Source organism: Somniosus microcephalus, chromosome 2, assembly GCF_052327205.1.
Source record: "Somniosus microcephalus isolate GS21.2 chromosome 2, FLI_Smic_1.0, whole genome shotgun sequence".
NCBI lineage: Eukaryota > Metazoa > Chordata > Chondrichthyes > Squaliformes > Somniosidae > Somniosus > Somniosus microcephalus.
Genome location: NC_140988.1, coordinates 141,451,295 through 141,512,242, shown reverse-complemented (window position 1 = coordinate 141,512,242; position 60,948 = coordinate 141,451,295). Strand labels below are relative to the sequence as shown.

Genomic DNA, 60,948 nt, shown 5'->3' with positions numbered 1-60,948 from the left:
GCTTCTGAGAAGGGAAACTCCCTTGTTTGATTGACAGGTCTGACTGCCACTGCTTGATCCTCCCACTTACACAGACATCCACGAGCTGCGAGCTGCTTTTGTCTTTTGGCCATGCTTTCTGATGGCCATTTTTAAAACCCCTTTACAATTACCAAACTCCAGGGAACAATTTTATTAATAAAGTGTACTGTCTTAAAGTGTGCGAATTTTTCCACGAAGTTCCTCGATTCTGGTGTTGTCCACGTGCTGTCCATCTCAATGCAGCCTTTTGCAGTTCTGGGCACATTTTAAAACCTTGTCCAACCCAGAGACAATTCAAATCACACAATTCTTCGTCCACGATGTGGACCAATATTTTCCGATCTTCAGGGATTTAGGGGATTTTTGTGAACCCCTACATTTAACTGTGTCATATTGTGTCGATGCAAATGACCCTTGCGTAAGGGTTTGTATTTTGGGGTTGTTAGCCTAATGTAAATCGTAGGGATTTATACTGGGAAGGTAATTGTGTGTATGTGTTCAATAAACGAACGAATCAAAGGTTGAGGCAAAACCCTGTGCCGTGTGTATTTTGTTCTTATAAATCCTGATGTCCAACAATTGTGTGTAATGGGGAACCAGTATCGGAGAAAACCCCTTACACCATGGCACTCAATTTCTTTGGCAGCGGATCCTTCCAATCTGCAGCAGGAGACACAGCTAACATCTCACAGTTCACCATTCATTGCTGCATTCGGGAGGTCACTGAGTCTCTCTACAAAAGCAGAAGGGACTATGTTTTCTTCTCTCTGAGCAGGAGGATTGCGCATGTGGCGTTGCCAGGATAGCGGGCTTCCCCATGGTGAAGGGCGCCATCGACTCCACCCATGTGGCTCTGCAGGTGCCGCATATCAATCCTGAGATCTTCTGTAACTGCAAAGGCTACCACTCACTTAATGTGCAGCTGGTGCGACCATGCCCAGCGCATCCTGATTATCAATGCCTGCTATCCTGGCAATGTCACGATGCCTTCATCCTGCGCCAGTCCGGTGTGCCAGCTATCTTTCAGCCACCATGATAAAACCGAGATTGGCTGCTCGGAGACAAGGGCTATTTGCTCTGCACTTGCTTCACAACTTGGCCACCATGAGGACGCAGCCCTTGCCAGCAGAGATTGAGGGACCACCCCAGGAAGAGCATGAGGGAGAGAAGGAGGAGGAAGGGAAGGAAGACGAGGAGGAAGGGTGGAGGCGGGCAGCAAATCCCCCTTCGGCACGGGCTGTCCGTGAACGCCTCATCAGATTCGGATTCCAGTGAATGAAACCCCAGATCCCCATCGCTCACCACATCCTCATCAACCACATCCCCATCATACCATCCCTCTGTCATGGAACATCACACGGTCCTCCTGGGCACAAATTTGAAATGAGAGCCACCAGAAAACAAAGATTCCAAACAAAATAAATACATTTATCAATAATCAATTCACAAATACTATATCAACTAATCACCCTTGTGTAATCCCTTAGTGCCTGTCATTCGGGTGCCCTTGCCTGACCTAGTGATCCTACAAAGTGCTCCCCCAGTGGCTGCAGCATGGTTAGTGGAAGGCTGCTGAGTTTCCGTGGGGGAGACTTCAGATGGCCTGGCAGGATGACCTCGAGCAGCTCTGGCCCTAGAAGGCCCGGCTGTAGACTGCACCACCTCAGCATAGGCGGCAGCAGTCTGGGCTGGCTGGCTGACAGGCAATGGTAAAGGCAATGGCAGAGTGGCAGTGGTGGGAACATCCTGAGAGAGGACAGCAGGGTCCTGCTCCACAGACCCACTGCCATTCCCCGGGGCAGCACCTCAGCATTCCTAGCAATCTGTTGGAGGACAGGTTGCTGTCCTACTGTGACACCCTACAAACCCCATTCGACAGTGGTAAACCCAGCCACGATGGCAGCAGTCTGATCTTGCGTGGCAACAAGCTGAGACTGCAGGATCGTGGTCTGTACTTCCATTGCAGCACTAAGACATTGGGTTGCTTCAGCCTGTGCAAGGTGTGAGATGCAGGTGTGAGTATTGCAGCAGTGGTAAGGTTGTGAGGGTGAAGTGAAGCTATGATTGTGAGGTTTGAGTGGTGATTGGCAGAGATTGTTGGTAGGTGAGTGCTGGGGGTGTGGTGCATTGAGCATTGTGTGAGGCTTGTGGTGCAGATGGTGGGATATGGCATTTGCTGAAGCCTTCACTCACCTTGACCTGCAGCGTGAGGTCATTAAACTACTTGCGGCATTGGATGGAGGATTTGGGGACCACGCAGTTGGCCATCACATAATCAGATATCTCCTGTCACAGCCTTCTGCATGTGGTGTATGTAACCTGTTCCACCTTAAGAGAACTACCTTAAGAGATGTACTACTTTCTCTTGGCTGCTGTATACTGTAATACCGGTGGTGACCACTCCGGTATATAAACGTTGTGTAGGGATTTGCTGGGCAGTTCAGCCCTGACCTCCGAATAGTAAAGACCTGTTAAAAGTTATTCTTGTGGTCTGTGTCCAGTGATTTATAATAAGCATAACTGGGACACACAGACTTAACACTGCATGTATGGGCCGATGGCTTTCTGCTGGCTTGCGGGAAGAGGACAGCCCGCCTCCTCTCCATGGCCACCACCAGTGACTCCAGAGCCGCATCTGAGAAGCATGTTGCTCTCTCCCTGTGCTGAGGCTCAGTTATCTCTTCCTAGTCAGTTGTGCTTCCAAATGGCGCTCCAGATGGAATGACAATGAGGTGCTGTTGCATCAAAGCACATCCCCTTTAAGTAGTGGATAAAGCCTAGGTGAAACATGACTGGGAATTAGACTGCACCCGATATTGGCCCACCTGTTGAGCGGTAAGCCAATGAGCAGCGATTTTAGTACTGAGAGCAGCACTATATAATCATATAAATGAGCACTGAACATAAATTTTTTGCATGCTACCTAGACCACTTTGACCTGGTGCAGCTAAATAGTGCTGGGCCATGACACTGCCCGTTTTCAGGCCATATCCAATTTCTAGGCCATGGTTCCCATCAGAACAGGGCTTCAGAATCTCTTGTCCTGTTACTGTTCCTTTACTCCTTTGATGTCTTTGTGCAGGTGAATGTATAGCACGCTTTGTGAGGTGAGCTACTGTGTCCTGCAGTTAATAGTTGTGCAGCAAGGCATCCAGCAAAGACTGATTGTGTTATTTTCATGTATGTGTGTGGTTCTGTTTTTATTTGCAACTTTGTAAAAGTTTTAATCTTGGGGACACTTAAAAGAACCTTCAACGATGCATAAAAGAGTGGATGAAAGATTAACAGAACAAGCAATTACTGGAGTCATTTATTAACAAATAGCATCAAATATAAAATTCACTGAATACACCATTTATCAACTGCTTGACAGCAAAAATATAAAACCAGAATTAAAAAGTAGATTGTCATATTGCCATATGCCAGCAGTCTAACAATTGAGCTGGGCTAAGTTACATTTGTGGCACTCTATTTAACAAACAATGGCTAATCTCATGACATAACATATCATTCTACCTTCACAGTACCATTACATATGATTACATTACAAATCTAGAATCCCCACAGCCAAACACTCAGCCAGTTTTAGAAAACCAATATAAAACATGTAAAGTTTCGAGCAATTTACTCATGTAACTGTAATGAGAGAATAATTATTTCTCTGGATGTACATGGACAATAGAAAAATCAAATTAAAATCCCTTTATAATTGCACTTTATTAATATATTTCAATTTACTGGCTCAAAAATATTTTGACACATGAAAGCTTATGCCCCAGAAACTAGATGAAAGTAGCGTAAAAGACTATTGGCACGTTAAAAGGGGTTATATGGATCTCTGAATGCTATGATATTGACTAAAGTGTAAGCGAGTGAAATAGAAAACAATTCAGTTATGGGTAAGATTGCTATAGCACAGCTTAAACAGCAAAAACTTGGCTCAGTGAGCAGTAGAACTTTCTCTTTTGTCGGAACAATTCATATTCATTCAGTCGATGAATCCACTGTATTTTCTGGCGTGGTGACTTCACCATCTCCTTCTGCTCTAGGAAATACAAAAACAAAGCTGGAGTGTATTTGGTGCAGTAGATAGGAAAGTTGGTTGTAATTTAAACCAATCACATTTGTTGAAGTTTGCTGGATAACATAAAGTATTCTGCTGGGAGGTTAGTGGTTGAACAAGTACTAAATTAATAGAGAAACGAGCTCCACGAGCCTCACATCCGCCTTTTTGATGAGACATTGAGCCGTCTGCTCTCTCAGGGAGACGTGAAAGATCCCACGACACTATTTCAAAGAAGAGCAGGGGTGTTACCCCAGTGTAACAACAGAAAATGCTGGAAAAACTCAGCAGGCCAGGCAACATCCGTGGAGAGAAAATAGAGTCAACGTTTCGGGTGAAACCCCTTTGTCAAGACTAAAGAAGCACAGGAAATGAAATAGATTAAGAGGCCAGGCTGGGAGAGAACAAAAAAGAAGAAACATTAAGAGGTATTCAAAACGAGATGAGATGGTGATAGGACTAGTGGAGACAAAAGACGGCTCTAGATAAGGGTTTTCACCCGAAACGTTGACTCTATTTTCTCTCCATGGATGTTGCCTGGCCTGCTGAGTTTTTCCAGCATTTTCTGTTGTTATTTCGGATTTCCAGCATCTGCAGTATTTTGCTATCGTGTTACCCCAGTGTCCTGGCCAATATTTATCCCTCAATCAACATCACTAAAAACAGATTATCTGGTCATTATCACGTTGCTATTTGAGGGAGCTTGCTGTGCGCAAATTGGATGCCACGTTTCCTACATTACAACAGTGACTACACTTTAAAAGTACTTTATTGGCTGTAAAATGCTTTGGGATATACTGAGGTCATGAAAGGCACTATATAAATGCAAGTCTTTCTTTCACATCACTGCGAGGCCTGTGTGAAGCTGCTGGTGACTCATACTGAATATAGAGTTGAAGCTTGAGGACTGCTTAGGGTGGGTGTGTGTAAGTAACTGATGCTGTTATTGCAGACCAATAATATCTAATGATACAAAAAGGAAATAATTTTGCCAAAATGAACATTATTTACCTGTCAGTCAGGAGTGTAACAACTCTTTTGACCCATTGAGTTTGGGGATCCACACAAATTATAGTCCCAGACTTCAGGGTAATTCTGTAACACATAAACAGAAAATCTTTTGGTTAAAATGTTAACGATAAAATGTAAAAGGTGAACTCACTATCACAAGGTAAATGAGCAGTGATACTGCAGATAAACCAGAGTCAGCCAGAAGGGGATGATTGAATTCAGAAACTCAAATGTTTATTTTAATAATCAAACGCAAGGCCATTCTGTACACTTTTGTAAAGTAAAATTCTGATAAATTACAGAAAAAGCCTTTGTGACACCTATAAGCTTTGTTGTCCTAAAGGTGATTAATAAAGATAGATTATGCTGTATTTTACATAACAGAAAACACTTTTAAGTGTGTTTATAAACAATTTGTCCACAGTGACTGCCTTAGGAGACAACAATAAATGCGTCATTCAGATTCGACCAGTACGGGAAGATCAGCTGTCTATTCAAAACTATATAAGATTTGCCCTCAAAGGTAGTCAATTTATCCTGTTGGTACTGTAAAAATGAACCAAATAATAATTTTTCCAGACTTGCGAAATTTGAATTGCCAACTTAAGTTTGCTTTGTTGTTGTAGTTCAGGAGATTGAATTTATTTCAATATACTTACACAATCTCTACTTTTCTGCAGTAGGAGCCCCGAGGAAAGATGTCGACATGTTGATATTTTCTTGGATGAATGAAACGAGACATGACGTTCACGCATTTGCATCTTGAGTTTGTTATGTTTATTACACACAGACCTATTGTGAAAGAGAAAAGACAAGACAGGTTCACACTGGCATCAAGAAACTTGAAAATATATGAGTTGCATCAACAAAATTGCTACCTAGGTGTAGGCTTCTCCCTTGAATGGAATAAGCATTTATTTTTAGAAGATTATATCTAACGTGCAGTTTTCCAAATTCTTGCTCCTGTTGTGAAGTTTTGCCTGTTGGAATGCAAAACAGGACTTTGGGTTCATGTCCCCTAGATTTACTCTGCATTAGAATGAAGGGAAAATTCCTAAACTACCCTGCATTTTACAGAATGTAATGTTTGTGGTATGGCGAGTCCCCTCGCTACTGCAACAGATTTCATCCTCTTGCTGTCTTTTATTATTTAACCTGTCACTAGGCAGGTATGTGTCTGTGTTTCTGATACTTGACTTACTTTGTATTAGTGCCATACATCCAAGGAAAACAGTATTTTACTGAAAGGTAATACAATCCCATTAGAATATACCGTAACCTGCTCAGAGCCCTGTCAATTGTTTCCCAACCAATACAGTTTAAAACAGCAATGAATGGCATTTGAAAGTCGGGGAAATTTCTGGCATGGCCATGTCTGGGTGGAAAAGGCTTTTCTGTGAACCCAGTAAATGGGATTATTTTTTGTTCTTGAGTTTTTGTTCTCATCAAGGTGAATGGAGTTAGTACTGAGAAATGGAACACTTTCTCATTTCAGGCATACCTTGCCAGTATCGTGTACTCTCAGGTTAGATATAGCACAACCAGCTGCAGTTAACTCTGTTTCTCTCTCACGGACGTTGCCTGGCCTGCTGAGTTTTTCCAGCATTTTCTGTTGTTATATGCAGAATAAGACTCCCTTTTCAATGCCTCAACATTGTGCCTTCACCCTAATTTCAGAACAGCACTCCCTACTGCACCAATGTGTCATTTCCATTTCCCACAGAAGACATCCAAGTGGCCTTTCAAAGTGAGATTGTTAATATAATGCCAAATTAAGGGAAGTTTTGTGCTGTGGCTTCATGCTTACCAGGAAGTGGTTTGAGACTGACAAAGCTAAATTGATATGGGTTGAAAGGAACCTCACCAGCACGAGAGAAGGGTAACTTTTATGCCATTGATTAGGTTCAATTTCAATTTAGTTACCATCGTGAAATAACATTGATCTTACTCACTGCATCACCCAGGCCCCCAACATTTTTAAAGAGAACTTTTACCCGATACACAGATTCCTTGGAAACAGATTCTACAGAGTTTGCTCAACAATGTTGTGTGGAGACTATTCTGTCATGGTCTTGATCGTAGCTCGCCTTTTAAATAAATGCAGTTTCTGAACTATGTTCAATACAATCTGAGATTGAATTCTACAGTTCAGGCAGACCACACTATCCAGCGTCGGGAATTATGTGTTAATGTTGTGTTCAGTGTAACCTGCAATATACAGCATTAACTTATTTGGTCAGTCTTTTAACAGTGGCTGTAGAACAGCTTGTGTAACCATATGAAAAGTTCTTTATTTCTCAAAGGGTTAAAAATTGTTCATAGCCAATCTGTGACCATTTTGAATTAACACTGCTGAAAAAATTAATGTGAGATTCCTTTAAAATCTGTTTGAGATGTTGGGACTATTTCCATTGGAGCAGAGAAGATTGCAAGGAGGTTTACTGCGGGTTTTTTAAGATTATGAAGGATTTTGTTAAGGTAAACAGGGAAAGACTATTTCCTCTGTTTGGCAAATCAGAGAATTTGAGCCATCAATTTAAAATTGTCACTGAGAGTGAGGAGAGAAGTTAGAAGATTTTTTTAATGGGGGGAGTGGAGCATAAAATGCATTTCCACACAGAATAATTGAGGCAGAGACCGCTGCATATTTTAAGGAAAATTGGATAAATATTTGAAATAGAGGAAGATACAGGTCTATGGGGTAAGAGTGGGATTAGTTTTGGATTGCTCTACCAAAGAACTGGCACACTTACCTGGTACCCTTCTTGGAGATGCCCATCCTATGACCTGGCTGAGAACCTAGAACCTCACCACAAAGCAGCATGCAAGAGCAAGATTTTGTTTAATTTGGAACGTGCACCTTTTGCAAATAAGAGCACTGCTAAACTATTATTGTACTGGAACAACATGCCTATACACTAGTGATGAATGTAACTGGTTTCAGGTTAGATTATCAGATTGATTTGACCTAGACTAATCCTCATTGATCCAACACAAAGCCAGATCCCAACCACGGAAAATCCTGTAAAAGAATTGCAATTATTTTTTCCCCTAGATCAGAGAGGAAACCCAATGCAAACCAACCTTATTAACCTGGTTTAATTAGGTTGGATTTGATTTCAAATGTGAGACAGCATTCATCTCCACCATTGAATGCTCTTCTCTTTTTCTTTTAAGTCAGAAGACAGTGCAAAGATTTGCTGTGAAAATGCTCTGACTGTAAAACAACATGAGATATATACAACAGCATCAAATACTTTCACATCTTTTGAATTTGTCATCTCCACTACCTTTATAGTAAAATGTACGAATCTAATTTACTCCAGATTCAATTAAACTTATATATATATATATTTATATATTCATTTAAAACTGTGCCCATCATCCTGCTTTAAATACTAGAACACAGTTGCTTAGAAAGGCCACCTCACTAACCTCAAACTAGGTGACAAGTACTTACCATGAGCAGCTAGGCAGATGACAATTGTTGCCAACAGCAAAGACATAGTTTGGGTCTTCATTGTTGAGTGAGTCTGGATCTCTTCTAGCCTTCAGTCAGATCAGCTGGCAGCCTTCAGAGTGTGTTGGTTTGACATATCAGGTCTTGTATTTATCAGCAAGATTTGGGGAACTTAGGTCATCAGAATCTAAATTAGGAAATCTGTCATCAGTACATTTGAATAATTACCTTAATGGTATTTTTGCCTTTGAAGCAGTTTTTCAAAAAAACCTTTGATGTAAGGATGAATTTTCTCCATTTATTTGTACTTCATTTTAGCTACAGTGCGCCCCAATGATTTAAACTGATTGTGAACCCTTTTTGACCATATTCCTACAGACAGGATTTGGAAAAAGAGTTACTTATAATGCTGTAAGATATGGCCTAGAACGTCTATTCATGCTTATTTAGATATTTTACGTATTGGAAAGGCTAGCATGCTTTTTCAACAGGCCAAGAAGCCCTTGCAGAGATGTTAGCAGCTATCAATCTCCCACAATAGACAGACAAACAGGCTGCGAATAACAAGATGAGGGGAAAATCCTTGATTAGATCTAGCAAGCTAGCAATCTCTCACAATAGCTAGACTAAAAAGAATATGAACAAGATAAGGCAAGATATAAAACAGTAAAATAAATTCCACATGTTAAGGCTGGAAAGGCAGTCAACGCTCCTCCTCAGAACCGGGTAATATCGTGCCTGTTGTATTAATCGCTTTAACTTGTTGAGGTACTAGGCTGCTCTCGAGCATAAGGATTGTGCTTTGCTAGTTAGTCAGATTGTTAATTCTGTGACTGCTGTGTGTTGTTTTTAAATCTATTAATAAAATATACTCGCTAAACACCATATTGGTTTGGTCTCCTTCAGAATCTCTACAATGCTGAATTGTCAAAAGCAATTTGTTTTCTCACAAGTTGAAATAAAAAGAGGTTCGCAGCCAAGGCTGGTTAATATGCTAAACAGAAGTTGTTTTCCAGAGACTAAACAATAAAGGATTTGTTCTGATGAAGGGTCATCGACCTGAAATGTTAGTACGATAGCAAAATACTGCAGATGCTGGAAATCCAAAATAACAACCGAAAATGCTGGAAAAACTCAGCAGGCCAGGCAACATCCGTGGAGAGAAAATAGAGTCAACGTTTCGGGTGAAAACCCTTTGTCAAGACTGTCTTGACAAAGGGTTTTCACCCGAAACGTTGACTCTATTTTCTCTCCACGGATGTTGCCTGGCCTGCTGAGTTTTTCCAGCATTTTCTGTTGACCTGAAATGTTAACTCTGTTTCTCTCTCCACAGATGCTGCCTGACCTGCTGAGTATTTCCAGCATTTTCTGTTTTTATTAAAGGATTTGTTAGCTTGTTTGGGAAATTGGAAAAAACACTTCTCACCCTTTGAGCTCTATCTGTCTGTGAAGTGAGGGATAAGAGACAAAACAGCAGTCGTTCAGTGAAATACGGAAAGAAGGTTGAACAGACAGGAGACTAGGGAGAGAAGGTTGTTCCCTGGGGTGCAGGAAAGAATTCAGAGGTGCTATTCAGTTAAATTATGTAAGATGACCCACTGATGTGGGGTGGCTTGGCAAGTTCATTATTTTTATATCATGATATGAAGATAAGTTTTACTGATTGAACTAAGTCTTGGTCAAATTGGTCTTTGAAGTCAAATATTGGACAGGATGTAAAGTGGGTTGCGATTCGCTATCACACGTTTTGCACTATTGCCAAAGACCAATTTCACTCTCAGTAAATCCGGTCATATGGACATTCACCTTACTATGGGATAAAGCAACTTAACAATTCAAATCAAGCCATGCCTTATTAGTGTTTACTTAGTCTGCCTTTAGAGGTGTTGAAGGAATACAGTGTGAAAGGCATGGGTATCTGGTTCAAGTCACAATGGGGTATGATTGTTACACCCCTAGGCCCCACTATTGTACAAATAGATATAGAGCAAAGTGAGTCAATTCCCATAAAACAAGATGTTCAAATAGTCACAAGAGTGACTGATGTCATTGAACCCGAGAAGGTATCTATGAGAGACCTGAATATTTTACACCTGCCCTTAAATTTTCTCAATGGAGAAACCTGTCCTGAATTTTTTGACTTCCTCTAAAGCACATCTGAGATGGGGAACTCAGCCAAAGGTGGGAGTATGGATTGTGCACTCCTGTACTCAATGGTATTGCGGCTGATACTCTGATGCTCAGTGATAATTGCCCTGTCCACTTTTTCAGTGATGTGAACACACAGTTTGGAGCAATGTAACTGCAGTTCCCACTTCACATCACTACTTAAATGGCAGTGGTACTGCCCTTAAAGTGCTCTGTAAAAGCAGCATAAGACTTCAGTTTCCGTGCTCCAGCACAGTTGGATACAGTGTCTTCTCTTTTTTGCAAGTCTCTGCTGTATTCTACAGAGAGAAGATTGGAGTCACTAGAATTCTGTACAAGCTACTGTAGAGTCTTATTACCGAAGACATTTGTTTTATCTTAACTTTTAAAAGTGACTAACATGTTCTGTTGTTCCATTTTTACTTACCCAAGATTTCTGAGAATTGCAAGTAAGGCATTCCAGATCAGAGGTCAAGAATTAAAATTACTTAATGGTGGGTGACTCCAAACTTTTCTTAGTAATAGTTTAATTACTGTATAGATGACAGATTTTTTTATTATTCCACTGCTATAAAATAAACTTAAAATATTATGTGATACCAATATATTTATATTAAAATGTGGTAAATTTATTTATGCACACAAAGTTTGAAATTTCTTGTAGTTTCTGCTTTTCTTGGATTAACCAGTTTTATAAATAGCCAGACGGTATATCATATGACGCTAACTGCATTCTGCATAATCATAGTCATTAATAGGAAAATACATCACTGCCAGTCTGTGACTTAACAGCAGGAAAGTGTAGATCACAGACTTAGGTCTGAAGACTGGGGTTTGTCCATCACCTGCTGATATGGAAAATAAATATGGCCTTTGGTAAGCAATGTAGGAATGTAAAACATAATCTGCCATAGGATGTGAACACAGTGAAGTTCTGCAGATTAGATTTGCGATTCACAAATTCTTCCATGTTAAACTATCAAGAAAACATTTTTTAAATTAATTTGTATTTTACAGAGATGAAAGCCAACAATTTGAAAGAGGTATGTGATTTTTATTTTTTTGTTTCAAAAACCCACCTCTTTGACTAAGCTTTTGAACACTCTTCCTAATATCTCCTTCATTGGCTTGGTGTCCATCTTTGTCTGATTACTCCACTATGAAGCACCTTGGGACACTTTGCTACATTAACGGCACTCTATAAATGCAAGTTGTTGTTGTTCTCAGGATATGGTGATGCTGACCAGGCCACATTTATTGTTCATCCTTAGTTGCCCTGAGGTGGTGGTGATGGTGGTACTACTGAGTAGCTTACTACACCACTTCAAAGAGCATTAATAATCAACCACAGCGTGTACAATTGGAGTCATGTGTAGACTATTCTTAACAACAATCCAGCAACTTTCATGGTCATTTTTTCTGGTGCTTTTCTACAAATGGCCAGATATATTAAATTCAGTTTCACAACATGCATTGCTGGGCCTATAGTTCAGTATCATAACCAGTACACTACCATACTCATGGTAAGAACGTGTAGGATTGTATTTGTAATAGTTCATGCTTAATAGAAAAGAAGGATAACTAAAATTAATTTACAAAAATAATAATAACCACAAGTTGTATAAACAGGCCAGGGGTCTTGGTGAAATATTTCAAGGCGACTGTGCCACAAGCAGCCCGAGTGTGCAAGTAGTGCAGAGTCCCATATAACTTCAGCATGATCAGGATTTTCTGCTGGAGTTATGTCACTGAGGCAACTCCATACAGCTGTTGATGTGAAACTGCTCTGCTGGCTGTCTGCTTTGTCCCACCACTTTTGGGAAATGATGGAGGATGTAGAATTGGTGTGCCCAAACTGGGGTGGGCATACTCAAAGGGCTTGCAAAAGACAGGAATTTGTCACCCAATGTATTTCCCATCATTTAAGGCCTAGCAATGCTGGGCACTAGGAATACTTGTGAGTGACTAGTGTCCAGGGTTGCTGTGGCAGTAGAGTGATTGATTGTTTTGACTAAAACAGGATTGGGTCAAAAATTTGATCCCCCCCAGCAGCCCTGGCGGCTCTAGACATGCTATGTTGCAGCAATCACCAGAAGCCTGCTGTAGCCATTTTCTGCAGCTCTGCAGGTGAGCTCCTTGACAGAGGTGCATATCCTGCCAGGAGCCTACACAAAATAGAATGGTTACTTGACACTGGAAAATCCATCCGGGTCCAGGATGGGCCATTGGGGTGGATGGAATTCCACAGGTGCACCATTGTCAGCCAAAGTGGAAAATCCCATCCTAGGGCAGCGATTTCGCCAGCCGTGGCGAGTCCGGTGCGGCCGGAACAGACAGTGGCCTCAAACTCTGCACTCGTCTTCATCCCACCTCCTCCAAGTGATTTTTCATTGATTGGGCTTGTTAAGCCTGCCCTGCGAGGTTCCCGGCCAATGAAAAGGAAGCTGGTCTGATGACATCATCTGATAATGCGTCATCAGCCAGTTTCCTTAAAGGGGCCATGTCCACATTCATTTTGACAGTTGTGATGTCAGTGTTCTGCAGCATTGAGGTGCTGCAAACACTGACAAGCACTGCACAGAGGTGCACGGCTGCACCCAGGCTCTGCCATGATTCCCTCCATATGCTTATGGAGGGAGTCACAGCACGCAGAGAGGTTCTCTTTGATGTGCCTCAATAATTCCGAGACTCGATGTTAGCGAAACAAAACAAGGCTTTTATTAACTTAGAAAGTAACACGTAAGAGAGAGAGGTATCTTCCTTCTGGAGACTGAGGCCAGACTGAGCTAGCTTACAAAAGGGGCCAGGTATGGGTGGAGCCCTACACACAGCACATTCCAGCACATTCCAATAAACAATACAATGAGGACTGGGGGAAGGGAAATGACACTGAAACCGACCACAGTTACAGGCAGTGATGAATGGAATATTTCATCACACTCTTCTCTTCCAATGGGTGGAAGAAACCTCCCCAAGACACCATCGCAGCCTGGTTGCACATTGCACAGGAGGGCACAAGAAGGGATGTCATCAGGAGGACCAGACTGCAGTGGCACAAACCTTTCAATGATCACAGTAGATCACGATACGTTACTGCAAAGCTACATTCAACCTCATCCTGCTGTGCCACTCATCACATCCCCATCACTCTGCCTTCCCTACCTTACTCCTGCAAATCCTTACTCACACCAACTTACCTTGCGCCTCCACCCATCCCTCTCTATCTACATTATCACTTCCCCACCTCACTAGCCACCCCTCACACTCACCCTCATCCTAGTCCAATCATACCAACTAACAACACACAAGGGTAGGCACGTGGATGTTTTTGCCAATGTTCGTGTAAACTTTCTGTTAATGTGTTGTCAAGCATTGAAATCCTTATTGTCACCACTTTGCCTTCTTGGACAGATTTGCGCTCACCTTTGAAAGTGTCTTAGTGAGTTCCAGTGAATGGTGAGACATAACGTCCCCTCCACCGCCACCCCCCCCCCCACCCAATGGTGATGAGTGTGAAAGGAATGGCTTGGACATTGTAGGGATGTTTTATGGTGCTGTTGTGGGGTGGTGCCAACCTGGTGCATCATGTAGCAGCCAAAGTGTACATTGTTAAGTGAAGCTAATCTGAACATGGTGAGGCCATTGCTGGCGTCCCGGGCAGCAATGTGCACAGGTAATGGTGTCCTGTGTCCTGTGCAGCGTCAGTTGATTGCGGAGGAGGCTGGTGTGGATGTTGATGCCCAGTGATGCTGGTGTTGGGGCTGATTGTGTTGGGATTCTGAGGACCAAGGTGAGATTTTTTTAAGGGCACCGATGCTGATGGAATAGATGGCAGGTGAAGTTGAGATGACAGAAGTAATCTGTCAGTGTTGAGATAGGTTGTTCCAAGGAGGTGACAATGGGTAGAGAGATTACTCCAAACACTTCAAAAGTGCATAAAGCTCAATAGTGGGTTCCAAATCATTAATGCTCCAGCTTCTAAGATTGGGACGTGACCAGCTGTGAAATGGTAGGTTTTAGACCACTTTTGCAGCTTTCACCTATTCACAGCAATCCACAGTCATTGAGAACCCGACACACTTACCTGACGTGATAGCCGCTCTCCGGGAGCCTCGTTGAAATCCTGGTAAAATGGTAAGTACATGGGAAAAAGGTTCTTAACTACCTTTTAATAAGCTTTTAACTATCTAAATCGACTGACCCGCTGCTTGGTGTCGGGTCTGTTCAAGGATGACAGATCTGACACTTGGGAAACTGACAAGGAGGCGGGATACCGATCCGCTGTCAATCTTTGTGATTTTGATAGCGGACCCGCCTCCAAACCCGCATGCTGAGCGCCGGTAAAATTCAGCCCTAGATATCCCAGGAGGACCTGCCAAACACAAATATTCATCCTTCTCGAGTTATTATGAGATCCTAGGTCAGAAACTCTGCACTATTTCATATCACTGATCATCCTGTACCTTCTCTTTAACATAGATCCTCATTAACACAATCACTATGATCAGCTGGCCTGTTCTTCATTCACAAGAAATTGCTTGCACTTGTGGCGTTGCAGTAACATAAAATAGAAACCTCGGAGATCTTAAATGATCTCCAAATCTCATCTAACATTCTTGGTAGATGATTGCATGGCTTCAAACTCTGTTAGCAGCTCTTTAAAGTTATTCTGTTTTGCTCTAAATTGACTTTAATCTCTAGTACGATAGCAAAATACTGCAGATGCTGGAAATCCGAAATAACAACAGAAAATGCTGGAAAAACTCAGCAGGCCAGGCAACATCCGTGGAGAGAAATTAGAGTCGACGTTTCGGGTCTAACCCTTTTTCAATCTCTGCCTAGTTACTGTATTTTTAAATGTACCTAATTTAAATCAGTGGTGGGATTTTCAGTGGTGAAGGTTTATCTACTTACTGCCAGAAGTCTGACCTCACTGATGCTGGTAAGTAGCTATGAAGCTGTGGATGCTATTTAAAGCAGAATAAGCACAGTGACTGCTTCAATTTCCTGTGAGGTTCAGAGTGCCATTGTGCATGTGCGGGCACAGTTGCATGACAGCAACATTGGGCCGGATTTTCCAACCCCCACGGGTGCGTACGAGGTGTGTACGCACCCGTAGGGGCCTCGCAAGTGCCGGTTTCAGGCATGAGAAGCACATGTGCTGAAAACCGGCACTTGTGATCTGTCAAGAATTCTTTGATTGGTTTGCCTGGCCCATGTGATCCCAGGGGCGCTTGCGAACCGCTTGCGTCCTTGGGATACTTGGGCCTCTGCCCGCGTGGACACGGAGAGGTCCACCGTCACAAGCCTCGGGATCTACGGAACCAGCAGGTAGGTTCGTAGATTTCTTTCCGATCGGAGGCACCCGCCCATAGGAAGCCTCCGATCGGAAATTCAGGGCCCTTGTATATTTCAGGAGGGTTAAAATTTGACTTTCCACTATGAATCCGGCTGAGTCTAATGATACTTGGTATTGTGTTTCTGCATTCGTTACCTTTCCTTCTAAGTAAAAGGTGCTATATAAATTCAAGTTGTTGTTGTATAACCTCTCTCTAACTCATTTAGGCACTGCAATCAATAGACAGTTAAAAATAACTTTCATTTACCACTGAAGTAATTGAACTCAGCCAGCCACACCAAAACCATCAAAAAAGCAGACGGTCAGAAAATAGATACTGATCTGCAATTCAAAATTCACAGATATTACATAATCTGTTTTACAATTCCTTCCACACTTCCTGGATGTTCAGAGGTGCAAAATACAATGTTCTGAACAAAATTAATATGAATTATAAATCACCTTTCGGAGATAGACTCAGTAAAGTAGGTCTCATCTATAATTACCAAATAAAAAGGCTGTTCCACTGGGCTAGAGGGTGGTTTTTATAGTGAGAACCAAAACTTAAGAAAATATTACACTAAGTTGCATTTTTCCTTTTTTACCAAACATCTCTGTAAAAACACTGTAATAAGGGTGGGTACCGTTATGTAACAATCACATTACCACCTTGGTTTGTATACAACGGTGATGCCGGTGAGTAACTATTTCAAGAAATTGCAACAAATACATCCATACTATAATGATAAATAGAAGAGTAAGATACTGTATTATTCACTGGATGCGCACCTATGATGCACAATTAGCTGAAGAGATCAGCTTGTGCATCACAAGTTCCATTACCCTGGTGAATCTGTCTGTTCTGTTCCAGTTGAATAGGTTGCCAGCAGTGCAGAAGCAAATGGACACTGCAGCTGTGAACCATTTATATTATCATCAAGCATGGCAATGAAAAATAGTCCAAGTAAGCTTAGACAAGTATATACTTTTACTTCATGTTGTTTGAAATCCCTGCTATAGACTAGTAGAGATAGCTAACAGTATTTATTCAGCTACGTACTGCATATGGTGGCATATCTGGGACAAGAACACTTTCTAATTATAAATTGATAAAATTCTTAAATGTTGAAAGTGAAGAGATATGTAAATTCTGCTTCCTTCCTGATTCTCGGATTGTCCTTTGGGGCTACCCCACTCATTTTTAATTTCAAATATTTCAAACAATCTGTTCCTATTATCTTATGTCAGTTTTCCAGGCTGAAAAAATACATGGGAGTGAATTTCCTCGTCGCTTCCAGCCCTTTCGTGACACTGAAACAGTCTTGGCAATTCCTCCGGTGAGGCAACGTGTAGGGAAGTTGGTTCCAGTGCTTGTTTGTCTTTAAAAGGCTTCCCTCGAGTTTTCTCACGATCCTGGAGGTGTTCCATGATCCGCTCGTTAGTCGGCACTGGCCACATTTACATTCGGTTACCTGAGAGCCCGTGGATGGGAGTTTCCTGGCTTTACCCCACTAGTGCACTTGGGGTAAGCTACACCTATTTGCATGAGATGCAATAGCTGTCCGGATCAGCTGTTAAAGGGAGAAGCAGAAAGGCACAAGTTGTAAAGGCAATGAATTTCTATAATAAAAACAGAAAATACTGGAATAATTTCTAAATTGTATTTGGGACAGTTTTCTAGAGCAATACGTTACGAGGTCCTTCTGATTATCTACTTGCTGTCTAGGTTTAAAATCGATAATGCAGATTTTACTCCCTCCCTGTTCCATGGGTGCTGAGGCCAATTGTAGCACCCCAACTGTTGTCCCGATTGAGATCAACGCAGACTGGGGATCAAACCTGCAATCGTCTGGGCTCAGTGAAAGTTACTTTACAGTGTGCAACTGGAGGATGAGTCAACCTGGGCCACACTGGCAATCTTTCTGATAGCTAGTTACATAACTTAGGTAGCAGTGGGAGCAGTATACTTGGCTGGGGAAGACCAAAGAGAGCAAGGAAAAAATCTTACAAATTCAACAACGAAAGAGCTGAGTTTAGTCATTAGTTTGGCATTCACTTTCAAAGTAATAGCAAGTTTCAGTTCTTTTATTTGTGTACTTAAGATTTGAAACTAAAACTCGAAACTAATCTGCACAACCTGATTAGTTGCATTTCATATCAAAATGAAACAAAAGCCTAACCTATGACAAATACTTTGATTTTGTACCCTAATTAATTCAGACTGTTCACTAAGATAGTATGGAAAATTATTTTGTTTGAATGATATACTACCTGCTAGGTCATCCATGACAAGTGATTCAAATGCTGGGCATTACTTCGGCCCACAAATGGAATAGCATAAAGATGCCTAGTATGAATAAAGGCATGGTTAAAAGTTACCTAAAATTAGTTCTCAGACAATATTTCACATGCTATCTTACACCTGGTGGAGGAAGGAAGGAAAATATATTGTGCCCTGCAAATAAACATTCTGAATGTTTTCATGCAAGCTGTTTATTTTGTATAATATGAAAAATAATTTTATTTCGCATTTTCAATTCTGCAATAAGGTAAGAGGATACTAAAACCAGTCATCTGTAGGGTATGCCTAAAACTGTAAGGTTGAAATTGCGTTGTATATTAATAATAAATAGATTAATGGCTTTAAGATAATGGGGAGAGGAATTTCATGAGTATACATTTGTTACTATATTTCACAGTGATTTTGAACTATATGTGTCTAGGTTAGATAAATGTTATACCTGTGACTCTATTTTGCAAGAGGCTGGTTAGATAAATGTTTCACTATGATAACTAGATATTGCAAATCCTTATGCGACTGTACATTAATGTGAATTACTTTTAAGTATTATGGAGTGTGAACAAATTGTAAGTAATATAGATATTGAATACAGTGAAGGCACTGATCTATGGGATATAGCCAAATGTGTGGCATTCTCTGGATTTTTGAAGCAAATGAATACAAATAGAGGCAAGAATTAAGCCCCAATTTTAACTCTGAGCAGGAATGGGGGTGCGGTGACCAAAGCGGTCGCCGAACCTTCTTGCCCCTCGGAGCATGAGGCTGGGATGATTTTAACTCCCAGGCCTCATTAACATTTCCCGACACTGACTCCCACCCGAAGCCAATGGACGTGATGTCACCTCGGGCAGGCAGAAGTCAAAATTCGTGAGGGTTCAGGATGCCATCGGGGACCCATGAAAACGGTTTCCGCAAAGCGAAGCAAGGAATGGGGTGGATTGAGATGGGGCGGGGGTGGTTGGTAAGGAAAAAGCTCGGGGCAGGGGCGGTATCCTGACCTGCACGGAACTTAAAAAAGTTAAAAATAGTGAAACTTACCTGAGCCCTCTGTGGCCAGGATCATGGCTGCTGGCATCTTTCACTGGCCTGTTTGTGACCATGCAGCCCCAAGTTAGGCCCATGGTTAAAATAGCGGGCGTGTCCCGACGACATAATCAAGATGCAACTTTGCTATTTATTATTGGCTTCTGTTCCTTTGGGATAGGCGGCCTTCCCGTGCCTGATTTCAGCCTAGTTAAGATAGTGGTGGGCAGGAAAACAGTGTGAACCCCTCCAGCATCTTAACACCCTGACCCGCACTATTCCTGATGTACAGGGGTTGGGGTTAGGGGCTAAAGTGCTCCCTTTAGTGTTAGGGTTATATTTGTGAAATATCAATGGAAGGATCCAAGGTCACTTTTTATTTCACAGTATCCTTTGACAAAACAAAAAAATTGTAAGTGTAATCTTTAATATTTTTGAGAACTATTAGACCCCTCAATGGATCGAATGGGGGCATAACTAAGAGTCTAATCTTAAGGGAGCAGAAGGCAATTTCTTCCTTCTGTATAGGTGCCATGCTGTGGTGCAAAAAGTTTCATTCTGACCACTTGTCTATTTTAAGACTGCATAGTCTTATTGGCAATTTCTTGAGTTGCAGCAATTTAATTGTAGATAGGACTTACCATCTGCATATGAAATCGGGGTCTCTTTTAAACTTTTTACTGGAAACTGTTCAATGCCTGTTGACTGTATTTACCACAATCAAGCCACATACTACAAACCTTAAAATATGAAAGTGACTGTTTAAAAATAAGCCATGCACATCCACAGACCGGGGTGTAATTGGGGGTTATCAAATTATCAAAATCAGATTGCAGCTTCTGCGTGGGAGAATGATTCCGCTCACTAGCAGGAGTCACGTTCCAGTGAGCGAGCTTTGTAAGGGTATAAAATCTCTAGAGCTTCCTCCAAGAATGTTGGTGTCCTGCTCCGATGCATCTGCCAATGTCTCTCTGAGTCTGGGATGCAAGTGACCAGGAAACAGCTCTCTCCCAGGCTTTACTTACCCATATAGAGAGGCATCTGACAATTCCTCATGACCACATTCCTGGAATCAGAAATTAGGTGGAATAGTGGGAACCAAACTTGCATTATAGCATATTATGCCAATAAAAGCAGAAAATGCAAGTCAGACAGCAAGTCAGTCTACATCTGTATAAAGATGTTTTGAGTGTGTAACCCTTCATTACTGTAGCAATGTGTGTTGGTGCTGCACTACTGCACTGCTTAATGAGAAGGGACCACCATCCCAATAGTTTAGTTCAATTTGAACTGAGCGATAAAACACCAGTGGGTTAACCCACTGTAATACTCGGTCCCCATAAGGGTCCAAGCGACATTATAAGCAATAAGATTGCAGCTCAAGCTACTTGTGGGTGCCATCTGGAGCCTTACAGTAAATTACAGCCTTGCACTCAATCAATTTCATATTTCAATTTTAAAAAATAAGTGCCGATTCCACAATCGGGCACTCCCAGTGATGTAAGAATTTCTCCTTAAAGACCCTCAGTGGATATGGCCTCCTGCTGAGAGCCCTTCTCCCCCTCCTCCTCCTCCCTCTTCTAGCAGCTTGTTCTGCTCTACGTGGCCTCTCTTCATACTCCTAGTCATGCTCAATTTCCAGAGGAAGCCCTACCAGGCCACCCATGTCTGGAAGCAACATGTTTCAGCACAAGCTTTTAAATGACCATAAAAGTACTTTGGCATCAGCCAGACCACTCCCTGTACACTATTGAAACTTTATACAAGTAGAGGAAAGCTCCAAAAATGTGTACAATTGCACCAGCAACCAGAAGAAAAAATGCAGCAACTAACCTATAAGTAGTTCATGATCCCTTTAAAAAGTACTGGTGGGGATCCTTCATGCGGCTTAACGTCGTGTTCAGCTGTGCAAGGTTAAGACAGGGCGTAGGCTGGAGCGTGGAGTTCGAAAATGGCAGTGCTGGTGTCAAATCAGCATTACACACTAATTGACATCATGATCTATCTGCTTTGCATGCTGCTGGTGGTTGTTAGGTGCACACATTTAAACCCCTTTACCAAGATGGCATCTGGCGCACCTCCCGTCGGAAGTATGTGCTCGCATCTCGGATGCCATTTTTGAGTGTTAGGAGGCCTTGTAGTGCTTGGACCTGGGAGAGAGCAGCAGCGCGACCGGCGGCAGCGAACGAGGCCCGACCAGAGAGCTTGGACCTGGGAGAGAGCAGCAGCGTGACCGGCGGCAGTTAAAAGCGACGGCAGCGAACGAGGCCTGACCAGAGAGCTTGGACCTGGGAGAGAGCAGCAGCGCGACTGGCGGCAGTTAAAAGCGGCGGCAGCGAACGAGGCCCGACCAGAGAGCTTGGACCTGGGAGAGAGCAGCAGCGCGACCGGCGGCAGTTAAAAGCAGCGGCAGCGAACGAGGCCCGACCAGGGAGCTTGGACCTGGGAGAGAGCAGCAGCGCGACCGGCGGCAGTTAAAAGCGGTGGCAGCGAACGAGGCCCGACCAGAGAGCTTGGACCTGGGAGAGAGCAGCAGCGCGACCGGTGGCAGTTAAAAGCGACGGCAGCGAACGAGGCCCGACCAGAGAGCTTGGACCTGGGAGAGAGCAGCAGCGCGACTGGCGGCAGTTAAAAGCGGCGGCAGCGAACGAGGCCCGACCAGAGAGCTTGGACCTGGGAGAGAGCAGCAGCGCGACCGGCGGCAGTTAAAAGCGGCAGCAGCGAACGAGGCCCGACCAGAGAGCTTGGACCTGGGAGAGAGCAGCAGCGTGACCGGTGGCAGTTAAAAGCGGTGGCAGCGAACGAGGCCCGACCAGAGAGCTTGGACCTGGGCGAGAGCAGCAGCGTGACCGGTGGCAGTTAAAAGCGGCGGCAGCGAACGAGGCCCGACCAGAGAGCTTGGACCTGGGAGAGAGGAGCAGCGTGACTGGCGGCAGTTAAAAGCGGCGGCAGCGAGGCGAGGCCTGACCAGAGAGCTTGGACCTGGGAGAGAGCAGCAGCGCGACCGGCGGCAGTTAAAAGCGGCGGCAGCGAGGCGAGGCCCAACCAGAGAGCTTGGACCTGGGAGAGAGCAGCAGCGCGACCGGCGGCAGTTAAAAGCGGCGGCAGCGAACGAGGCCCGACCAGAGAGCTTGGACCTGGGAGAGAGCAGCAGCGCGACCGGCGGCAGTTAAAAGCGGCGGCAGCGAACGAGGCCCGACCAGAGAGCTTGGACCTGGGAGAGAGCAGCAGCGCGACCGGCGACAGTTAAAAGCGGCGGCAGCGAGGCGAGGCCCAACCAGAGAGCTTGGACCTGGGAGAGAGCAGCAGCGCGACCGGCGGCAGTTAAAAGCGGCGGCAGCGAACGAGGCCCGACCAGAGAGCTTGGACCTGGGAGAGAGCAGCAGCGCGACCGGTGGCAGTTAAAAGCGGCAGCAGCGAACAAGGCCCGACCAATTCAACAGCAGGGGAGAGAGGTAAAAAGTAATCCAAGTGTGACGTCAGCAGGAAGCAGGTAAGTGATTGGTTGGTGAGTATTTCTTTTATTACAAGCTTACATTCTGCGGTTTACATTTTCTTGGGTCTCTGTGGTGTAGTGGGGACAGTTGGTAAATAAGCGCCCTAGAGTATATCTTTAACTGGTGGTATTGAATTAATTTAAATTAATTAAAGGGGTAAGTCATGCCAGGAGAGCCCAGCCCCGTGTTATGCTCCTCTTGCTCTATGTGGGAATTCCGGGACGCTGCCAGTGTCCCTGATGACCAAGTGTGCCAGAAATGCATCCAGCTGCAGCTACTAACGGGCCGTATGGAGGCGCTGGAGCTGCGGATGGATGGGTTGTGGAGCATTCACGATGCTGAGAGGGTCGTGTATTACACGTTTGATGAGTTGGCCACGCCGCAGGGTAGGGCTGCACAAGCGGAAGGGAAATGGGTGACCACCAGGCGAAGCAATAGAAGCAGGCAGATAGTGCAGGGGACCCCTGTGGCCATCCCCCTTTCAAACAGGTATACCAGTTTGGATACTGTTGAGGGGGATGACTCACCAGGGGAAGGCAGCAGCAGCCAACTTCCTGGCATCAGGGGTGCTTCTGCTGCTCAGGAAGGGAGGAAAAAGAGTGGGAGAGCAATAGTGGTAGGGGATTCTATCGTAAGGGGAACAGATAGGCGTTTCTGTGGCCGTAGGCGTGACTCCAGGATGGTTTGTTGCCTCCCTGGTGCCAGGGTCAAGGATGTCACTGAACGGCTGCAGGGCTTTCTGAAGGGGGAGGGTGAACAGGCAGAGGTCGCGGTTCACATTGGGACCAACGACATAGGTAGGAAGAGGGATGAGGTCCTGCAGCAAGAATTTAGGGAGCTAGGTAGCAGATTAAAGAGCAGGACCTCAAAGGTTGTAATCTCTGGATTACTCCCGGTGCCACGTGCTAGTGAGTATAGGAATAGGAGGATAGAGCAGATGAATGCATGGCTAATGAGTTGGTGCAGGAGGGAGGGCTTTAGTTTCCTGGATCACTGAGCCTGCTTCTGGGGAAGGTGGGACTTGTACAAGTCTGACGGGTTGCACCTGAACCAGAGCGGGACAAATATCCTTGCAGGGAGGTTTGCTAGCACTGTTCGGGGGGTTTAAACTAAAATGGCAGGGGGTTGGGAACCTGAGCAGGGAGACAGAGGAAAGGAAAACAGGGATAAAAGCAAAAGATAGGAAGGAGAAAAACAAAAGTGGCAGTCGGAGAAATCAACAGTTTAAATCAAACGTGGCCACAGTAAATAATAATTGTAATAGGTCTAAGAGCATTAAAAAAACAAGCCTGAAGGCTTTGTGTCTTAATGCGAGGAGCATTTGTAATAAGGTGGATGAATTGGCTGCGCAAATAGAGGTAAACGAATATGATTTGGTTGGGATTACGGAAACGTGGCTCAAGGATGGCTAAGACTGGGAACTCAACATCCAGGGGTATTCGATATTCAGGAAAGATAGGCAAAAAGGAAAGGGAGGTGGGGTAGCATTACTGGTTAAAGAAGGGATTAATACAATTGTAATGAAGGATATTAGCTCTGATGATGTGGAATCTGTATGGGTAGAATTGAGAAATACTAAGGGGAAAAAACATTAGTGGGAGTGGTATATAGACCTCCAAACAGTAAGGCGGAGGTTGGGGATGGCATTAAAAGGGAAATTAAAGAAGCGTGCAATAAGGGCACTGCAGGCATCACGGGTGACTTTAATCTACATATAGATTGGGCGAACCAAATTAGTAACAATACTGTGGAGAAGGAATTCCTGGAGTGTTTACGGGATGGTTTCCTGGACCAATATGTCGAGGAACCAACCAGAGATCAGGCCATCTTAGACTGGGTATTATGTAACGAGAAAGGATTAATTAGCAATCTTGTTGTACGAGGCCCCTTGGGTCGGAGCGATCATAATATGATCGAATTCTTCATTAAGATGGAGAATGAAGTAGTTGACTCAGAGACAAGGGTCCTCAATTTAAATAAAGGAAACTACGATGGTCTGAGGAGCGAGTTGGGTAGGATTGATTGGGGAATGGCACTCAAAGGGTTGACGGTGGATAGGCAATGGCAAACATTAAAAGACCGAATGGATGAGCTACAGAATTTGTTCATCCCAGTTTGGCATAAAAATAAAACAAAAAGGGTGACTCAACCGTGGCTAAAAAGGGAAATTAGGGATAGCATAAGATCCAAGGAGAGGACATATAAATTGGCTAGAAAAAGCAATAATCCTGAGGATTGGGAGCAGTTTAGGAGTCAACAAAGGAGGACAAAGGGATTAATTAAGAAAGGGAAAATAGAATATGAGAGTAAGCTTGCAGGGAACATAAAAACTGACTCTAAAAGCTTTTATAGATATGTGAAGAGAAAAAGATTGGTGAAGTCAAGCGTAGGTCCCTTACAGTCAGAATCAGGGGAATTTATAATGGGAAACAAGGAAATGGCAGACCAACTAAATACATACTTTGGTTTTGTCTTCACAAAGGAGGACACAAATAACCTCCCAGAGATGCCGGGGAACATAGGGTCTGATGAAAGAGAGGAACTGAAAGAAATCAGTATTTGTAGGGAAATGGTGTTAGGAAAATTGATGGGACTGAAGGCCGATAAATCCCCAGGGCCTGATGGTCTACATCCCAGGGTACTTAAGGAAGTGGCCCTAGAGATAGTACATGCATTACTGGTCATCTTCCAGAACTCGATAGACTCTGGAATGGTACCCATGGATTGGAGGGTAGCTAATGTTACCCCACTATTCAAAAAAGGTGGTAGAGAAAAATCGGGGAATTATAGACCGGTAAGCCTGACATCGGTAGTGGGGAAAATGCTAGAGTCTATTATAAAAGATGAAATAGCAGAGCACTTGGAAAGCAGTAACAGGATCGGACAAAGTCAACATAGATTTACAATAGGTAAATCATGCTTGACTAATCTACTGGAATTTTTTGAGGATGTAACTGGTAAAATAGATAAGGGAGAAGCAGTGGATGTGGTGTATTTGGACTTTCAGAAGGCTTTAGATAAGGTCCCACATAAGAGATTAGCGTGCAAAATTAAGGCACATGGGATTGGGGGCAAGGTATTGACTTGGATAGAGAACTGGTTGGCGGACAGAAAGCAAAGAGTTGGAATAAACGGGTCGTTTTCCGAGTGGCAGGCAGTGACTAGTGGGGTACCGCAAGGATCGGTCCTAGGACCCCAGCTGTTCACAATATATATTAATGATCTGGACGAGGGAATTGGATGTAATATCTCCAAATTTGCAGACGACACAAAGCTGGGTGGGAGGGTATGCTGTGAGGAGGATCTCGGGAAACTCCAGTACGATTTGGACAGGTTGGGTGATTGAGCAGAAACATGGCAAATGCACTATAATGTGGATAAATGTGAGGTTATCCACTTTGGTGGCAAAAACAGGAAGGCAGATTATTATTTGAATGGCAATAGATTGGGAGAAGGGGAAGTGCAAAGAGACCTGGTTTGTCCTTGTGCACCAGTCACTGAAGGTAAGCATGCAGGTGCAGCAGGCGGTTAAGAAGGCAAATGGTATGTTGGCCTTCGTAGCAAGAGGGTTCGAGTACAGGAACAAGGATGTCTTGCTACAGTTGTACAGGGCCTTGTTGAGACCGCACCTTGAGTATTGTGTGCAGTTATGGCCACCTTACCTGAGGAAGGACGTTATTGCCATGGAGGGAGTGCAGCGAAGATTCACCAGGCTGATACCTGGGATGGCAGGAATGACGTATGAGGAGAGATTGTGTCGATTGGGCTTATACTCACTGGAGTTTAGAAGATTGAGAGGGGATCTCATCGAAACCTATAAAATTCTGTCAGGTCTGGACAGACTAGATGCAGGAAGGATGTTTATGATGGCCGGGGAGTCCAGAACCAGGGGTCATAATCTAAGGATAAGGGGTAAGCCATTTAGGACTGAAATGAGGAGGAATTTCTTCACCCAGAGAGTGGTGAACCTGTGGAATTCTCTGCCACAGAGGGCGGTGGAGGCCAGTTCATTAAATATATTCAAGAAAGAGTTGGATATATTTCTTGAGGCTAAAGGGATCAAGGGATATGGGGAAAAGGCAGGGACAGGGTACTGAATTTGGATGATCAGCCATGATCACATTGAATGGCGGAGCAGGCTCGATGGGCCGAATGGCCTACTCCTGCTCCTATCTTCTATGTTTCTATGTTTCTATGTTAAAATAAGGGCGCTACAAAGCCCAATTTCTCCCCCTAAGAGTCTAGTGTATATGACATATATGGGGGGAGGAGAAGAAAAGCTCCTCTGTGGGTTATGTATTGAGAAATCATAAATTAATTTGGAAAAATACCCTTTTTGTGTCAACTCTGTGAAATATGTCAGATCACACTGGGTTGTGTATCTATATATATAAATCGGCACTTCTGTCTGTCATTCTGTCTGTCTGTCTGTCATTCTGTCTGTCATCGCGTGTGCGTCTGTCGGGCTATGCGCTCGAAAGTTACAGGGCGTACCTACCCGCGCGTTACCTCCAAAGAAAGCTTACGCTTCTGAGACGGTTTTAAGTGTATTTACGTTTCGGCCGGGCTAAAATCGCGCCCGCGGTATCCCAAAAACCTTCAACGTTCCGCTCATTAGCATCTCATTATCCGCTCATTAGCGACAGAGTAACCTCGAGCTCGACCAATCGTACGCCGGGTTGCTGGCGTGTGCCGCCGGGCCAATCGGTGCGTGTGTGGCCGGGCCTTATCGTTCTGAACCGAGGTGAGTCGCCGCCATCTTGATTCCAAACTTTTCCTTTCTTTTTCCCGCTTTCTGCGTCTTAAAAAAAAACGTTGCTTTTAAAACACATAGGCCTAGAAATTGGGTTTTGGCGCAGCGACGGCTTTAGCGCTGGAAGTTAGTGCCGGAGCTAAGTCGTGCTGGGCGGGCCAAAAATTCAATAGTTCTGCGCCCAAACGGCTGCCGGCGCTGCTGAGAGCTGTTTGCGCCTGAAAACTGGCGCTACGCGCTGAATATCGGCGATATTCCGGCGCTGCGGCGCCCGCTGCGGTGCGGCAGGTTCGGGAAGTGCAGGCCTCCTCCTTCCCTTAAGGAGGAGCTGCCTGCACCCGGCCACGGCCCGCGAAAATCTTTTTAAAAATGAGCCCGGCACCTCGGACAAGTGCCGGGCTTGCTTCTGTTCCGGGGGGGGGGAAGTCCGGGGAGGGAGCTGCGGCCAGGCGGCCGGCGGGAAAGCGGCCGGCCGCCGCGGGGCCTTTAATGCGCCGGCGCAAAGTCATGTAAGACTCTGTTGCCAGAGTCTTAGTTGCGGCTGCCACGGGCGAGGCGGCCGCAACTGAATTTCGGCGCTGGGGCCCGTCGGCATGGCAACCGGGACGCTGCGCACACCGATGACGTCATCGGTGCCGGCGCAGCGCTATGGTCTACCGCGGCGGAAGGGCCCCAGGCAATTTCGGCGCCGGCGCCAATTGCGGCGCTAAGGGCACTGAATTTCTAGGCCGTATTGTTTTAAAAAAAAATGATTTAGAAAGTAATTAACTTATCTAATCTTATTAATTTTCCCAACCTTTCCCCATTTTTCCAGGTAGGCCTAGAAGCCTCGGCGTCTCCTCCGCACCCACGCCCGAGCTAGGCACCTCCCGGCCCCACTCGAAGGCTGGAGGGCCGAGCCTCAGCCCAGTGCCGCTAGGGTGCGCGCGCAGCAGGAGCTGAGACGTGGCGTCTCTCTCTGGCTCGGCCGGGGGGCGGGGCTTGCTGAGCGTCAAGTGTTACCCTGGCAACCGGGCCCGCCGGCCGTCTCGCACAGCCGCAATCGGCGGTCTTCACCTCGGGGGGGGGGGGCCGCGACCCTCGGGGGGGGGCCGCGACCCTCGGGGGGGGTGGGCTGCGACCCTCGGGGGGGGGGCCGCGACCCTCGGGGGGGGGGCTGGGCGCGCAGCAGGAGCAGCTGAGACGCGGCGTCTCTCTCTCTGGCTCGGCCGGGGGGGCGGGGCTTGGTCAGCGTCACGGTTACCCTGGCAACCGGGCCCTCCGGCCGTCTCGCACAGCCGCAATGTTGAAACCAGCTCGGGAGGCCGGTGCTCAGAAGATCGCGCCTCCGGAGTTCGGTGCTTGGTTGGTGGGGGGGGCGAGCCTCGGGGGTGGGGGTGGGTGGTGGGCGAGCCGTGGGGGTGGGGGTGCGAGTCTCGGGGGGGCCAACCTCTGGAGTTCGGGGGGTGGGGATCAGGGGGCTCGGGAGTTTGGGGGGACGGGCATCAGGGGGCTCGTGGACTCTCCCCCTTCCCCTCCCCTCCCCCCCTCCTCTCTCCTCCTCCCTCCTCCCCCCTCCTCCTCCCTCCCCCCGCCCCTTCTTCCCCTCCTCTCTCCTCCTCCCCCCTCCCCTCCCCCCCCTCCTCCCTCCCCCTCCCCTCCCCCCGCCCTCCCTTCCCCGCCCTCCCCTCCCCCCTCCCCCCTTCCCCTCCCCCCTCCTCCCCCCTCCCCCTCCCCTCCCTCCCCTCCCCTCCCCTCTCTCTCTTCCCCCCAGTCGCTCTCTCTCTTCCCCCCAGTCGCTCTCTCTTCCCCCCAGTCGCTCTCTCTCTCTCTTCCAACTACAACATGCCCTCGAAAAAGCCTCGGCACCGCCGGGCACTTCAGCTAGTCTATATATATAAATCGGTACATCTGTCCTTCTGTCTGTCTGTCTGTCATCGCGTGTGCGTCTGGCGGGCTATGCGCTCGAAAGTTACAGGGCGTACCTACGCGCGCGTTACCTCCAAAGAAAGCTTACGCTTCCGAGACGGTTTTAAGCGTATTTACGTTTCGGCCGGGCTAAAATCGCGCCCGCGGTATCCGAAAAACCTTCAACATTCCGCTCATTAGCATCTCATTATCTGCTCATTAGCAACAGAGTGACCTCGAGCTCGACAAATCGTACGCCGGGTTGCTGGCGTGTGCCGCCGGGCCAATCGGTGCGTGTGTGGGCGGGCCTTATCGTTCTGAACCGTGGTCATAGAGTCATAGAGTTTTACAGCACAGGAAGAGGCCCTTCGGCCCATCGTGTCTGCGCCGCCCATCCATCCCTGTCCAGTCTAATCCCATTTTCCAGCATTTGGTCCATAGCCTTGTATGCAATGGCATTTCAAGTGCTCATCCAAATGCTTCTTGAATGTTGTGAGGGTTCCTGCCTCTACCACCCTTTCAGGCATTGAGTTCCACATTCCAACCACCCTCTGGGTGAAGAAGTTCCTCCTCAAATCCCCTCTAAATCTCCTGCCCCTTACCCTGAATCTATGCCCCCTTGTTATTGACCCCCCTACTAAGGGGAAAAGTTCCTCTTTATCTACCCTATCTATGCCCCTCATCATTTTGTACACCTCAAACAGGTCCCCCCTCAGCCTTCTTTGCTCCAAGGAAAACAACCCCAGCCTGTCCAGCCTCTCTTCATAGCTGAGGCGCTTCATCCCAGGTAACATCCTGGTGAATCTTCTCTGCACCCTCTCCAAAGCAATCACATCCTTCCTATAGTGAGGCGACCAGAACTGCACACAGTACTCCAGCTGTGGCCTCACCAGCGTTTTGTACAGCTCCATCATAACCTCCCTGCTCTTATATTCTATGCCTCGGCTAATGAAGGCAAGTATCCCATATGCCTTTTTAACCACCTTATCTACCTATTCCGCTGCCTTCAGGGATCTATGTACATGTACACCAAGGTCCCTCTGACCCTCTGTACTTCCTAGGGTCCTACCACTCATTGTGTATTCCCTTGCCTTATTTGTCCGTCCAAAATGCATCACCTCGCACTTTTCAGGGTTAAATTCCATTTGCCACTTTTCCGCCCATCTGACCAACCCGTTTATATCGTCCTGTAGCCTGAGGCTTTCCTCCTCGCAATTTACCACCCCACCAATTTTCGTGTCATCTGCGAACTTACTGATCATACCTTTTACATTCTCATCCAAATCATTTATGTAGATCACAAACAACAAGGGACCCAGCACCGATCCCTGAGGTACCCCACTGGACACAGGCTTCCAGTCACAAAAGCAACCTTCGACCATCACCCTCTGCCTCCTGCCACTCAGCCAGTTTAGGATCCAACGCGCCAAGGCACCCTGGATCCCATGGGCTCTTACCTTCTTGACCAGTCTCCTATGCGGGACTTTGTCAAAAGCTTTACTGAAGTCCATGTAAACCACATCCACAGCATTTCCCTCATCCACCCCTCTAGTCACCCCCTCGAAAAATTCAATCAGATTTGTCAGACATGATTTACCCTTGACAAAGCCATGCTGACTATCCCCGATTAATCCTTGCCTCTCCAAGTGGAGACTAATTTTGCCCCTCAGAATTTTTTCCAATAATTTCCCTCCCACAGATGTTAGGCTCACTGGCCTGTAATTCCCTGGTTTATCCCTGCTACCCTTCTTGAATAATGGTACTACGTTAGCTGTTCTCCAGTCCTCTGGTACATCCCCTGTGGCCAGAGAGGTTCTGAAAATTTGTGTCAGAGCCCCTGCAATCTCCTCCTTTGCCTCCCACAGCAGCCTGGGATACATCTTGTCCGGGCCTGGGGATTTATCCACTTTTTGGCCTGCTAAAACCGCTAGCACCTCCTCCCTCTCGATGCTAATATGTTCAAGTATGTCACAGTCCCCTTGCCCGATTTCTATGTCTGTATCGTCTTTCTCCATAGTGAACACAGATGCAAAAAATTCATTTAAAACCCCGCCTACCTCATCTGGCTCTACACACAGATTGCCACTTTGGTCCCTAATGGGCCCTACCCTTTCCCTGGTTATCCTCTTGCCCTTAATATACTTATAAAACATCTTAGGATTTTCCTTTATTTTGCTCGCCAGTGTTATTTCATGGCCCCTCCTCGCCCTCCTAATTTCTTTTTTAAGTATGCCCCTGCACTTTTTATACTCCTCTAGGGCTTCTTCCGTCTTTAGCCTTTTGTAACTGCCAAAAGCCCCCCTTTTATTCCTAATGCATTTTTGTATATCCCTTGTCATCCAAGGTTCCCTTTGCTTGTTGGTCCCACCCTTGACCTTTACAGGAACATGTTGGCGTTGTACTCTCTCTATTTCCCTTCTGAAAGTCTCCCACTGTTTTGATGTGGATTTTCCTATAAGTAGCTGCTCCCAGTCCACTTTGGCCAGATCCTGCCTTATCATATTAAAATCGGCCTTCCCCCAATTTAGAACCCTTATTTCCGGGCCGTCTTTGTCCTTTTCCATGACCACCTTAAATCTCACCGAATTATGGTCACTGTCGCCAAAATGCTCTCCTACTGACACTTCCACCACTTGCCCGGCTACATTCCCTAGAATTAGGTCCAGTACCGCCCCCTCTCTTGTAGGACTTTCTACATGTTGGCTCAAAAAGCTCTCCTGGATGCACTTTAAGAATTCTGCACCCTCTAAGCCTTTCACACTCTGACTATCCCAATTTATATTGGGGAAGTTGAAATCCCCCACTATTATTACCCTATTATTTTCGCACTTTTCTGAGATTTGCCTACATATCTGTTCCTCTATCTCCCCCTGACTGTTTGGGGGCCTATAGTACACTCCCAGCAAAGTGCTTGCCCCCTTTTTGTTTTTAAGTTCTACCCATATGGCCTCATTAGAGGAACCCGCTAATATATCATCCCTCCTTACAGCAGTAATTGACTCCTTAATTAATATTGCAACACCCCCTCCCCTTTTACACCCCCCTCTGTCTTGCCTGAAGATTCTATACCCCGGAATATTGAGCTGCCAGTCCTGACCCTCCCTCAACCATGTCTCCGTGATAGCAACAATATCGTACTCCCATGTGTTCAACAACAACTTCAGTTCATCCACCTTATTTGCAAGACTCCTTGCATTAAAATAAATGCCTTCCAGCCCTGCCATATTCTCTTTTGCCTTCACATATTTGCTCTGCCTTCCCAGCTGACTTGTTTTTCCCTCTGTATTTGGCTGTAAATCACCCCCTACTATAGCTCCACTCTGTACCCCATCCCCCTGCCAAGTTAGTTTAAACCCCCCCCAGCAGTGCTAGCAAACCTCCCCGCAAGGATATTGGTTCCCCTCTGGTTCAGGTGTAAACCGTCCGACTTGTACAAGTCCCACCTTTTCCAGAAGCAGACCCAGTGATCCAGGAAACTAAAGCCCTCCCTCCTGCACCATCCCTTTAGCCACGCATTCATCTGTTCTATCTTCCTATTCCTATACTCACTAGCACGTGGCACCGGGAGTAATCCAGAGATTACAACCCTTGAGGTCCTGCTCCTTAATCCTTCACCTAGCTCCCTAAATTCTTGCTGCAGGACCTCATCCCTCTTTTTACCTATGTCGTTGGTACCAATGTGGACCACGACCACTGGCTGTTCACCCTCCCCCTCCAGAATGCCCTGCAGCCGCTCAGTGACATCCTTGACCCTGGCACCAGGGAGGCAACAAACCATCCTGGATTCACGTCTACGGCCACAGAAACGCCTATCTGTTCCCCTTACTATAGAATCCCCTACCACTATTGCTCTCCCACTCTTTTTCCCCCCTTCCTGGGCAGCAGGAGCACTCCCAGTGCCAGGAAGTTGGCTGCTGCTGCCTTCCCCTGGTGAGTCATCCCCCTCAACAGTATCCAAAGCGGTATACTTGTTTGAAAGGGGGATGTCCGCAGGAGTTCCCTGCACTACCTGCCTGCCTTTGTTGCTCCGCCTGATGGTCACCCCCTGTGCTGCCCTACCCTGAGGCGTGAACAACTCGCTAAACGTGCTATCCACGAGCCTCTCAGCATCGCGAATGCTCCAAAATTCATCCACCCGCAGCTCCAGCGCCACAATGCGGTCTACAAGTAGCTGCAGCTGGATGCATTTCCCGCACACATGGTCGTCAGGGACACTGGCAGCATCCCTGACTTCCCACATGGAGCAAGAGGAGCAGAACACGGGTCTGAGCTCTCCTGCCATGACTTACTCCTTTAATTAATTAAAACATTTATTCAATACCCCAGTTACAGGTATACTCTAGGGCGCTTTATTTACCAACTGTCCCCACTACACCACAGAAATTTAACACCACAGAATTCAAGCTTGTATTGAAAAGAGAGAAATACCCACCAACCAATCACTTACCTGCTCCCTGGTGACGTCACACTTGGATTACTTTTTACCTCTCTCCTGGAACCTGGATTGGTCGATGCCTCTGACTGCTCCCTCTTATACTCAGCCGCCTCGGGCTGCTCCCGCGCAGGTCCGCTGCTTCTCCGGTCTCGGGGCTGTGGGCCTCGGTGCCTCTGACTGCTCCCTTTCAAGCCTTTAAGCTCTCCCGCCTCGGGCTGCTCCCGCGCAGGTCCGCTGCTTCTCCGGTCTCGGGGCTGTGGGCCTCGGTGCCTCTGACTGCTCCCTTTCAAGCCTTTAAGCTCTCCCGCCTCGGGCTGCTCCCGCGCAGGTCCGCTGCTTCTCCGGTCTCGGGGCTGTGGGCCTCGGTGCCTCTGACTGCTCCCTTTCAAGCCTTTAAGCTCTCCCGCCTCGGGCTGCTCCCGCGCAGGTCCGCTGCTTCTCCGGTCTCGGGGCTGTGGGCCTTGGTGCCTCTGACTGCTCCCTTTCAAGCCTTTAAGCTCTCCCGCCTCGGGCTGCTCCCGCGCAGGTCCGCTGCTTCTCCGGTCTCGGGGCTGTGGGCCTCGGTGCCTCTGACTGCTTCCTTTCAAGCCTTTAAGCTCTCCCGCCTCGGGCTGCTCCCGCGCAGGTCCGCTGCTTCTCCGGTCTCGGGGCTGTGGGCCTTGGTGCCTCTGACTGCTCCCTTTCAAGCCTTTACGCTCTCCCGCCTCGGGCTGCTCCCGCGCAGGTCCGCTGCTTCTCCGGTCTCGGGGCTGTGGGCCTCGGTGCCTCTGACTGCTTCCTTTCAAGCCTTTAAGCTCTCCCGCCTCGGGCTGCTCCCGCGCAGGTCCGCTGCTTCTCCGGTCTCGGGGCTGTGGGTGAGTCGCCGCCATCTTGATTCCAAACTTTTCCTTTCTTTTTCCTGCTTTCTGCGTCTTTAAAAAAAACGTTGCTTTTAAAACACATATTGTTTTAAAAAAAAATGATTTACAAAGTAATTAACTTATCTCATCTCATTTATTTTCCTACCTTTCCCCGTTTTTCCAGGTAGGCCTCCAAGCCTCGGCGTCTCCTCCGCACCCACGCCCGAGCTAGGCACCTCCCGGCCCCACTCGAAGGCTGGAGGGGCGGGCCTCAGCCCAGCGCCGCTACCTTACTAAAGGGTGCGCGCGCAGCAGGAGCAGCTGAGACGCGGCATCTCTCTCTCTGGCTCGGCCGGGGGGCGGGGCTTGGTCAGCGTCAATGGTTACCCTGGCAACCGGGCCCTCCGGCCGTCTCGCACAGCCGCAATGTTGAAGCCAGCTCAGGAGGCCGGTGCTCGGAAGATCGCGCCTCCGGAGTTCGGTGCTTGGTTGGTGGGGGGGGCGAGCCTCGGGGGTGGTGGGTGGGTGGGGTGGGGGGGCGAGTCTCGGGGGGGCCAACCTGGGTTCGGAGTTCGGGGGTGGGGATCAGGGGGCTCGGGAGTTTGGGGGGATGGGATCAGGGGTCGGGACTCTCCCCCTTCCCCTCCCCTCCCCCCCTCCTCTCTCCTCTCTCCTCCTCCCTCCCTCCTCCCCTCCCTCCCCCGCCCCTTCTTCACCCCCTCCTCCCCCTCCCCCCCTCCCCTCCCCCCCTCCCCCTCCCTCCCCGCCCTCCCCTCCCCTCCCTTCCCCTCCCCCCCCCGCCCTCCCTTCCACTCCCCCCGCCCTCCCTTCCCCTCCCTCCCCCTCCCCCTCCCCTCCCCTCCCCCTCCCCCTCCCCTCCCCTCCCTCCCCCCTCCCCTCCCCCTCCCCTCCCCCTCCCCCTCCCCCTCCCCTCCCCCTCCCCTCCCCTCCCCCTCCCCTCCCTCTCTTCCCCCCAGTCACTCTCTCTCTTCCCCCCAGTCGCTCTCTCTCTTCCCCCCAGTCGCGCTCTCTCTTCCCCCCAGTCGCGCTCTCTCTTCCCCCCAGTCGCTCTCTCTCTTCCCCCCAGTCGCTCTCTCTCTTCCCCCCAGTCGCTCTCTCTCTCTCTTCCAACAACAACATGCCCTCGAAAAAGCCTCGGCACCGCCGGGCACTTCAGCTAGTTCTTTAATATAATATAACAAAATTAGGGCTGAATCTTCAATTTGGAGAGAAAATGGGTAATGCTCTCTGCACTGTTTGGGAGGCTGGATTCCATGGGATGAGGTCATTTAAATATGCTTCCAGTGCATTTTTCATGTGGCAGGGAGCCCTGTTTCACCTGGGTGGGGGGACAGGGATGTGAGTACAGCTTGGGTTAAAGTGAAGCATAACCTTTGTGGTGGTTGGAGCCTGTTTGTTATTAAGCAAGATGGCTGGAGGAGCTTTAAGAACTCCCCCCTTCATTGAAGAAAGCCTGGCGGTCCTGGTGGAGGGGGTGTTGCTGAGGAAAGTGGTCACATTTGTGGCTGAGGTGAAACCAAGAGCCAATGTGTAGCAGGGATGAAAGAAGATGGCAAACAGAATCAGTGCAGTCTCCCTTGTCCATAAAACATGGGTGCAAATGCAGAAAAAGTTCTTTGGACTGAAAAAGAGTGCAATGGTTGGGATGACTAAAGGTGCCGAAAGGAAAGGATAGAAATGACTGTAATATGCATGTGCCAAAAACTCAGTCCACAGCATGGAGCCACATCAGCAATACAGCCGGCAAAACACTGGCCACAATGCTCACAATTACACCCCTGACGCAGGATGTCAGTGAAGCCACAGCTCTAGCTTAATGGCAACCAAAGGCTTCCTTCAGCTCATGTAACAGTTGTATGTTTTCTCACCCACTCACTACCGCTTCTCAGACTACCTGCATGTTTTTTGTAGAAGAAAACTGCCCATAAACCTGAAGAGAGAACCTGCACTAGTTGTACACCATCTAACCTCCATTGCTTCAACGGACCTGCAGAGCAGGCCCTACAAGTAATTTGTGTGAAATCCATTAACGGAGTGGACAGGGGAAAGCTTGATGGACGTGTGCAAGCTCAACAAGTTAAGTGTTAATTTCAGCAAATAGCCCATTACATTTGAGTAGTGACTGGCAGGCAGCCACATCTGCCTCTCTGTTGCAAGGAACCGTATTGGCCTTTCTACTGTGTACACAGCCTTTGACTGCATACCCTATGCTAACACATGGGCCACGATTTTCCCTACCTCGGCGGGTCCCGACCCCGCTACTGTCTCCATCCCGGCCTCCGAGATGGCTTTCCCCTGATAGGGCTTGTTAAGCCCGCCCAGCAAGTTTCCCGGCCAACTGAAGGAAGCGGGTCTGATGACATCACTTGATGACACTTAATCAGCCGGTTTCCTTAAAGGGACCATGCGCAAATTTACTTTGACATTTGCACTGTCAGTGCTCTACAGCATTGAGGTACTTTATGGTGCTGGTGTGGGGTGGTGCCAACCTGGTGCATCATGTGGCCACCACGGTTGCAGCATCAAATGAAGTAAATGTGGCCATGGTGCGGCCATCCCTGGCATCCCGGGCAGCAATGTGGTCGGGTGCTGATGCCCTCTGTCCTGTGCAGCATCAGTTGATTGCGGAGAAGGTTGGTGTTGCTGTTGGTGCTGCTGGTGTGCCTGGTGATGTTGGTGTTGCGGCTGATTGTGGTCAGATTCTGAGGACCAAGGTGAGAGAGTATAACTCGTACCCAGTCTGATGGAATAGATAGAGCTGAACTCAAGAGGTGAGGTGAGAGTGACTGCCCTTGACATCAAGGCAGCATTTGATCGAGTGTGGCATCAAGGAGCCCTAGCAAAACTGAAGTCAATGGGAATCAAGGGGGAAACTCTCCATTGGTTGGAATCATACCTAGCACAAAGGAAGTTGGCTGTGGTTGTTGGAGGTCATTCATCTCAATCACATGACATCACTGCAGGAGTTCCTCAGGGCAGTGTCCTAGGCCCAACCATCTTCAGCTGTTTCATCAATGACCTTCCCTCCATCATAAGGTCAGAAGTGGGGATGTTCGCTGATGATTGCACACTGTTCAGCACCATTCGAGACTCGTCAGATACTGACGCAGTCCGTGTCCATATGCAGCAAGACCTGGACAACATTCAGACTTGGGCTGACAAGTGGCAAGTAACATTCGCACAACACAAGTGCCAGGCAATGATCATCTCCAACAAGTGAGACTCTAACCATCTCCCCTTGACATTCAATGGCATTACCATCGCTGAATCCCCCACTATCAACATCCTGAGGGTTACTATTGATCAGAAACTGAACTAGACCAGCCATATAAATACTGTGGCTACAAGAGCAGGCCAGAGGCTGGGAATTCTGCGGCGAGTGTCTCACCTCCTGACTCCCCAAAGCCTTTCCACCATCTACAAGGCACAAGTCAGGAGTGTGATGGAATACTCTCCACTTGCCTGGATGAGTGCAGCTCCAACAACACTCAAGAAGCTCGACACCATTCAGGATAAAGCAACCCACTTGATTGGCACTCCATCCACCACCTTCAACATTCACTCCCTCCACCACCGGCGTACTGTGGCTGCAGTGTGTACCATCTACAAGATGCACTGCAGCAACTCGCCAAAGCTCCTTCAACAGCACCTTCCAAACCCGCGACCTCTACCACTTAGAAGGACAAAGGCAGCAGACGCATGGGAACATCACCACCTACAAGTTCCCCTCCAAGCCACACACCATCCTGACTTGGACCTGTATCGCCGTTCCTTCACTGTCGCTGGGCCAAAATCCTGGAACTCCCTTCCTAACAGCATTGTGGGTGTACCTACACCATATGGACTGCAGCGGTTCAAGAAGGTGGCTCACCACCATCTTCTCAAGGGCAATTAGGGATGGGCACTAAATGCAGGCCTAGCCAGCCAGCGACGCCCACATCCCATCAATGAATAAAAAAAAAAATAGATGGCAGGTGAACTTGAGATGACAGAAGCAATCTGTCAATGGTGAGAGAGGTTGTTCCAATGAGGTGACAGTGGATAGAGAGTTTGCTCCAAACACTTGCAACCTGCATAAAGCTCAATCTGTCTTCCAAATGCAGTAAGCAACAGCTTCTGAGCTTGGAAAGTAAACAGCTGTAAGAGGGGAGCTTTTATAGCACAATTCAAGCTGTCAAGTAATGAGATGATTCCATGGCCGTTCAACTCCCACCCAGCTTAACAGGTGTGATCCCCGAGCAGCGTGGGCCCCATTGGTGAGCTGGTAAATTCTAAAAGTGAGCTCAAAATTTTTGTTACGAACATGCATACGAATTAGGAGCAGGAGTAGGCCACTCGGCCCCTCGACCCATTCAATAAGATCATAGTTGATCTGATTACTCCACATTCCCGCCTACCTCCAATAACCTTTCACCCTCTTGCTTATCAAGAATGTATCTACCTCTGCCTTAAAAATATTCAAAGACTCTGTTTCCACTGCCCTCTGAGGAAGAGAGTTCCAAAGACTCACGACCTTCTGTGAGAAAAAATTTCTCCTCATCTCTGTCTTAAACGGGCGACCCCTTATTTTTAAACAGTGACCCCTAGTTCTAGATTCTCCCACAAGAGGCAACATCCTCGCCACATCCACCCTGTCAAGACCCCTCAGGATCTTATATGTTTCAATCAAGTCACCTCTTACTCTTCTAAACTTCAGCCTTTCCTCATAAGACAACCTGCCCATTCCTGGTACTAGTCTAGTAAACCTTCTCTGAACTGCTTCCAACGCATTTACATCCTTCCTTAGATAAGGTGACCAACACTGTACACAGTACTCCAGATGTGGTCTCACCAATGCCCTGTATAACTGAAGCATAACCTCCCTACTTTTGTATTCAATTCCCCTCGCAATAAACGATAACCCTCTGTTAACAAGGTCATAACGACCTGAATTGCCTTCCCCGCCGCTGTGTGTCGGGTCTGCTCAGCGCTGACAGACCCAACATTTGGTAAAGGCACGTGGCGGCGGGTCGACAGCAGGGTCCCACCTGACCCACCACCGATCGCGCCTGCTGACCCCCTCCCCGGAAAATTCCCCCCATGTTCTCTTTCTCTTTATCCAAAGATGAAGAAGCTGGCACCAGGGAGGAGCAGGAAGCAGGCCTATCATGCAAATACCCATCAAGCCTTCCACTCCCTGTAAACACAGCACAAAACCATCCACTCTGGGCGAATCAGACAGGGGAGTCAAAAAGGAACACCTAGTGAAGCTGTGAGCACTGTGGAGGAGGAGCAAGTACAGGTGGCAGCAGATGGACAGTAGCAGGAGGAAGAGAGGGTTGTGGGCAGCTGTCACGTGACTCATGAGTCCGTACTATACAGGAGCTGTATATTAAGCCAAATTGGTTAATCAGCAGAAGCTCTTTATACAATACTTTGAGAATCTTTATATCTCCCTGTATGTTGGTATGGGGGCTAAAGTAACACAGAGAAGGCTACTGGACTGCCTTTAAAGAAAAGTGCTGTAAACCTATGATTGACGCATCTGTCTTGGCCAGTTCTCCTCCCACCTTCCACCAGTAAAATTATGCTGAACATTGTAGATGCAGATGATCTTGGGACTTTCTCACGGCTGTAGAGTAGGATGACATTATATCTGTCCAGACAGAGGAAACTCTCTGTTTCAAGATACAAATCGTATGTTTCACCAGAATTTGGATGGAGGCATGAGCTTCATTGTACTTTCTCTCCACCTCAGAGACTTGAGCATGTAAACTAGGCAGACACTACAGTGCAGTACTGAGGGAGTGCTGCACTCTCGCAAGTGTTGTCTTTCAGAGGAGACATTTAAGCAAGGCCCTGTCTGCTCTCCCATGGCACTATTTGAAGAGCAAGAGAGTTCTCCTGATATCCTGACCAGCATTTATACCTGAACCAAATTCACTAAAACAGATTATCTGGATGTTTATCTCATTGTTTGTAGGACCTTGATGTGTGCAAATTGGCTGCCATGTTTCCCTACATTACAACAATGACTACACTGCAGTCAGAAGCAAATCCACAGCACTGTGGGAGACTCAGCTGCACCGGGGGGCACAAGAAAGTGTAGAAATGTAGTTGTTACAGGGGATTCGATAGTCGGGGGTAGACAGGCGTTTCTGCAACCAAAGATGTGAGTCCTGAATGGTGTGTGCCTCCCTGGTGCCAGGTTGAAGAATATCATGGAATGGGTGCAAGTCATACTGTGAGGAGAAGGGGAACAGCCAGAAGTCGTGGTCCATGTTGGAACCAATGACATAGGTAGGAAAATGGTTGAGGTACTACAGGCAGCATTTCAAGAGCTAGAAAAAGATTAAACAACAGGGCAGCAAATGTGGTAATATCTGGATTACACCCAGTGCCACATACTAGTGAGTACAGAAACAAGAAGATAGTGCAGATGAATGCGTGGCTGGAAACGTTCATGAAGGGCTTCAGATTCCTGGGGCATTGGAACCACTTCTGGGGCAGGATGGGCCTGTACAAGTTGGACAGGTTGCACCTGAAAAGGACTGGGTCCAATGTCCTTGTGGGAAGGTTAACTAGTGCTGTGGGGAGGGTTTAAACGAATTTTCCAGGGGGAGGGGAACCAGGACGTAGCAGCAGAGAGGAGAGACCAGATGTATAGAAAACTAGGAGAGACAAACAGCAACAGAATAAAGAATAGTTTAGAAAGAACAGGAATTAGATGGAGGAAAAAAGCAAAGCCAACTAGCATGGTGTTGGAATGCATGTGTGCTAATGCGAGGAGTGTTACAAATAAGATTGATGAGCTGCAGGCACAAGTTGCCACATGGGCTAATGATATAGTGGCTATAACAAAGACATGACTTAAACACGGATAAGAATGGGAACTAAACATTCCTGGCTACAATGTGTTTAGGAGGATAGGGAAGGAAAAAAGAAGAGAGAGGTGGCAGTATTGATCAATGATAATATTACAGTTCTACAGGGGGATGATATAATAGAGGGTTCAAAGACTGAATCTATTTGGTTAGAGTTAAGGAACAAAAAAGGAGCAGGGTTACATTGCAGGGTGTTTAATATAGACCCCCAAATAGTGAGAAAGAGTTAGAGGAGCAAATCTGTAGGCAAATTTCAGAGAAATGTAAAAATAATAGAGCAGTAATAGTAGGGGACTTCAATTACCCTAATATAGACTGGGGGAAATAAAACAGAGTAAAGGGCATTGACGGTGAAGAATTCCAAAAATGTATAAAGGAGAATGGGGGTCGTGGTATCGACCATTTTGGAGCGTTAACATCACCTGGGCGCTAATTAAAAAAAAATTGTTTTCATCTCTGTGCAAACCCTTGAGCCCATGCTTGGCAGTTTGCAAAGCATGGTTGCCTCGCAGAGATACCATGGGACCCAGACTTCATGCCTCGTGTCATGGGTGAGGTGTCAACACAGGCCGAAGCAACGCAACATCTTAGTGCTGTAATGGAGCCAGTGGTTGGTGACATCCAATCTCAGACTGCTCTCATGCAGTCTCAGATTGATGCCACGCAAGCGCCAACTGCTGCCATTGTCGCTAGGTCGCCCACTGTTCACCGGGGATCTCATGGTTCTGCAGCAGGCCAGCAATCTGTGCTCGAGCAGATTGCTCCGGATGCTGAGGTTCTGCCCTGGGGGAGTGCCAGTGTGTTGGTCGAGCAGGAAGCTGCTGTCCTCTCTCAGGATGACAGCATTCCAGCTCCCACCACTGCCACTCCACCATTGTACTTGCCGCAGCCTGTAACCCAGCCAGCCCAGACTGCTGCCGCCCATGCTGAGGTGGTGCAGTCTGCAGCCGGGTCTTGCAGGCCCAGAGCTGGCCGAGGGCGTCCTGCAAGGCCATCTGCAGTCTCTGGTTCCCAAACTCAGCAGCCTTCCACCAGCCTTGCTGCAGCCGCTGGGGCCACATTACGGAGGAGCAGTAGGGTTGGGAGGGGGCAATTCCTAAGGGGAGGGAAATCATTGAGGAAGGGCGAGTAAATAATACATTATTAGCAAATGGGAGGAGTGTGTGTAAATAATTTGATGTGTTTGTAAATATATTGTTGAGTTTGGTAACAAATAGTTCAGCTTGCTAAGAAAGAGTTGTGTTTGTTGATAAATTGATGTGTTTGTTTATTATTGGTTGTGTTTCATCAGAGAGAGTTGTGCACAATAATAAATAGTTAATTCGAGGTAGCACATTTTGTGATGTTTCTCATTTGACCTTTGCCCGGAGATGGGGGCTGCGAGCTGGATGTAATGATGTTAGATCCGTGTATCTTGATGTTGTGTGTTCTTCAATAACTAGACGAGAGACTGCAGGGAACAATCAACAGGTGTTTACTGGATGAGGGTTACTCTAAAACTAACTGTACAGATCCCTACTAAGGGTTTATATACAGGTGTGGTCACTGCCGGTACTACAGTATACAGGAGCTGTAAAAAGTAGTTCTCCCCTTAAAGGTACATACACTACAATTCCTCCCCTTTTAGATTAACAGTACCATAACATTCATTTAACAATTAACACTTTTAACATGCAACATTAACTGAAAATAGTCCATTTATAAATTCAGTCTTGGGGCGGCTTCCTGATCCTTTCTGGATAACGACTTTCCTGAGTGTCTTGCTCTTGGTGCGGAGGCGATTCTGGCCCCCTGTCGTCGGTTGGTTCATCAGCTTCCGATGCTACTGTTTCTGGGGTAGATGCTACCTGTCTGTCGGGTTCATTACCAGGTACGCGAGACATGGGGTTGACTCGTTCCTGCGACTCTAGGATCTGGTCGACATGGCGTCTCACAATGTTCTCCCCAACATCCACTGTGTACATTAGTGGCCCCTGCCGTGTGCATATCGTTCCTGGTTGCCATTTCTCTGTTCGGTAGTCACGGGCCAAGACTGGTTGCCCTACATTGAAGCTCCTTGTCGGCTTCTCATTGATGTGCTGGAATTGCTTATTCTCAACATCTCTTCGTACATTTGGTCTGAGCAAATCCAGACGAGATCTCAACCTTCGGTTAAAGAACATCATGGCCGGGGTCTGGTTGGTGACTGCATGTGTCGCATTTCTGTAGGCGAACATGAAATTGTCCACCTTATGCTGCAGTGGAATGTTGTCATCGCACATGGCCCTTACTGCTTTCTTAAAGGTTTGTACGAACCTCTCAGCCAATCCATTTGTGGCTGGATGATACGGGGCGGACGTGTAATGCCTTACCCCATTCCTTTTCATGAATCTTCGAAACTCTTCGGACACAAACTGTGGTCCGTTATCAGAGCAAATCTGCTCTGGCAAGCCGTTCCTGGCAAATATGGTCCGTAGGACTGCAATAGTTTTCTCCGTGGTGGTGGAGGACATTTTGATCACCTCAGGCCATTTTGAGTGCGCATCCACGGCTATTAAAAACATTGGGTCCATGAATGGACTAGCAAAATCAATATGCACCCGTTGCCATGGAGATGAGGGCCACTCCCATGGGTGTAGAGGGGCATGTGGTGGTGCATTTTGGACCTTCTGGCATCCTGAGCAGCTCTTTGTCAGGTCCTCGATTTGCTGATCGATCCCCAGCCACCACACATAAGCCCTAGCAAGGCTTTTCATTTTTACCCCTCCCAGATGGCCTTCGTGAAGCTCATTGAGCACTCTCTCCCTTAACTTGGGTGGAATTACCACTCGGGATCCACACTTCAAGGTCCCCTGGCATACCGACAGCTGTTCTCTTCTGGATGAGAATGCTGGCAACAGTGAGTCGCCATGTGTTGGCCATCCCTTCACTGTCAAGTCATATACCCGAGACAGTGTCGGGTCATTTCGGGTCTCCTTCTCTATATCAGCGTTAGTTACTGGCAAGCGTTCAATTATAGTCGAATGAAATATTTCGACAGGGTCCACTGCTGGTGCTTCCTCCGCAGTAGGCAGTGGCAGGCGTGATAGCCCATCAGCGTTTCCATGCTGTTTCGTGCCCTTATACTCGATTTCATATTGGTTCGCCCCTAGAAAAAGGTACCAGCTTTGTAGCCGTTGCGCAGTCATCACCGGAACACCCTTCTTTGGATTAAAGATGGAAACAAGTGGTTGGTGGTCAGTCAGCAAGGTGAACTTCTGCCCGTGCAGATAGTGGTTGAACTTTTTCACTCCCCACACTAGGCTGAGGGCCTCCCTGTCAATCTGGGCGTAGTTACGCTCGGCTGAGGTTAGTGACCGAGACGCAAAGGCTACCGGCCTCTCCGAGCCGTCCGAGAATTTGTGCGACGGCACCGCTCCAATGCCATAGGGTGATGCATCACACGCCAACCGAATTGATAGTGCTGGGTTGAAATGAGCCAACACCTCTTTTGATGTGATCAATTCTTTGCACTTCTGGAAAGCTCGTTTACATTCGTCATTCCACTTCCATGGTACCCCCGTTTGCAGTAGGGTGTTCAGTAGGTGTAGTACTGTAGACAAATTCGGCAAGAACTTATGGTAGTAGTTCACCAGCCCGAGCAACGACCTCAGTTGTGACACATTTTCCGGTGCTGGAGCCTTGACTACTGCCTCAATCTTTTCAGGGGTCTTATGTAACCCCTCTTCATCAATAACGTGGCCACAATACGAGAGCTGCTTCTGGAAAAACTCGCATTTGTGGCGATTAGCTCGTAGCCCATATTCCTTCAATCTAATGAGCACCTGCTCCAGGTTGGCAAGGTGATCACTGTCATTTTTGCCCGTGACCAGGATGTTATCCAAATAACACTGGGTCCCTGGAATCCCTTGCAGGACTTGATCCATTGCCCTTTGCCAAATAGCCGGAGCTGATGCTACCCCGAACACCAGCCGGTTGTATTGGTAGAGACCTTTATGAGTGTTGATCGTGAGGTACTGTTTCGAGGCTTCTTCTACCTCCATTTGCAGGTACGCCTGGGCCAGATCAATCTTAGTGAAGCGTTTCCCTCCCGATAGCGAGGCGAAAATATCTTCAATCCGCGGAAGTGGATATTGTACCGTGTGAAGGATTAGGTTCACTGTCACCTTAAAGTCCCCACAGATGCGAACCTTCTTTGGTTCCCCAGGCGTATTACTCAACGACCTCTTCATTACAGGAACGATGGGTGTAGCCCACTCGCTCCAGTCCACTTTGGACAGTACTCCTGAACGTTCCAAACCTTCCAGCTCTGCTTCGACGGCTGGGCGGATCGCATAAGGCACCGGTCTGGCCTTAAAAAACTTTGGGCTTGCATTTTCCTCTATTTTGATCGTCGCTGTTATGCCTTTTAGTGTTCCGAGTCCCTCCTGGAACACTTCTTGTGCGTCAGTTAGCATTTTTGACAGTCGTCCAGGTGTGACGTCGTCATCCTTTTTGGCATCTACAGTCAGTGCTTGTATGGAATGCCAATCTAGCTGTATCTTCCGGATCCATTCACGTCCTAGTAGTGGTGGTCCTCCATCTGGCAATACATATAGGTCCATTTTTGGTGTTTCCTTGCCGTTATATATAACGTTCACCCTTATTTTTCCTTTGGGGTAGACTTTTTGCCCCGTGTATGTCTTCAAGACTATCTCTGTATCTCTCAAGGGTATATGTGAGAATAGCCGCTTGTAGTCCCTTCGGTTTATGACTGTTAGGGCTGATCCTGTGTCCAATTCCATTTTCACTTGGACTCCTGCTATCTTGAGCGTGACCCAGATCGTTTGGTGATCCTCCGTTTTGATCACCTTATGTAGTTTCAGACAACCCAGCTCCTTGCTTCCGGAGTCTGTATCACTTCTCTGTTCTTCTGAACTACTCTCCGTCACCTTATGTACCTTCTTGTACTTCTCCTGTGGAGATTTCTTGCTGCTGGTTTTCCTTCCCGACCTGCAGACTCTTGCTATGTGTCCTACTTTTCCACACTGTCTGCACACTTTGTCCTTGAACCAGCAATCATTATGGTCGTGCGTTGTTCTGCCGCAGCGATAGCACTTCACTGTTCCGCATGACATTTCATTTGTGCCATATTCTCGCGGTCTCCATTGTATCTCTGCAGCGCCCCGTGCAGCTGCTTCGTGTGATACTGCCATGCTGAAAGCCTTGTCCAGCGTAAGATCCTTTTCTGATAGAAGCCGTTTCTGGGTTCCTTCACTTTGAAGCCCACACACAAACTTGTCCCTTAAAGTGTCAGCTAGTCCCGTTCCAAACTGGCAGTGTTTCGATAGCTTGCGCAGTTCCGTGAAATACTCAGCATTACTTTCATCTTTATGCTGGTTCCTTTTGTGAAACTTAAATCTTTCTGCTATCAGCAGCAGTGTGGGGTTTAAGTGGTCCTGTAGGATTGACACTATGTTTTCAAAATCCTTTTCCACTGGCTTCTCTGGGGTTACTAGGTTTCGCAGTAAGCCATACATTTTTGCACCCATTGAATTCAACAATACCAGCGCTTTCCTCTCATCTGGCACTTCATTCGCCTTGCAGTACACTTCTATGCGTTCGACATATGTCGTCCAATCTTCGACTTCATTGTCGAATGCTGTGACACTGCCGCTCTTCGGCATCCCTGGGTGTGGTTAGACTGGCTCAAAATGGCGTTTTCCCGCGCTCTCCCTTCTCCGCTGTGGCTCAAAATGGCGTTTTCCTGCGCTCTCCCTTCTTCCCCGCTGACGCTGCTCGGCCCTTGAACACCGGCTGCGCTCTGCGCGTTTTCCTTTCTTCCCCGCTGACGCTGCTCAGCCCTTGAACACCGGCTATGCTCTGCTCTCTCGTCGACGCCGCTCGGTCCTGAACACCGGCTGCGCCCTGTGCGCTCTACCCTCTCTCTTCTCCCATCGACGCTGCTCGGCCTTTTTCTGTGCCGTTGGTCGGCTCTAGCCGCCGCTGTCCGGGAAGGGTCTGCGCTGTACCTGTTGCCAGCCCGTTTCATTGGACCACCGTGACTGGAGAACCAAGCCCAGCTCTCAACAGCCTCCCCTGCGATGCTCAAGTCTCCGCTGGATGGTCGACACCCGTGCTTCTAGACTCGGCCTTCTTCTTTCACTTTTCTCCAGGAGCGAATCCCTGGGAGGTGATGCAGAATTGCAGGTAGGTTTGAATCTTCTCGTCGCCAATGTTAGATCCGTGTATCTTGATGTTGTGTGTTCTTCAATAACTAGACGAGAGACTGCAGGGAACAATCTACAGGTGTTTACTGGATGAGGGTTACTCTAAAACTAACTGTACAGATCCCTACTCAGGGTTTATATACAGGTGTGGTCACTGCCGGTACTACAGTATACAGCAGCTATAAAAAGTAGTTCTCCCCTTAAAGGTACATACACTACAGTTGTGCTGTGCAAAGGCCATGTGATATCTCATTTATTGGAAGCGCTGTCTAATGAGGCGATCATGAACGGCCTTTAAGTGACTCCCGCCTACGTTGGTGCTGCTCCTCCTCCTCTTCATCCTCCTCCTTCTCCTCCTGTCCCTCTTCCTCCTCCTGAGGTGGACCTGCAAGGCCTGGTGGCAATGGCTGGGCCCTCAGAATGGCCAGGTTGTGCAGCATGCAGCACACAACTATGAAAACAGAGACTCAATCAGAGTAGTACTGCAGGGCTCCTCCAGAGCGGTCAAGGCAGTGGAACCGTTGCTTTAGCACCCCGATAGTCTGTTCGATCAGGTTCCTGGTGGCGCTATGGCTCTTATTGTATGCGTGCTGAGCAGGAGTGTTAGGGTCACGGAGGGGTGTCATCAGCCAGGTGGCAAGTGGATAACCCTTGTCACTGAGCAACCAGCTATGAGCTCCATGTGGTGGGTGGAACAGTGCTGGGACTCCGGTCTCACGCAGGACGAATGCATCATGGCTACTGCCAGGATAGCGGCCATTGACGGCGAGGATGCATTGTCTGTGGTTGCACACCAACTAAATGTTTAAAGAGTGGTAGCCTTTGCAGTTGTGGAACACCTCTGGATTGTGAGGAGGTGCCCGCAATGCCATGTGGGTGCAGTCAATGGCGCCTGAACCATGGGGGACCCGCTATCCTTGCAAAGTCACATGAGCATTCATCTTGTTTCTCTCTAGTCATGGGGAATGAGATGTACTCTCTTCTCCTTCTGGACAGAGCGTCTATCACCTCCCGGATGCAGCAATGGACAGCAAACTGCGAAATGTTTGCAAGATCCCCTGTTGAAGCCTGGAAGGAGCTGCTGGCATAGAAATTGAGAGCGACTGTGACCTTCACTGTCACAGAGAGAGACGTTCTGGTCCTGAGCTGAGGCTGGAGGTCTGGCTGCAGGAGGTGGCAGAGCTCTGTGACCACCTCCTTGCTGAAGCGAAGCCTTCTAAGGCACTGCTCCTCTGAGAGATGAATGTAGGAGAACTGCTCCCAGAATACCCTGGGAGGGTAAGGCCTCCTGTTGAGAGCCCTGTTGGCCCTCCTCCCTCTGGCCACGTTTTCCAATCTTTCTCTCTGCCTCCACTGCCACCGATGGTGATGCTGGAGGGCGAGGACCAGTGCCAGTACAGCCTCCATTAAGTGTTGGAAATGTAACCCAAATGAAAGTGATAAATTTTTCTCAGGCACAAAACTCCTTCAAATAGAAAAAGCTCAAATCGGTAAAAATGCCTGCCTGCTTCTGTCAAACTGACGAGGCAGCATTGTTTGCCAACTAAAAAAATGCCCGTAAGTTCACGCCTTTAAATAGCGCTCCTCCAGCTCTCAACTGACTGCAAACCGCCTCCTCTACCTGTCATTACTAATGGCAGGCACAGAGGCAGGGGGCAAGAATTAATTTACTGTCCGGGGGTGCTATCGGGGCGATGCACGGACAGATGATGTCATGATCTCCGGCTGCAGGCGGGTGTGGCGATAGTGGTTAGCGCCGCCGCAAACCGCCAGGTGAATTTTGCCGGCAGCGCTAACATCGCCGCGTTAGCGCCCCCCGGAGGCGCTAACGGGAGGCTCTAAGGTACCCAATTTCTAGCCCAACGTTCTTAATCAGTATGCTTCTAGCCCAACGGGGAAAGAAGCAGTGCTGGATCTAGTTCTAGGGAATGAAGTATGGCAAGTGGAGTGTGTTTCAGTGGGAGAATATCTGGGTAATAGTGATCATAATATAATTAGGTTTAAAGTAGTTACAGAAAGGGGCAATGAAAAATCAAAGGTGAAAATGTCCAACTGGAAGAGAACTAATTTCAGTGATTTGAGAAGGGATCTAACACAGGTAGACTTTAAACAGAGATTGGCCAAGCAAACAGTAAATGAGCAATGGCAGGCCTTCAAAGCGGAGATAGTTCGGGTACAAACCAAGCATATTCCCATATAAGGAGAAAAGATGGGACATCCAAAGCTAGAGCTCCCTAGATGATAAAGGAAATAAAGATTAAACTAAAATAGATAAAGAAGGTAAATGACAAATGTCAGGTGGACAATGCAGTAGAAAACCAGGTAGAATACAGAGAATGCAGGAGGAAATTGAAAAAGGATATAAGAAGGGCAAAGAGAGAGTATGAGAAAAGATTAGTGGGTAACATAAAAGGGAACCCAATTTAATGTGGTTAAGTGTGAAATGATGCACTTTCGGAGAACCAACATGGAGAGGCAGTATAACCTAAATGGTACTATTTTAAGGGGTTGAAAGAGCAGAGGGACCTGGGGGTGCATATTCACAAATCTGTGAAGGTGGCAGGACAAGTTGATGAGGTGGTTAAGAAAGCGTATGGGATACTTTGCTTTGTAAATAGGGGCATTGAATACAAAAACAAGGAAGTCATGCTAAACCCTTACAAATCATTGGTTAGGCTTCAGATGGAGCATTGTGTACACTTCTGGGCACCAGACCTTAGGAAGGATTTCAAGGCCTTGGAGAAGGTACAGAGAAGGTTTACCAGGATGCTATTAGGGATGAGGTACTTCAGTTTTGTGGAGAGATTGGAGAAGCTGGGATTGGTCTCCTTAGAGCAGAGAAGGTTAAGGGGAAGCCTAATAGAGGTATTCAAAATTATGAGGGGCTTTGATAGAACAAGTATGGAGAAACTGTTTACTCTGGTAACCAGAGGTCATAGATTTAAAATAATTGGCAAAAGAAGTAGAGGGGAAATTAGGAGAATTTTTTCACACAGCAGGTTGTTAAGATCTGCAACGCACTACCTGAAAGGTTGGTGGAATCAGATTCCATCTGAATATTCAAAAGGCAATTGGGCATGTACTTGAAGAGGACTAATTTGCAGGGTTATGGAGAAAAAGCTGGGGTGTGGGACTAAATTGGACAGCTCTTTCAAAGAGCTGGCACAGGCATGATGGGACAAATGGCCTTCTTCTGTGCTGTAAGATTCTATGGGGGAAAAATTCGGTTGCTTTGCGCCTCCCGTTAGAGGGCGCTAATGGGGCGCAAAGCAATGAGTACCGGACGCGGCGAATTTTGCGCCGCTCGCGAAATTGACCAGACGTTTTGCGGTGGCACTAAACACTACCGCCACGATCTCCTGCGCCCGCAGATTGTGACATCAGTTGAGCGTGCAACGTCCCGGTAGCGCCCCGGACCGGATATTGAGTGGCGCCCCCTGCCTTGCCACCTGCTGCTAACAACGTCACGTTGAGGGGAGCGTTTTGCAGTAGGGAAGGAACTGGGGGAGCGCTATTTAAAGGCGACCGCTTCCTGCCTTCTTTTGTCGGCGACATTTTTGCACCACTCATTCTGAGAGAGAGAGAGAGAGAAACTTCTGGAGAGATTCAACGCTGTGTGAAGGAGTTTTGGGTACTGAGCAGTACTTTGCAGGTTCATTTTGATTTGACCTTCCTTGCATCAATTTAGAAGAGTCTATGGGGGCTGCACTCTGAGCTCTTTCCCTGGGCATCTCCATTGTTCTTTCCAGCAGATTTGATGTACAGGTCTCTCCAGGCCGGGATTCAAAGCTGCAATGAGCATGGTGTGGATGGAGAGCAAGATCGACCTTCCCCTTTAAGAACTGGCTGGCGCCAGTGTGTCTGTGTTCCATTGCTAACTGACATCACCTGAGCTTCGCCAGCGTTCTGAGTTAGCGCCTTGCTCCTCGGCGTTAGCGCCTTAAGAGAGGTGTGTAGCACCTGATTTAGCGCTCCAATCACCTCCAGAAGCGATAGAAGCCAAGTTTGCAGTCAGAGGCGATAAATAGCGCCAGGCGCTAAACTTTGCGCCCGGCCCATAATTGCTCCCCAAACGGGGCGATACCAAATTTCTCCCCCAATGATTCTCTTCTATGATTCTATCCTGGTAAACCTCCCCTTTACTGCTAGCAATCCAAGACAGCCATTGGCAGGCTGCAAGGAATGCCAGTGCTGAGTGGTACGGTTGTAGTTGAGGTTGACAACAAGAATACGGCTTCTGGAGGTGTGCATCCAAAGGGGTCCTGAATTGTAGAAAAACAGCAGAAAATAATATTGCACTAAAAATATTGGAAACATTTTAGCAAGGAAACTACTTAATAGCAGGGAAAGTCCAATTTGCAAAAATTAGAATCTCAGTTTTCTGATCTACAGCAAACAGAATGGAGGCCTCCCAGGACCCATTTTAAACGAGTGCTCAGCAAATTAAGAGCTGTACTGCAAAAGACTTGGGGGATTTCATCGTGAAAATTATTACCATTAATTTACATTATTTTAGTGGGTGTGAGGTGGTTATTGACATTTATTGATTTACTGATACCGTGGAATACATAAGTATAATATGATGACATTTAAAGTGCTACACTCATTATGAAATTGTGTTTGATAAAATTATATTTTAAACGGAACAGTATTGTAGAGGAAAGTACTAAATGTGCAAAGTTTGCCTCTTATGGTTTATTTAAAAAAACACACGTTTCTTGCAGCCTCCTGGACTCTTGTCATTTCTAATTTTCCAGCCAAAAGAGAACTGTTCTATTGACATATGTAGCAGGTCCTTTAGTGCACGGGTCTCATTCATAGAATTATAGAGCTGAATTTTTGCTTGGAGTGTCAGCTTAATCCCACTCCAGAGAATTGAGGAAAAAAATCTAGGCTGCCGCTCCAGTGTAGTGCTGAGGGAGTGCTGTACTGCCGGAGGTGCTGTCTTTCCTACATTCCAACAGTGACTACACTGCAAAAGTACTTAATTGTCTGTAAAATGCTTTGGGACGTCCGGTGGTCATGAAAGGCGCTATATAAATGCAAGTCTTTCAAGTGAAATTCTTCTTTGCCAGTAGCTCAGAGAACTGGCAATTTCCCTTTTTCATTTGCTTACCTGGGTGGGTCTGGTGCGGGCAGTGTCTGTGGCGGGTCGCAACCCCGCTGCTGGCTCCATCCCACTGTTGAAAATGAACTTACCTTAATGGGGCCTATTAAGCCCGCCCAGCACGTTACCCGGCCCAATGAGATGGAGTGGGTCTGGTGACGTCATTCAAGACGCTGTAGTGTATGTACCTTTAAGAGAGAACTACTTTTACAGCTCCTGTATACTGTAGAGCCGGCAGTGACCACACCTGTATATAAGCCTTGAGCATGCCTCTGTACCCCCAGTCTTGAGACTACCCTACTCCAGTAAACACATGTTGATTGTTAAGTTACAGCATCCATGTAGTTATTTGAAAACATCATTCTCTCAGAATCACGGAGCTAACAGTGGCGACGAGTGTCGATTCGAATCTACCTGCAACTCTGCAATTCCCTTCAAGGATTCGCTCCGGGAGGGCGGTGGAAGAAAGCCGAGGCCAGAAGCACGGGCGTCGACCACGAGCAACCGCCCAGTCGTCCGGCAGAGAGTGAACATCGCAGGGGAGGCTGTTGAGAGCCGGGCTTGGTTCCCCAGCCACGACAATCCAGCAACAGACTGACAACAGGTACAGCGCAGACCCTTCCCGGACAGCGGCGGCTGGAGCCGACCGACGGCAGAGAAAAAGCCGAGCAGCGTCGACGGGGTAAGAGAGAGGGTGAAGCGCACAGGGTGCAGCCGGGGGTTGAAAACTGAGCAGCATCGAGGAAAAACAAAACAGAGAGGGTAAAGCAGCAGCCGGGTTCCGGACCGAGCGGCGGAAACGGGAAAGGCGCACAGAAAAAAATGCGTAGAGCACAGCCAGGGCTCAAGGGCTGAACAATGTCCGTGGGGAGAAGAAGGGAGAGCGCGGGAGACGCCATTGAGCCGCGGAGAAGAAGGAAGAGCGCGGGAGACGCCATTTTTAGAAGTCGCAGCGGAGAAGAAGGGTGAGCGCGGGAAGAAAGGAAAGCGCAGGAGACGCCATTTTGTGCCAGCGGAGAAGAAGGGAGAGTGCGGGAGATGCCATTTTTGACAGTTAAATCACACCCAGGGATGCCGAAGAGTGGCAGTATCTCTACGTTCGACAATGAAGTCGAAGATTGGGTGACATATGTGGAACGTATTGAGGTGTACTGCAGGGCGAATGAAGTGCCAGATGCTAGGAAAGCACTGGTTTTGTTAAATTCCATGGGTACAAAAACTTATGGCTTACTGCGAAATCTAATAACCCCAGAGAAGCCTGTGGATAAGAATTTCGAAAGCATAGTAGAAATCCTACAGGACCACTTAAACCCCACACCGCTGCTGATAGCAAAGAGATTTAAGTTCCACAAAAGGAACCAGCATAAAGACGAAAGTAATGCTGAGTACTTAATGGAACTGCGCAAGCTATCGAAACACTGCCAGTTTGGAGTGGGACTAGCAGATACGTTAAGGGACAAGTTTGTGTGTGGGCTTCAAAGTGAGGGAACCCAGAAACGACTTCTATCAGAAAAGCATCTTATGCTGGACAAGGCTTTCAGCATGGCAGTATCACACGAAGCAGCCGTAAGGGGCGCTGCAGAGATACAATGGAGACCACAAGAATATGGCACCAATGAAATGTCATATGGAACAGGGAAGTGTTATCGCTGTGGCAGAACAACACATGACCAGAAGGATTGGTGGTTCAAGGACCAAGCGTGCAGACAGTGTGGGAAAGCAGGACACATAGCAAGAGTCTGCAGGTCAGGGAAGAAAACCAACAGCAAGAAATCTCCACAGGAGAAGTACAAAAAGGTACATAAGGTGATGGACAGTAGTTCAGACGAACAGAAAAGTGATACAGACTCCGGAAGCAAGGAGCTGGGTTGTCTGAAACTACATAAGGTAACCAAAATGGAGGATCACCAGACTATCTGGGTCACACTCAAGATAGACAGAGTCCAAGTGAAAATGGAATTGGACACAGGATCAGCCCTAACAGTCATAAACCAAAGGGACTACAAGCGGCTATTTTCACACATACCCTTGAAAGCTACAGAGATTGTCTTGAAGATGTACACGGGGCAAAAAGTCTACCCCAAAGGAAAAATAAGGGTGAAAGTGATATACAAAGGCCAGGAAATACCTAAAATGGACCTATATATATTGCCAGATGGAGGACCACCACAATAGGACGTGATTGGATCCGGAAGATACAATTAGATTGGCATTCCATACAGGCACTGAAGGTTGAGGCGAAAAAGGATGACGACGTCACACCTGGCCGACTGTCAAAAATGCTAACTGACACAAAATAAGTGTTCCAGGAGGGACTCGGAACACTAAAAGGCATAACAGCAACGATTAAAATAGAGGAAAATGCAAGCCCAAAGTTTCTTAAGGCCAGACCAGTGCCTTATGCGATCAGACCAGCCGTCGAAGCAGAGCTGGAAGGGTTGGAACGTTCAGGAGTACTGTCCAAAGTAGACTGGAGCGAGTGGGCTACACCCATTGTTCCTGTAATGAAGAAGTCATTGAGTAATACGCCTGGGGAACCAAAGAAGGTCCGCATCTGTGGGGATTTTAAGGTGAGAGTGAACCCAGTCCTTCACATGGTACAATATCCGCTTCCACGAATTGAGGATATTTTCGCCTCGCTATCTGGAGGTAAACGCTTCACCAAAATTGATCTAGCCCAGGCGTACTTGCAAATGGAGGTAGAAGAAGCCTCGAAACAATACCTCACGATCAACGCTCATAAAGGTCTCTACCAATACAACCGGCTGGTGTTCGGGGTAGCATCGGCTCCGGCGATTTGACAAAGGGCGATGGATCAAGTCCTGCAAGGGATTCCAGGGACCCAGTGTTATTTGGACGACATCCTGGTCACGGGCGAAAATGAGAGTGATCACCTCGCCAACCTGGAGAAGGTGCTCACTAGATTAAAGGAATATGGGCTACGAGCTAATCGCCACAAGTGCGAGTTTTTCCAGAAGCAGATCTCGTATTGTGGCCACGTTATCGATGAAGAGGGGTTACATAAGTCCCCTGAAAAGATTGAGGCAGTAGTCAAGGCTCCAGCACCGGAAAATGTGTCACAACTGAGGTCGTTCCTCGGGCTGGTAAACTACTACCATAAGTTCTTACCAAATTTCTCCACGGTATTACACCCACTGAACACCCTACTGCAAACGGGTACCATGGAAGTGGAATGACGAACGTAAACGAGCTTTCCAGAAGTGCAAAGAATTGATCACATCAAAAGTGGTGTTGGCCCATTTCAACCCAGCACTACCAATTCGTTTGGCATGTGATGCATCACCCTATGGTATTGGAGCGGTGCTGTCGCACAAATTCCCAGACGGGTTGGAGAGGCCAGTAGCCTTTGCGTCTCGGTCACTAACCTCAGCCGAGCGCAACTACGCCCAGATTGACAGGGAGGCCCTCAGCTTAGTATGGGGAGTAAAAAAATTCAACCACTATCTGCATGGGCAGAAGTTCACCTTGCTGACTGACCACCAACCACTTGTCTCCATCTTTAATCCAAAGAAGGGCGTTCCGGTGATGACTGCACAATGGTTACAAAGATGGTCCCTTTTTCTAGGGGCGAACCAATATGAAATAGAATATAAAGGCACGAAACAGCATGGAAACGCTGATGGGCTATCACGCCTGCCACTGCCTACTGTGGAGGAAGCACCAGCAGCGGACCCTATCGAGATATTTTATTTGTCAATAATTGAACGATTGCCAGTAACTAACGTGGATATAGAGAAGGAGACCTGCAATGATCCGACACTGTCTCGGGTATATGATTTGACGGTGAGGGGATGGCCAACACATGGCGACTCACTGTTGCCAGCATTCTCATCCAGAAGAGAACAGCTGTCAGTATGCCAGGGGACAGTGATGTGTGGATCCAGAGTGGTGATTCCACCCAAGTTAAGGGAGAGAGTGCTAAATGAGCTTCATGAAGGTCACCTGGGAGGGGTGAAAATGAAAAGCCTTGCTAGGGCTTATGTGTGGTGGCCGCGGATCGATCAACAAATCGAGGACCTAACCAAGAGCTGCTCAGGATGCCAGAAGGTCCAAAATGCACCACCACATGCCCCTCTACACCCATGGGAGTGGCCCTCCTCTCCATGGCAACGGGTGCATATTGATTTTGCTGGTCCATTCATGGACTCAATGGCCTAGAAATTGGGTTGTGGGCTCGCCAGGGCTGTAGCGCCAGAAATTTTGCGCCAGCGTTAATGCGGCAGCGCCCGACGAAAATTCGGTTGCGCCGGCCCCAGACGGCGGCGGGCGCTAAAGGAGGGTTTTAGCGCCTGAAAACGTGCGTTGAATTGGGTTTCCCGACGCTAATCCCCCGCTGCGGCACCCGATGCGGTGCGGCAGGCTGGGGAACTGCAGGCCTCCTCCTTCTGTTAAGGAGGAGCTGCCTGCAGCCGACAACTGTCCGGCGGATTCCCCCGACATCTGAGCCCGGCACCTCGGGGAAGTGCCGGGCTCGCAGCACACACTCATCAGGGCCGCGGGGGGGTGATGCAGGAGTCCGGGAAGGGAGGTGCGGGCAGGCGGCCGCCGGGAACGCGGCCGGCCGCCGCTCCACCTTTATGCGCCGGCGCAAAGGCGTGTAAGAACACTTTTCACATTCGTTAGTTGCGCCTGCCACGGGCGAGGCGGGCGCAACTGAATTTGGGCTTGGGGCCGGGTTACCACGGCAACCGGGACGCTGCGCACACCGATGACGTCATCGGTGCCGGCGCAGCGCTACCGGCTAACGCCGATGGTAAGGCCCAAGTCAATTTGCAAAACGGCTATAAGTCCGGCGCAAGGCCCTCTAGCGCCACTAATTGGGCGCTAAGCCCACTCAATTTCTAGGCCAATGTTCTTAATAGCAGTGGATGCCCACTCGAAATGGCCTGAGGTGATCAAAATGTCCTCAACCCCTACAGAGAAAACGATTGCAGTCCTATGGACCATATTTGCCAGGAACGGCTTGCCAGAGTAGATTTGCTCTGATAATGGACCACAGTTTGTGTCCGAAAAGTTTCGGAAATTTATGAGAAGGAATGGGGTAAGGCATTACACATCCGCCCCGTATCATCCAGCCACAAATGGATTGGCTGAGAGGTTCGTACAAACCTTTAAAAAGGCGATAAACGCCATGTGCGACGACGAAATTCCACTACAGCATAAGGTGGACAATTTCCTATTAGCCTACAGAAATGCGACACATGCAGTTACCAACCAGACCCCGGCCATGATGTTCTTTAACCGAAGGTTGAGATCTCGTCTGGATTTGCTCAGACCCAATGTGCGAAGAAATGTTGAGGATAAACAATTCCAGCACGTCAATGAGAAGCCGACAAGGAGCTTCAATGTAGGACAACCAGTCTTGGCCCGTGACTACCGAACAGAGAAATGGCAACCCGGAACGATATGCACAAGGCAGGGGCCATTAATGTACACAGTGGATGTCGGGGAGAACATTGTGAGACGCCACGTCGATCAGATCTTAGCGTCACAGGGACGAGTCAACCCCATGTCTCGAGTACCTGGGGATGAACCCGACATACCGGTAGCATCTACCTCCGAACCAGTAGCAGTGGAAACTGATGAACTAACTGACGAAAAGGGGCCAGAATCGCCTCCGCACCAAGAACAAGAACCTCAGGAAAGGCGCTATCCAGAAAGAATCAGGAAGCCGCCCCAAAGACTGAATCTATAAATGGACTATTTTTGTTTAATGTGCATGTTAAAGTGTTAATTGTTATTTGAATATTATGGGTACTGCTAATCTAAAAGGGGAGGAATTGTAGTGTATGTACCTTTAAGAGAGAACTACTTTTACAGCTCCTGTATACTGTAGAGCCGGCAGTGACCACACCTGTATATAAGCCTTGAGCATGCCTCTGTACCCCCAGTCTTGAGACTACCCTACTCCAGTAAACACCTATTGATTGTTAAGTTACAGCATCCGTGTAGTTATTTGAAAACATCATACTCTCAGAATCACGGATCTAACAGACGCGTTTTCAGCCGGAATCTTTAAAGGGACCATGGCCACATTAGATTTGAAGTTTAATCTAACATAGTACTGTCAGTGCACTACAGCAGACAAAGACTGCACAGAGGTGCAGGGCTGCACCCAGGTTCTCCAATGATTCCCTCCATATGGTTATGGAGGGGGTCAAAGCACGCAGGGAGGTCCTCTTCCCTTCCGATGGGCGGAGGAGATCTCCCCAGGAGACCAAGACAGCCTGGTTGCAAATTGCAGAGGAGGTCACAAGCAGGGATATGTTCAGGAGGACCTGGGTGCAGTGCCACAAACATTTCAATGATCTCATTAGATCAGGAAACGTTTGTACAAAGCCACACTCAACCTCATCCTGCTGTGCCTCTCATCACATCCCCATCACTCTGCCTTCCCTACCCTACTCCTGCACATCCTTACACCAACATACCTTGCACCTCCACCCATCCCTCCCTCTCTATCTACATTATCACATCCCCATCTCACTAGCCACCCTTCACACCCACCCTCATCGTAGTGCAATCATACCAACTAACAATACACAAGAATAGCCACTTGGGTGTTCTAGCCAATGTTTATGTAAAGTTTCTGTTAATCTGGTGTCAAACATAAAAATCTTTATTTTCAACACTTTCCGATCTTGGACAGATTTGTGTGCACCTTTGAAAGTGGCTTAGTGAGTTGCAGTGAATGGTGAGACATAACGGTACCTCCAGCAATGGTGATGAGTGTGAAAGGAATGGCTTGGTCATTGTAGGGATGCTTTATGGTGTTGGTGTGGGGTGGTGCTAACCTGGCGCATCATATGGCAGCCATATGGGTGTACAGCGTAAAGTTAACTAAATCTGGCCATGATGAGGCCATTCCTTGGCCCCCGGGCAGCAATGTGCTCAGGTGTTGATGCTCTCTGTCCTGTGCAGCATCAGGTGATTGCAGAGAAGGTTGGTGTTGTTGTTGGTGCTGCTGGTGTTGTTGTTGGTGCTGCTGATGTTGGGGCTCATCATGGTCGGATTCTGAGGACCAAGGTGAGACAGTATAAACGGCACCCATGCTGATAGAATAGATGGCAGGTGAAGTAGAGATGACAGAAGCATTCCGTCAATGGTGAGAGAGTTCTTCCAAGGAGGTGACACTGGATGGAGACTTTGCTGGAAACACTTGCAGCCTGCAGAATCTGTGCTGGAAATGGACTGGGCAACAGCTTCTGCCTGAGGAAAGTGGTCATCTGTCAGGTGGGAGCTTTCATTGTACATTTGATGCTGTCAAGTAATCATCTGGAGCAATGGCCATGGAACTCCCGCCTCAGGTTGACAGATGTGGTTCCTGAGCTGCGTGAATCCCGTGGCCATGCAGGGAAATTTAAAAAGTAAGTGAGAAAAGGCTCTTAAGTGCCTGTAAACTACCTGATAATTATCTCAATTGGGTTGCCCGCCGCTGCTGGTTGGGTTGGCTCCGTGATGGCAGACGCACCTGGGGGAGAGGTGTGTGGGAATGAGATGACAGCGGGTTCCCGATCCACTGTCAAAAATCACAACTTTCCCACCCGACCCGCCACTGATCGCACCCGCTACCACCCCGGAAAATTCCGGCCAGTGACTTAAAAAGAAAGAAAAATTAGGCATGCTGTAAAACGGGCTGCTGATTCACTATGAGCCTGTTTGGTGCTATTGGCGAAGACCAATTTCACCCCCATTGACTTTGGTGTTTTGTGATTAGTTCCTGGACACGTATCTCTGTCACAGTCTCAAACTGTCTGTCTCTCGTCTCTTTCTATCTCTCCTCTTATTTTCACACACACGCTCGGTGTCTGTCTCTCTCTCATACAGCTATAAGAAAATGTAAAGATTCTAATTACTAAGTATAACGAAACACAAGTGGTAATTGGACATTCAACTCATCTTTATTTTTAAATTTAAAATGACAAATTAAATGAGGAAAGACACTGGCCCTGAATTCTGGGGGTTCTCTCG

General features: G+C 47.5%; 1 protein-coding gene across 2 annotated transcripts; it reads right to left on the bottom strand.

The window, feature by feature from the left end:
* Window positions 1-3,313: 3,313 nt before the first annotated feature.
* Window positions 3,314-8,693, bottom strand: LOC147122986 (C-X-C motif chemokine 13-like). 2 transcript variants are annotated; one of them, XM_085963165.1, is made up of 4 exons: window positions 8,556-8,693; window positions 5,755-5,887; window positions 5,096-5,179; window positions 3,314-4,061 (listed from the first exon to the last, which is right to left on the bottom strand). In XM_085963165.1, the coding sequence occupies exons 1-4, from the start codon at window positions 8,614-8,616 to the stop codon at window positions 4,049-4,051; spliced, it is 291 nt and encodes a 96-aa protein (XP_085819291.1). In that variant the 5' UTR covers window positions 8,617-8,693; the 3' UTR covers window positions 3,314-4,048. The 2 variants fall into 2 exon arrangements, with proteins under 2 accessions (XP_085819291.1, XP_085819288.1); XM_085963162.1 differs by having other exon boundaries at window positions 3,314-4,066; window positions 8,556-8,691.
* Window positions 8,694-60,948: the final 52,255 nt, after the last annotated feature.

Bases quoted from the DNA above. Each gene is read 5' to 3' on its own strand.
- LOC147122986 (XM_085963162.1), bottom strand. From the start codon at position 8,616: ATGAAGACCCAAACTATGTCTTTGCTGTTGGCAACAATTGTCATCTGC. The intron at 5,180-5,754 runs GTAAGTATATTG...TATGTGTTACAG, and splicing joins TGCAGAAAAGTAGAGATTGT to AATTACCCTGAAGTCTGGGA. The intron at 4,067-5,095 runs GTAAATAATGTT...TGTATTTCCTAG, and splicing joins GTTACACTCCTGACTGACAG to AGCAGAAGGAGATGGTGAAG.